Below are 72,089 nucleotides of genomic sequence, written 5' to 3'. Positions count from 1 at the left end.
TCAGAAGGCCTTTATTAACCTCCCGGAAGAAGAATGTCATATACACCTAGGATGACTTTAGGGTGAGTTAATCATGGGGTAATTTTCATTTTTGAGTGAACTATCCCTTTAACTGTGTTGTACATGAATTACTGCATATTTGCTTGTAGAAATCATATTAAAAAGTAAAAAAACTGGTTAATGGGTGTAATACATATGTCTGTGTATATAAATAACTGTATATATAGTTTTATTTGATTACTCTTTATTTTAAGGTGTCAATGTTACAGTGTAATTATATATTTAATACTGAGTATTATTAATTAACTACATGTACTTACTATTCGGTTAAGTCTGACGTCAGGCGTGACATTTAGCCTACAAACTTGTATAATAAATAAATTACCACATTGCTGCCAGCGCTGTGTTTATCACAATACTTCTGTAGCTAGGGGCTGTCAGATCAGATCATACTACTAAATTGACTAGCCTAAGTCCACTAACCCTCTAAAACCTGGCTGTCACATATTTTCCTTTTCATCTTCGTTTACATCCAGTTATAGCAGTCCTGTAAATTTATTTATTTTTATTTTGAAATAACGTTACCTCATCCAGAACATGGATTATCAATGTATGTGAACCAGCTAACGTTAGCTATCTTACAGCTAACTCACCTCAACCTCGTAAACCTTTTTTTTTTCATTGATGCCTGGACTCTACCCTTAATTATGCCATCTGAATTATGAGCTACACTAACCACTCTGTTGGAGTTAAAAGAATTTAAACACTTTTTGACCGCCAAGGGTGCCTCGCTAAAGAAAGATGTGATTGTAAATAAAGTTACAGGTTCCGCCATTGTTGTTGGATTTGGACGAGCGGAGCGCTTGGACCCGGAAGTGGCTAAACGTCACGCCTGACGTCAGACTTAACAACCGAATTGTATTGAAAGCGTACTTTTTTGTGCTTAATATCATAAAAGTATACTTTTTGAAAAGTGCACTTGCAGATAATATAATATAGTTCAAATTAAATACCGCTTAAGTGTACTTAAAGGGAATGCACTTTAATGACAATATTTCTTAACACACTTAAGTGCACTTTTTACAAATGCACTTTGTAATAATGTCTAATTAAGTTTAACTTAAAGTAAGTACACTTTCATCACAATATTTCTTAACACACTTAAGTGCACTTTTTACAAATGCACTTTGTAATAATGTCTAATTAAGTTTAACTTAAAGTAAGTACACTTTCATCACAATATTTCTTAACACACTTAAGTGCACTTTTTACAAATGCACTTTGTAATAATGTCTAATTAAGTGTAACTTAAAGTAAGTACACTTTCATCACAATATTTCTTAACACACTTAAGTGCACTTTTTACAAATGCACTTTGTAATAATGTCTAATTAAGTTTAACTTAAAGTAAGTACACTTTCATCACAATATTTATAAACACACTTAAGTCCACTTTTTACAAATGCACTTTGTTATAATGTCTAATTAAGTTTAACTTAAAGTAAGTATACTTTCATCACAATATTTATAAACACACTTAAGTGCACTTTTTACAAATGCACTTTGTTATAATGTCTAATTAAGTTTAACTTCAAGTAAGTACACTTTCATCACAATATTTCTTAACACACTTAAGTGCACTTTTTACAAATGCACTTTGTTATAATGTCTAATTAGGTTTAACTTAAAGTAAGTACACTTTCATGACAATATTTCTAAACACACGTAAGTGCATGTTTTAAAAAGGCACGTTGTAATAATGTCTAATTAAGTTTTACTTAAACAGTTATTTTGATGTATTGACTTAATATACTAAATAAAAGAATAATTTTAATGGAAAATATGGAAAATAATTGTTTTTAATTTCAACTCAAGTGTGTTGTCAAATTATTTTGTTGATGTATTTTAAATGTGTTTAGTCTATAATATATTGTGTGCATTAATGCACTTGAAATGTATTTTTCCTCTAAACTGCAATACATTTGTTTATACAGTATACTCCAGTACAACTTATTGTTGACATTTTTATCACCAGCTTCTGCTCTATGAACTCAATTAAAAGTGTCAGTTTTCTACATAATATTTGACAATAAAATGTAATTTATGAGAGGAGTTCTTAATGTAATATTAATGTATTGTACTTTACATCTGTGTAGAGAATACTTTTAATATCATTATGTTGATCTAAGTAAATTAAACACATTTAGTTGTGAGCAAAGTTAAACAAACAAAATTAAATTGCATTTAAATTCAGTTAAAATACATTTAATTTAAATTAGACTACACTACACTATAAAAATGATTGACTTTTAGTTAGGTGAATGAATCAAGTTTTGTGAACTTACAGAGTCTAACAACACAATGAGTTTGAACAGAAATTAAAAAGCTGAAATATAACCATGCATGAAATATATTAACTTTATTTAATGCGCATGCGCCAGAAATACTACGTCACGATGACGCACTACTTCACTAGAGTTTGAAAAATGCACTGTTATGTTTCTGTAATCGCGATTCGTGAGGAAAGGAAACTGAAGCTGCGCAATCAGGAAGAGAACGCCACGCCACGTTTGATTACAGATGAGACGTTATACTGCAATAATGAGTCAAGTAAGTATATCTTGATGCTTTCTTTATTTTAAAATTTTCACCGTAACATGGCAGTTGTTATTGCGATTAAGAGTGTAACACATTACATTATTTTCATCGCAGACAGACGCAATAGACTCGGGAGGTGAATTAATCAGGTTTTCAATAATTTATCTATGATTGCATTCTAATAATTTTTTACATCATAATATGTTCGTGTGTGGGTGTGTTCGACGAATTTGGCTGCTGAAAAAATTTATAATTTAATTAAACCGACTTTTTAAATCATTTAAACATTACTAAATGACAAATTTGCTAAATACAGATCCAATATTGTAACACTCGAAGACATTTATATACATTTAATACATATAATCAATGTTATAACCACCATAAATATTTAATATATCACTCTAGAAATAATGCTTGTAATGTAGCATTATTTTTTTATTTTTGCATTTGAAGAGTGAGTTGTTCAGTTACTATTTGTTTTGGAATATGTTATTTTTTTGTGCTTATCTGGAGTTACACGTTCATTTTGCAGGATCAGTTCATTTGTGATTGGAGATACAGTGCAAGCGGTGTGGAATCACAGGCCTTTATTGATGAGGTGATGTTAACGTTACATAATTTGTCATGAATTGTTGCACAGACAGCACACCCTGATCAAGCTGAAACACTGCTATCAAGTCACTTACTATCCCTATAGCTTTTAAATACTTTAAATCTTCTCCATATGTAAGTAATAAATTCCCACCTGTGCATTTACAGATGCCCCTATAATCATCATATATTTTACAGGTATCAAACCAAAGGAAGAGGGCCGCAGAATTGCTGTGTCAACCGTGGTACCAGTAAATACAGGAACATCCTTCATGAAGATGTGCGCGGTAAGCTGAAACTTACAAGCCAAGATGAGGAAACGTTTGCATGGGTCTTGGGTATGGAAGTAAAATAATGGCAAATGTTTTTGAAACAAAAAAGCCTGTTGAATTGCACTACTTGAAAAAAAAATGCATTGCATTAACTTTTAATGCATTGTATTTGTAGGGCTTGCATTGGGTTGAAATTTAAGCTGTGAATATTTCGATTAAAAACATTTAAAACCCATTTTCATTATTAAAAATCCAATAATCCATATTCACCTTTAATATTTTACTTCAAAAATATTCAAATGGTTTAAAAATACAACCTATAATATTTAACAGGTGATTTTCGGTCAAAAAAATGTTTCCGCTTCGCAAATTCAGTGGTTCGAATTGGACAGTAAACTTTAACATCCAGGAACTGCTAGCCTGGAAATCCAGACCCAAATCCGAAAGATTAAGGGTCTGGCATTGAGTAATATAAATCAGCCAACTCGAGGGGCGGCACCAAGCATGTATTTGAAAATCTCACTGCACGCAATTGGATAATACTAGTACGACCAATCACAACTAAGCCCCACACGCCTAGCTACCAGCGGAGCTAACTGGTAGATTAGACTCTTGCCGGCAAAACAGTAAAAACATCCTTCTTACAAAGGAACGTTTCGAGCACCGTATTCGGTTCCTCTTTTAGATAAAAGTCTAACTCTTGTTCATTGTAGCGGCCAAAGCTGTTTCAAACAACTGGTGTTCATCCACAGCCATCTTGCAATGTTACTAATGACGAATAATTTGTATCATTATTTTCGTCACCGACATTTTTTCACAGACGAAAACGAGACGATAACTAAATAAAAACCAGTTTTAAATGACGACAACTATGACGAAAATTTATTGACATTTGATTGGGTAATGAATAAACTGCTTCATCAGGGCAGTACTAAATAAAAAGAGAACACAATCTTTTGTTATCCCTCTTATTACTATAATTAATAACATTTTGCAGATACTGCAAGGTGTATAACTTTAAAGCGCAACTGTATATCTATCACTTTCATTCAATTGAGCCAAATATAATAATGGACTGGATCTGTTTTTATAAACAATTGTTTTCCTTCTGTTTTTGTTTTCTTTCTTCAAGGTATTTTTTCTGACTTTCCTGCTTCTCTGGAACATTTCCATTCACATATACTCTGGAGAGCTTCTGGGACATAGACATAAACAGCACTTTCCAACAACTTCAAAACATTTGGTAACAAACGATTTTGGTTTTCTTGTTTTTATCCCGTTGGAGTTCTTCAGATTTTGTTTTGTTTTTTGTTTTTAGACAAACTTACATTCACTGTAATTGAGTAAGATTTTAGAAGAAACCATTTGGTCCTGTTGGTGCTAGTAAAGGTTTAAGAGCTTTAATATTTTTACTTTAATATTAAGTCTCATTTGCTAACATTAGTTTATACATTAGCAAAAATGAACTAACAATGAACAATTTATTTATTCGAACGAACTGTATTTATTCATCTTTGTTAATATTAGGTGTGTGTGCGTGCGTGTGTGTGTGTGTATGTGTTTTTTTTATGGGGACCAAGTTCCAAATTACCTCAAAAGTAGTAGTACCAGTAAATTACATGGAAACAAAAACAATTTTATATATCATACAGAATGTTTTCTGAAAATGTAAAAATGCATAATGTTTTCTGTGATGTTTAGGTACCTTTGTATTTGAGGAAGAAAATGATTGTGCATATAAGCTTCATTGTCCTCCAGACTCTTTCTAAATGAGTTAGTGTTGTAACTGTTTGTGTTTATGTATAGTGTTTCTTTTGATTGTAACTAGGTTATTAAGAGATTTTTTTTTTTATTAAAATTTGAAATGTACTAAATGACAACTTTATTATAATTTTTTTTAATTATAAATGTATTTAATTATATAACGAACGATGTACATGTATATTACATTAAAGTATATTTTAGTTCACATTAATTGCGTGTCAGTATATTGTGTAGTGCACTTAAAGTATATTTTAAAGACACTGGAAGCTGTAATGAAAGTAGATATAAAGTTGTATTAAAGTCCCACTTAAGTTGTTCCAAAAAATCACTCTTAATGGCAACTTATTGCATTTTATTTCAACTTAATATGTGATACATTTGAAATTAATTACGCTTAATGTGCATTGAGTGCGCCCAAAACAATACATTTAATTCACACTTAAGTGTATTTTTAACTGACATTACAGTATATTTTAGTTCACATTAATTGCGTGTCAGTATATTGTGTAGTGCACTTTAAGTATATTTTAAAGACACTAGAAGCAATTATGAAAGTAGATATAAAGTTGTATTAAAGTCCCACTTAAGTTGTTCCAAAAAATCACTCTTAATGGCAACTTATTGCATTTTATTTCAACTTAATATGTAATAAATTTGAAATTAATTATACTTAATGTGCATTAAGTGCGCCCAAAAGATTGCATTTAATTCACACTTAAGTGTATACTTTTAAAGTATATTATTTGTGTAATAAGTACACTTTATAAAAGTACACTAAAGTGCACTTTTTTTCACAAGGGTGATTTCAATATGAGAAAGTTGAGGGTCCAAAAACATCCATTAAAATAATTAAAATAAATCAATTATTTTTGCAATCTTTTACAAAAGTCTTAATATTAAAGGAAAATAATAGTTTAAAATATAAGTTATTTATTTAAATATTAAAATATATTAATTTATTTGTGTCCACAAAATGTTGGTCAACTATGTTACAAACAAAACCTCCCCCAGCAACTCAAAAATGGTTTGTCCCAAGACCATGTGACCAGCACCATGTGATGTCATTTTCCTCTGTGGAGGCCATTTCAAACACACCATGGTGAGTCTCCTCTCAGTTTTTTCAATATTTGATGTAGAAAAGCATATTGTGAACGGCCGTATTATTAACCATCAACTATGTTATGTACATTGTCATGGCTACAAAGTTTTATTTATTATAATGAAATGTTGTGTGGAATTCTTACATTAACCTGCTCAAAAAAATGACGTGGTTAGCTAGGCTAGGTCCACCATTTCTGTTATGTGGAAGAAATATGGAAAATGTCAACTAAGTTATGGTCAACTAAGTTACAGTCAACTATCTAAGTTACATCAGTGCTCTACGGCATATCATGATCATTAATTGTTTCTATGTTATTTATATGGACTGAACATGTGTATATATATTATGTATGTAGATATATTATTTTACTTTGAAAAATTATACATTTAAATAGGTCTCCTCAGCTGAGAGACAGCGGAGATACAGGGCTCGTCGTGATGCAGATCCTGAAAGAAGGGCAGCATGTTTGGAGAAGCAGAGAGAGGCATGGCACAGGCTCAGGTCACAAGGAAAGGTGAAGACAGTGGCAGATATGAGTGAGAGAGAGAAAAGAAGAAATAGGGCCTACTGGAAGAAAGCAAAACAGAATAGCAGAGAGAGAAAGAGCAGGCTTGAGAACGTAATTACACCACCGGATAGTCCAGACAACCATCCACCTCAGAGCAGCAGGTAGAGTTCAAGAGGCTAGACAGAAACAGGTTTATGCATTTAATGTTCCCAGTTACCCACATGTTTTGTCTGTACATTAATATACAATATACTGGTTGTTTATTTCAGACAGAAGAAGTCTGGAAGAATAAAGGCCAAAAGAGGAAACTCAAAATTACATAGAGAAATTCAGAAACTGAGAGACTTGCTTGAAAAGCAAAAAAGAAAATCAGATAAATTTCGCAAGAAACTAAAAAGAGACAATAGCACTTCAAAAGAGAATGTGTCAGAATCCCCAGGATCCAAGACTAGGCGACAACTTCAACATGCCTCTGTTTCCTCTGAGGTGCGCAGGTCACTGCTTGTGCACAATGCACTCATGGCCAACATGAAAAATGCCTTTTTCACCAACAAGAAAAGGGCACATAGGCGGATAATGTCAGGGCTTGTAACAGGAAGAATCCTGAAAAAGTATGGCTTACAGCATGAAATAACTAAAACACTACACCTGTCCAGAAAAAAGAAGACTCTAGCTGATGCTGAAGGGAAAATTAAGTACAGAAGCCTGTGCTATAGAATGCAAGAAAATGTTCACAAATTTTTGACAAGGGATGAAAACAGCCGTTTGACGGCAGGCAAAGCTCAAACAATCACGAGAGGGAAGAAGAAAAAACAGAAGAGGTTTTTAAATGACACCTTGAGAAACCTCCACAGGAAATTTCTCATTGACCATCCTCATTCCAGCCTTTCCTACTCTTTGTTTTGCCGTCTGCGTCCATTCTGGGTAGTTCATCCAACAATCGCAGACAGGAGATTTACACGAAGTGTATTACCAGGAGATTTATCAAGGAATTCTTTGAAGATAATGAAAATTCCTCTAGTCCACACAATGTTTGGGAAGCCTTTAAATGCTCTTTTAGAGGACATGCGATCAAGATGGGATCAATTAAGAAAAAAAGAAAGCTAAAACAGGAACAAGAACTTATTGATGAAATAAATGAGCTGCAACAATTATTAGATAGAAGTTATGTTACTGAAATAGAAATATTAATCAAAAGAAAACAAGATAAATTGGAGAGTCTTTATCATGAACGGGTAAACGGAGTTATGGTTAGGTCACACGCTGTTTGGATGGAGAAGGGAGAGAAGTGTACAGCACACTTTTTACGGTTAAATCAAAGAAATTCTGTTAAAAAGAATATCATGAGTCTATATAGAAATGATGTTTTAGTTACAAATCCACAAGAAATATTGCAGGAAGAATTTGATTATTTTAAAACTTTATATTCTAACGATGCAATATTGGAGTCCCTAAACGGTGTGACTGAGCAATATTTCCCTTTGAACAATGTCTCTGTGCTTTCTACTTCGCAGCAATTAAGCTGTGAAGGCGAAATAACAGAGCAGGAGTTATTGGAGGCAATTCACTCATTTTCAGCTGGTAAATCTCCTGGTATCGATGGAATTCCGATCGAGATGTATAAGGTTTTTTTTTGCGGAAATTAAAAAAACCTAATTAGAATCCTTTAACTTTTCATTTCAACAAGGTATTTTATCTAATTCACAAAGAGAGGGAGTTATTTCAATACTCTTAAAACAAAATCCTAATGGGAAATATAAAGATCCCAAATGGCTAAAAAATTGGCGTCCATTGACCCTGCTTTGTTGTGATACTCGTATTCTATCTAAATGTATTGCTTTAAGAATAAAAAATATAATTGGAGATGTTATAAATAACAATCAAGCAGGTTTTATTAAGGGGAGATTTATTGGAGATAACTTGAGACAAATACTGGACACTATACATTTTTATGAGAACCATCAGGAACCAGGATTATTGTTTATTGCTGATTTCGAAAAGGCGTTTGATAAAGTTCAATGGGAATTCATAAAACAATGTCTTAGTTTTTTTAATTTTGGGAAAAACTTAATACAGTGGTTTGAAACTCTTTATAATCATCCGGTTAGTCGAGTTATCAATAACGGTCATATATCAGACACATTTTTATTAACACAAGGAGTCCGTCAAGGATGTCCTTTGTCACCGTACCTCTTTATTTTATGTATTGAAATTCTAGCTATTAAAATTAGGAACAATCCAGATATATCAGGTCTATTTCCAAATGGTCAAGAGATTAAGCTAACAATGTATGCGGATGATGCAATCTTTTTTATAAAACCAACACAATCCATTTTGGAAGGACTAATAAAGGAATTAAATACTTTTTCAAAAATATCTGGTTTGAAACCTAATTTTGCAAAATGTAACATTTTGAGAATTGGGACATTAAAAGACACAAATTTTATTTTAAAAAGTTCCGTTCCTGTTAAATGGATTAATGGAGAAGTCAATATATTAGGGATTCATCTACCTGACAACTTTAAAGAAATTGTTAAATTTAATTATGAGAGAAGGATGGAAAAGGCAGATGGAATTTTACAACCTTGGAGGGGGAACTCTCTGACAATTCAAGGGAAAGTAACTCTGATTAATACTTTAGTAATTCCACAATTTGCTCACTTACTAATGCTTCTTCCTTCACCTAGTATGAAGTTCTTCAAACATTTTGAACAAAAAATGTTTAAATTTATATGGAACAATAAGCCAGATAAAATCAAAAGGCAGTATCTATATAATTCTTATGATAACGGGGGACTGAATCTGAAAAATCTTCAAATGATGGACTGTTCCTTGAAAGCCTCCTGGGTTGCAAAAATCTATCACAACAAACAATGGAACACAAGCCAGAGATTATCTTCTGCCTTTTCCTTTTTCTCAAATAATATATTGATAAAATATTTCAAAAAAGTTTAAAAGAGTTATCACCATTCTTCAAGGATGCATTGAAAGCTTGGTTGAACTTCCAGTACTAGCCTCCAGATACAATTCAAGACATTCAGACACAGTTGTTATGGATGAATTCAAACATTACGGTTGGAGACAAGCCATTGTTGTGGGAGGAATGTGTTAAAAATGGGTTAATTTTTGTCAATGACCTTTTAGATTTATCTGGAGAATTTATTTCTTATGAAAACTTGAGAAATGTGTTTAGCATTTCTCTCGACCAGTTACAATTCAACCAGCTGATTTCTGCAATTCCTAAAACTTGGAAAATGAAACTGCAAAATGAAAAGAAAAATAAATTAAAGGTTTGTCTTCCACCAATAAGATGCCTCAAATGGTTGTCTGGTGTAAAGATAAATAAAATAATATATATTTGGAATTTAAATATTACAGGCACTGCACTTTTTCCACACAGAGCCTGCCTGTTTTGGGAAGATGAATTTAATGATCCAATTTTGTGGAAAGATTATTTTAGAACAATTTATAAAACTACAATCGATTCATATTCCAGAATATTTCAACTTAAAATCTTTTATAGAATTGTTGCAACAAAAAAATCTCTGTACAAATGGCAAATAGAAAAGGATCCCTGTTGCAGGTTCTGTGGGGATGAGGAGGAGGACCTGATGCATTTGTTTTATTTTTGCCCACATGTGGCTAAGTTTTGGGTCAGTATACAATTATGGTTAAGGTCTATGGATATTGTTTTTCAAATCACACCTCAGAATGTTTTGTTGTATGTCTTTGAGGGTAAATGCATACACTTTTTGAACATGATTATTTTGATGGGTAAAATTTTTATTTTTAAAGCTAAAACTTTATCAAATTTATGTATAAAACATTTTAGGAATAGAGTATTTCATCAGTATACGCTGGAAACAATTATAGCAGATAATAACAACAGAAAAACTGAGCATGAAAATAAATGGAATGTCTGCTTACTTGAGTTAGAGATATAAATATTATGTGTACTTTCTTAAAGATGCGCCATGTGTCAAGGCATACATGTTTTGCTAATTCTGTGGTATTTTGTTTATTGATTCTTGATTGGTATTATTGATTTATTTACGTTTTTTTTATTTATTTATTTTTTATTATTGTTTCTTAGGTTATTCGATTTGCCTTGTGCTTCCTTCTATTTTGATTTTTTTGTGTGATAACTCTATGAATGTGTGAATGATTGTGGTATGAATGCATGGAGAGGTGGGTGGGGGGTTTGAAGCTTGTCTTGTTATTTTACTCTGTAATAAAAAATAAAAAAATAAAAAATAAAAAACAATCGCAGACAGAGAAACCTGTCTTTGCAAGGTCCATGAGAATTTTTCATTTCTTGCCGAAAAGCTTCACACGCTTAAATTAATTAAGGGTGTGGACATGGAGGATATGATGACATCCATAAGCTGCAATACAAAATCAAAGGACTGCATGTACAATGTGTGTCCTGATTGCAAAGGGCAGGAGTTTGCTATACTAGCAGAAGGTGACCAGCAGAAACGTGTCGAGATCACTCAGTGGTTGACTGAAACAGTGATTAGAGAAAAGAAGAACAATGATGGTGTCAAAGAAATGGTCCCTATGAGAATAACAGCAAAGAAGAAAAAGGAAATAGAGTTAGGAGACATGCTGAAGATGTTTCAAGATCAATTGACCCATTTGAAACGACACATATTTAACATCAAAAGTCAATTTTCACATTACCGTGAATTGAGGCTAAATATGTCCGACAACGAATGCTTGATTCACGTGGATTTTTCTGAAAACTATTCATGTAAGCTTTCATCTGAAATACAAGCAATGCACTTCAACCAGAAACAAGCTACCCTCCACACAGGAGTTCTTTATGTTGGGGGGACAACATAGCACATGTGCTTTGGCACCATTTCTTCATCAAAAGAGAAGGGCCCTCCTGCCATATGGGCACATCTGTCCCCCATTCTCGATGAAGTTAAGGCCTCACATCCTTCTATTGAGGTGGTACATTTCTTTAGTGATGGCCCTACAACACAATATAGGCAGAAGGGAAATTTCTACCTCTTGACCACAGAGCTGGTGAACCGTGGCTTCAAAAGGGGAACATGGAATTTTTTTGAAGCGAGCCATGGGAAAGGTGCTCCCGATGGAGTGGGAGGCCTCCTGAAACGGACGGCTGACAGGCTTGTAAGCCAGGGGCATGATATCGGATCAGCAGAGGACTTGTACAGTGCTTTGGTTGATAGTGGTACTGTACGAGTGTTCTACATCTCTCAAAATCTTGTGAATGAATTCCTCCAGAAGATGCCAAGTTCTCTGCCAGCAGTGCCTTCAACCATGAGAATACATCAGGTGGTCACAGGGTCCTTGGGAAAGCTTCTCTATCGAGATGTAAGTTGCCCTTGTACCACCAGGCAAATGTTTGAGTGCCAGTGTGAAGACACACATGCCTTCAGCTTTGAGGTTCAGCCATCAAGCCCTGCACTGCCTCTAGTACACTCAAACAAGGACAATGAAATTCTGTGGAGTCCTCAATTGATTGGACAGTGGTGTGTTGTGACTTATGAGGAGACAATTTACCCTGGCACCATTCAGGAAATCACAGAGACTCATGTGCAGGTGAAGTGCATGAGTAAAGTTGGACGGGCAGAGAACCGCTTTTTCTGGTCCCTGATAGATGATGTGCTCTGGTACTTGTTTGAAGATGTTTTGCGAATTATTCCTCCTCCAAAGCCAGTAAATTCCCGCCATGTTGAAATTGATCAAGATATCTAGTCAAATTTGTCAAAGATCTAACTTGGTGTTCATTTAGAGGCATTCTCTCTGAAATTATATGTTTTGTGTGCAGTGTTTCACCTTTGCATGCTGAATGCAAAAAAATAAGTTTGAATAGCATTGTTTTTTAAAGGCTCTGTTGCATCAGCCTACTGTTCTGTTGAAGAGTTTTTAGAGTTTTTTTGGGGGGAATTGTTAAATTACTTGAATTGAGCTGAGAAATTAATTACTAAGAGTATGTGTTGCCTTTTATCAGTGCATTCTGAATGCATAAAATAACTTTAAAAGGATTTGTTTGGGATTATATAATTACTGCGCAATCCCTGTTCTGTCAAATATTGACTAGTTAGTGTTGACTTGGATGTTCTCCATGAAATTATATGTAGCTGTTTGTATTTTTGTCACTGCATTCTGAAAGCATAATTGAGAAGTTCAGTTCACTAAGTTCATTTCTGTACTGTTTAATAATTCTACATTTAAAATAAAAGAGCAAAGCAACTTTGAAAGCAACTTTGCTAATTAAATTCTGTCTCATGAATAAAATGTTGTCCATGGTTAACAATATGTCCAGTCAACTAGGTTACTAATGTCAACCGTGTGATTTTCATTGTCACCTAGGTTACACTTAGATTTTTAAAGTTAAAATAGCCAATACTGATGATTCTGACATTTTATAGCATTCTACTTATTTGCATAGGTTGGAGTTTACTATAACATCTTTTTTAATTATCAAAAATAACTTTAATGGAGATTTATGATGAAAAACATCCTTGTCCATAAGGACAATTATAAATGCATTGCATGTTCATCTTTAAAAAAAGGTTGATTATGAAAATAATTTTAAATAACAATTGTATGTGTGGCAGAAATAGACTCAAGAGCCTTCTAAATTGCATTTAATTTCAAGTGCAAGACTGAATTGAATGGTTTTTATAACACCCTGTTTGTCCGTAACATAGTTGACAAACTCTGAAGTAAAAACATGTTTTTAATAGGAAATAAATAAAAACAGTTAATGTTTAAGCTCTGCAGATAACAGATATGTAACACTGAATTAATATACTATATTGAGACACTTACTGTTCCACTGAGAAAGGACAGTGCTCTTGTGCTTTTTTGCTGACATGAAATGTACCCTAAATTAGAGAATGACCCAGCAGCCAATAAAATCTGTTGTTCAATATATGACTGCTTGTATTGCCTCATGACTGATGAAAAATGTGCCTTGTTGTGTGCAGTAGAATTTTGATGCATCACAATGCATCGTACAATCGAATTGAATCGTTACCTGGTGAATCGTAATCGAATCGAATTGTGAGGGCAGTGCCAATGCACACCCCTAAAAAAACAGATTGAAAAACAAAACCTTTTAATCTCCTCTCATTCTCAGATTCATACCAATGCATGGACGCACCCGACTAATCTAAAACTACACCAAACAAGCACATTAATCAAACATGTGAATTAAGTTAAATTCCCATGAACACCCATATTCTAAATGTATAATTCCCTCCCGTCTATGAGCCTCCAATTTAACAATACCTACATTTCCCGAGGAGTGAAGGAGACACACGACCTACACAAACAGGTCACATCGATACAGGACCTACACAACAGGTCACATCGGTACAATGTCATGAGGAAACTAACTAACTCACCTGTGTTTATATAGCTACATGATTACCTGACGTACCCACCCCACCCACTTTATGCAATCTGTGCGCTATTTTTAAAGGGCCACGCAGACTATTGTTAAAGGGGCAATCCCACTACAATCATATATTTTAACTTTTCAGTAAATGTCATGTATGTGTTTAACTCCATTAATGAGAATGGCATATTTAATCTAAATGTTTATATCAGAAGTAAAACATAGTTTAAATCATTCTTTTATTTAAACTGTTATTGTGAACATGCAGTAGCCTATTTATGATTAGGACTCATAATGAAGATTTACAGTTTTACTTCATCTGCCATTAGGTATGCGTCAGTTTCACTAAACGGCCAAACACGCTCGCTGGCGAGGACATTTAAGGTGTGGATATTTGCTTTAAGTGATAAGCTTGGTGAGTGAAATTATATTTCTAATATCTTTCTGTATATGTATATTTATTTCGATTTTTCTGTCTAAAAGTGACCAAAAAGAGGTCCCCCAGTATCAGCAGAAGCAGTGTTGCGGCTGGGTAAGAAGAGCTAAGAAAACAACTAACAACCAGGAGGGGCTTGATGCTATTTGAAGCCTGAGAAAAGTCCTACCTCTCAGGGTGGCTCGACCAATAAGAAAGGAGGAATTTCTAAGCGAGAGATTTCTCTGTGGGGAGGATTTATGACGCTGTCTCAAGTGTGCTCATTTGCAGTTTGTGTCCATTTATACTCAGATAGATATAACAAACATACACTGCGTTCTATGAGAACGTGATGCACACTAAAGTGTGAGTAATTAAATGAGGATTAATTAGATCGGAGACCGAATTACACTAAAATGACTAAAATACACAGTATCAAAAACAATAGTATTAAAAACACTACACAGGACAGTAAATTATCACACACAATGTTCTTGAATGTATTGCTCATTTATAGACCAGGTCATCTATGATTAATGCAGCAAAGTCTGTATTAAAGATTGTTTCTGCCTATCCCATTGTCTCTGTCTTGAGCATGTGACCACATTCTTTAGCGGCCATAAAAAACAACGTATCTGATCGTAGTCACGGTAACCAAGACCTTCTTGCAATCACTGGGGGATGGGATCCCAGATCCCAGAGTGAGTTTTAAAGATTGTTTGGTACATATACCAAATAATTGTGTCTGATTTGTCTCAGTCATTAAAGCGCGCTTGCCACACGCAACGTGCCTACATTTGAAATAACGACATTTTGTTCGGCAGGAAAAATGGTCCAACGAACCGTTCGGTTTGAAAATGCGTACCGAAAACCGAACCGAAAGCCTCGAGACCTCAAAGCGCTATATATATATATTTAAATGTGTGTATATATATATATATATATATATATATATATATATATTACACACAGTGTTTATATACATACATACTGTGTTTATATATACAGTACACACTAGGGGTGTGACGAGACCCTTATCTCACGAGACAAGACGAGACACGAGATTGGGTTCACAAGAACGAGACGAGACGAGATTTTTGCACAATATTTGATAGAAATCCTCAATGACAAAATTCATGATTGGAAAAAGTCTGCAGGTGGATTTTGAAATGTTTTAACTAAATAATGAATGTCATTTCAGTTCTACTTTATGAGTATGAATTATCAAATACATTGAAATACAACAATATAGAAGCAATGTAAAGGTTTTACCACAAACTCAACTGACTGGCTTCTCTCAAGTATGATTTCACACGGGTCTCCTTCAGACCTTACTGTAAATTATGAGCTTCCAGAACTTCTGATTGAGGCTGTGTGTGACTTCCAAATGAAGCTACTTCACAAATTGAAAATAGAAATAAAAAAGTATAAAACAACAGTTTTTCTTATTAGTGCAAACGATAATTAAGTGCAAGTGTAACCATAATCAAAGTAGGCCAACTCTCTCTGTATTCAAAGTGCAAACAGAGACCAAAACAGAGACCAGAGCCACAACTACAACGTCCAGAGATAGGTTTGATATTAGGAGACGGGCTATTGTATGCAGTCTAATTTGCGCGCATCGTGTTTTACTTTCATTTTCACTCCGTAGTGGCGGTGCTGAACGCGCGTTCTAAGATAAGGGGCCATTCACACAGAATGCGTTTTTGCTTTGTAAAATGCGATACGCTGGCAGTAGAATGGGGGAACTGATTTTAACTTGAGCGCCGCACTTTTAGAATGCTGTGTCATGCGCGAGATGCTGCGCGTTTACATAGAAAAACAATGGAAAAGTACCGCACTGGAATGGAAAAACACGTTCTGTGTGAACCGCCCTAAGACATCTCAGATCGACTCTCTGTTGCGCAACAAATCCTCCGCCATCGTAAAGCGATCAGTGAACTGATTCCTGCTGCACTGTCACACTCTGTGTGCGACTGCAACTCGCGCTGGATGAGCAGAGTAGACGTTTACAATAGCAAAACGACAGTTGAGGCGGCCGGTGCCGCGGTGTACAACATAATGTAATGTGAATGTAGCGGTGGCATATTCTATACTAATCATGGCGATATCGCGAGACAGCTTTTCACTCGACAAGAAATATCGTCACATTTTAGTCTCGCGAGATCTCGTGGCACGAGATCTCGTCACACCCCTATTATATAGCTTAGTTAGTAGCCTATTAAGTTAACGAACCTCGATCCATCAACGCCACATAGGGCGCTGAATTTCACTGCGCTTCATGACATGAGTTTTTTTTTGCGTGAAGAAGCCGTTCTCCGGAGATAGCGGAGTGCATTCATGATTAGCCTAGGCTACCGGTAAAATAATCCTCCTGGCGCCGGGTCTGAGTGAGTCATTTACTCTCTTACCTTTGTTCTTTGATTAACATTATTGACACTTTAAGACCAGCCGCTGCTGACAGAGACGCGATCTGACACGGGTCCCATTTCCTCACAAAACTCTACGCTCATTTAAGACTTTATTTAAATAATTTAAGACTGCTCGTATGAGGACACTCGACAAAACGGACATTTTGGTATAATTTGTGTGTGTTATGGTTTGTTCCAGCCCGAAAGAGAACTCGATACTGACGCGCGTCTTTTGGGTCGTGTGTGTGTTTATAATAGGCAGGACTTACAGCGCGGTCTCTTTAGTCTTGTCGCGCTTAAACGGTTTAAAAGCATATTAATAAGAGCGTGATAATACAACGCTAGTCAATTGCGTTAAATATTTGTAACGCTTTAAACTTTTTTTTTTTTTCGGTGCCGCGGTGGGCAAGTGATAAAACCCGTGTTGTGACTGAACACCGTAACACCGGTAACACCGACTATCGTAGCAAGCCTAGTCTCTATCATTTGCTAGCACCTCCTTGCAGACCACACACTGCGGCAGAGGTGCAGCCGGACCCCGACCAGATAAAACCTAACTTTAAATAGGCCTAGGCTACTCATGATTTCCTACGTTTTTTGCTGTCTCCTGTGACTGTCTCCTCCCTTAATGCTGACTTCTGTTGACTTGGGACAAGGAAACGATGCATTTTAATTTTAAAGCTAATACACGACAATTTAGCTGCATACAGTTATTTTTTTTCTTCGCGTGTCGCGCCTCCCCTGTGGCTCTTTGGCGCCCCCCCCGGGGAGGCGCGCCTCACCTATTGAAAACCGCTGGGCTATAACATGCATTAATAGGCTAATATAAAATGTACAATAGTCCATGTTTGTCTGGGATTTGAACCCGTGTCATCCAAATGATCGATAAGTAAGTTCTACCACTCAGCCATGAATTTACTCACTGAGAAATACCCAATCGTAGGTTTCTCCAGTGTGTTTTCTCCAGAGAAGCGCTCTTCATTCGTCTCATTCCTCAATAGAATAGTACAAAAATAATCCGCTTCATTGCACCTAATTTATTTTTGTTTGTTATTTTTGTCATTATTTTTTTTTTTTAATTATCACGCTGCTCCCAACGGGCAATAGGCTTATCTCGCCCACCAACGTCTAGGCGTACAATATGAAATAAAGGCTATATTGTTCTCATCTCTATTTTTAAATTATGATTCTATTTTTCTGTCCTAAAAAAAAATTCTATAGTAATTCTATAGTATCATCCTTACTGTTAATTGACATTAACCCCACTTACATTTCAAAATACGGCAATTGCTGCTGTTTTGCACAATGGTAAAAAATGGTAAATGGACTGCATTTATATAGCGCTTTCACAGACCCAATGGCCACCAAAGCGCTTTACATGTTGCCTCACATTCACCCATTCATACACCGATAGCAGTGTCAGCCATCCAAGGCGCCATCCAGCTTGTCGGGAGCAGCTGGGGTTAGGTGTCTTGCTCATGGACACCTCGACACTTGGTCAGGTGGAACCGGGGATTGAATCACTAACCTTCTGATTTGTAGACAACCTACATTAACCACTGAGCCACTACAGCCTTCCTGTGCCACCTGGCGGTCATTTCGTGAATGACTTTGAAATGCTACTGGTTTATTTTTACCACGGTAGTTTTGCCGCGGCGGCTGGCGTGGCGGTAATAGGCATTCTGGTTGACTACCTACTGCAATTCAAGAATGCTTTGGAATATAGATGTAAGATTGGTCTTGTTTTTAAGACGCTTGGCAGATTTTTGTGAAATATATTAAGACAGTTAAATAGAGAAAAAGTTATATAAGTTTGAGTTTATGAAAATGTACAACATAAAACATTTAATTATTCATATTTTATATAAAATATACATTTTCAAAACCTGGTGGACTCTAAAACTGCAAAAAAATCAAAGGCAAAAATCTGAACAAGTTTTGTTCAGAATATCTCAAAATAAGCTTTCAGTACGATTTTGTTTGGGCGCAGTACCAAACTTTTTCACTAGTTGACATTACTGCCCATATAAGGGCGCCTCCGTTTCCATATGTTGTTTGAGTGATCTGAACCATTATTTTTACAATTTTCATACAATTTTTGAAGTAGACATCATATTCAGAAGTAGCATTGGAAGTTTGGCAGATTTTGAAATGAATTCAACCTCTAAGAAACACAAAAAGAACACGTATGTGCATTATAGCTCGCTGTCACATCACAAATGCTGAATCTATTATTTTTTTCTTTGTATTTAAAACATTTTCAGACCTTTTTTTCTAAAACAATTGAATGGATGCTATCTTTTGAACTCTTGGCATGAAAACAAACTGAGATTGTGGAAAGAATGGTAGAATTCTTTCATGATTTTTCATGTTCATCATTTCAAAATAAAGGTCTGAACACACCTTAGGAGTATGAAAATATTATTGTTGCAAATTGATAAAATACGGCTCCTCTGTAATGTATTTTGATAATCAGACTTGGACGGTTTAGACGCAGGCTTCACCGGAGACTTGGGCGGTTCAGACGCAGGCTTCACCGGAGACTTTGGCGGTTCAGACGCAGGCTTCATCGGTTCGACTGCAGGCGTCACTGGAGGATTCGGCAGTTCAGGCTCCGCAGACGTGACGTGAGGATCAGACGTGAAGATCAGGCGTGACGTGAAGATTCTCAGGAAGGCTGGTCTCGCCAGAACGAGACCCTGGATTGGGCGGGGCAGTGGTCTTTCTGGCCGATCTCACTGATATCAGCGGTGGATCGGTCATGCTGGATATCATCCTAGGAAGTCTAGGGACCGATCTGGTGGCAGGGCTCGCTGGCTTTTTCTCCGCAGCTATCTTGGGTGAACAGGAGGGCATGGAACCCTTGGAGAGGTATGTAGAGGGTGCTGGCTCGGGGTGAACTGGGGCACCTACATGCTTCCGAAAAGGGACTGAATGATGATTTTGATTGTCTTCTGCTATATCAACAAAGAAATCTGAACCATGTAAATCATGGACATAGTTAATAAAGTTCGGTATGGACCTATAACAATCACCAGGAGTGAGGAAACGGAATAAGTTATCATCATCCAGTCCCATCCGGAAGCAGGCATTAATCGTAGAATTACCCCAGCTCACCAGATGGGAAACATTCAGGAACTCTTCAACATACCTCTCCAAAGATCGTCCATTCTGCTGGATCGTGAGGAGCCTGTCTTCAGCCATCTTTGTTCTTTAGTCTTAATTTTAAGGTCGGTTATTCTGTAACACTTCTGGGTTGTAGAAAGGAAAGTGCACGACGAAGGACGAGTGACAGCTCGACCATGAGTGAAACCCAAGCGCTTGCGCGCGGATGGGAGGGGCACGGTTGACATTCACTTTCGGTTGACATTTTCGGCTGGCTTTTTTATTTCGGCCCGAAACCGATAATGCCATTTTCGGCCGAAATTTTCGGCGACCAAAATTTCGGTACACCCCTATTTTCAGTGAAATAGCTAAATCTAATAGTGTAAGGTCTACCTCCCTGAAGCCATTATGTCCCACTAGATGGACCGTACGCACACCAGCCATCCAGTCTGTGCTCAGTCAGTATGACAGTATGCTCACATCACTTGAAGAGATGGTAAACTGTAGTGTGAGGGAGACTGCATCCAGGGCTAATGGACTTCATGAGGTGTTCCTCAAAGGAAACACAGTCTTGGGGCTTAAGATGGCTGCAGATGTCATGTCAGCCCTAGAAACCCTGAATACCTCCCTTCAGAGTAAAAGGCAGACAATCTCTGGTATGATGCTGGCTGTGGAGCATGTCAAAAGACATTTGGAAAACAGAAGAACAGAAGAGCATTTCAAAGGATTGTATGTGCAACCCCAAGACATTGCCTCATCATTAGACCTGGTGCCCGTAAAGATGCCCCATATCCGCTGCCCTCCAAAACGATTATCTGGACCAGCTGAGCCACATATTCACCCCTCTGCAGAGTCATTCTACAGAAGCCACTATTTCAACATGCTTGACACAGCTGCTCGGCAGCTTACACAGCGCTTTGATGAGCCGGGTATTCATACACTCGGAAGATTGGAGAAGGTCCTTATCAGCGGAGAGATGGATGATATCATCAAGAGCTACCCAGAGTTGGACCAAGTAGCTCTAAAGGTAAGGTTGCAAATGCATAGGGTCCAAAGAATGTATTATTTGTATAGTACAGACAGTACATATATGGTCACAGTTATGTTTAGTATAACAAGTCATACAATTATTTTTGATTCATTTTTAATTTCGTCTTGCAGGTGCAGTTGTCGATGCTGAAGTCCACCTATCAGTACAGCAACTGTGGGGATGTGGTGGACCTGCTAAAGACCATGGTGCCTGAGGTCAGGAGTCTTTTTAAACAAGTAGAGACACTCCTGAGACTTTTGCTTGTAGTTCCTGCTTCTTCATCACAGGCTGAATGAAGCTTCAGTGCTTTGAGAAGGCTAAAAACCTGGCTGAGAACCAATATGACGCAAAAGAGGTTGAACCATGTAGCTGTGTGCCATGTGCACAGAGATAGGTTGGACAGAATTGATAGAAAAAGAGTCTGCAAAAGCTTAATAGCCATGAGTGACATCCGCAAGAATGTGTTTGGATCATTATAATAAGTGTTTAGGGTGGCATGTTACAAAGTATGCACTGGTTCATTTCATATGAATATTTAAATTCAGCTTTGAGACTTAATAGCCTGTATTTAGCAGCTGTATTTACCTGTATTTTACTGTGTACTGTACAGATGGTACTCAACCAGAATAATACTTTTACCGCCGCGGGAGCAAATGTGTATTTGCTGCCTTTGACCGCTAAGAGGCGCTACAATCGCAGACTTAGAAAAGTGTCAGTTTATTCTCTCTATTGCGTAATCTGCCGCTGCGCCGCGGCTCATTGAGAGTGATTGAAATGTGGTACTAGCAGATCAATTCAAGTGAAACATGTAGTTAAACGAATTCATATAATCACAAGACTGAAATTAAATGTAATACATTTAATAAATAATGAAAACATTTCAACACAAAACATTGCAATAGAAAAATATTAGGCTACATCAATGAGGCTTTGCAAGAGCATAAGACGTGACCTTAACAGCGGTCCGACGACAGCTATGTGGACAACGCAACAGCACGAGCTTCACGGAGCTTCAAGCGATGCGAGATCGAATCTCATAGCCTTAGCTGACAGCGTTAAATGTTTTACCATTCTTGATTCTTAGATAGGTAACTGTTTATTAAAGTGAAGCGTTGTGTTTAATTATCAATGGCACATTACAACATAAATTTGCTACATTCCAGTAGAGCCGCTGCACAGACGAGAAAACTGATGAAGGAAGATTGTCAGCCGATCGCGTCAGAAAATGAAAATGATGAAGCTATCTTTAATCTGCTAAATTATTGTTTTGTGAATCATTCACAAAATTGAGATGACTGACATTGATACCCGCCATAGCAAAGGAAGAAATTTTTAAAAACAGATCCTGGACATTTCAAGGTTTAAATAAAGTGTCGGGGGCAGTTTATTTATTTAAAACAGGGTTGCATCGAGTTAGAGTTTATTTTCTAAGTAAGAAACAGAATCTTATTCTTGAGACATTTTAAATTTGTATTGCCAAAGAAATTGCAGCTAAATAAACAATTAAAACAGTAGGCTAGTCTACAAAACGAAAATAGTTCAAAGCAACATAAATTAAGATCATGCGTTTTTCTTTGCTTCTCTCTCGTGCTGGATCTTTTTTATTTTATTTTATTTAGTCTCCCTCACTGCGCGCGCCGGGTCTCTCTCGAAATTAAACATTTCAGGGTAAAAACCCATCATACAGCTGATAATACTGTAGTATGTCGCTGTGTGTCATCCATACAAATCACGGAAAAAAACTGTAACAAATGATTGAGCCTTGCTTCAAAGAAACAGAATGCCTTGTTGAATTCACCGTACAATAAAACGAGGTGGATCGCGAATAAAAAGCTCTGTATCTGCAGCTCACTTGCATTTGTTTAGTTGGCAAGAACGCGTTTCGTCGATAGTTCATGTTTAGATAATGCCAGATTGTTGACAAACACACTGCTCAAACATGTTAAAATTCTACAAAACCAGTTGAAACAAATGGATTGAACACTTCAACTGAAAGTGTGTGTAGTGTGAAACCCCTTTAAATACAATACATAAAACTACAATATTAATAATTTAAGGGCCTACATTTGGACACATCGAGAGATTTATCTTTAAAAGTATTTTGCCTTTGCCTGGTAATCAGGCTCACTCTGCATATGAAAGACAGAACATTCAACACCTCCTGAACCCCCAACCCCCCACAGGCTATTTGAGTTTGAGACCGACTTAAAACAAAGAGAAGTCGCAATTCACACTTAATTCTAGACATTAGCATTAGGCTATAGTAAAGTGTTGATAATGAAATAACTTAATTATTTAGGCTACATGTAGGCAAGTAGGCTAATATTTCTGTCATATAAGTTTATTACTAAACATTTATTTATTTCAATAATTGAAGAAATAAAACGCTCGGTTTGGGCCAGCTTTTTCCAAGCAAACCTAAATACAAACGCATGTTCATTTGTTCAAACGCATGCTCATTTGTTGTCATGAACACAATGTTCAACTCAATGTTAAATTCCACGGGGATCTTTGGATCCTTACAACCAGGGTGCACGATTTGTGATTTTTTTTTTTTTTCCGAACCACAGTGCTTCGTGCTGCTGCTAAACTAAATAACATTTATAGAATAATTATGAACTTAAATGAAACAATATCGCAACATTTCGACAAATAAATTATCTGATCAGTTTTTACAATTTAATTCAGGGCGATTTAGCCTAAACTACATTTAATTATAACGAGATTTTCACCCTTGTCCGTTCCGCATTGGGAAGCACTCACATGATAGCTAAACATGTTTGAGTAGATCCTCTGCACCTCTCGGTTTCATACGGATTACCTAATCAGATAACATTTAATAAATATTTAGACATTTAAAGGCTTTAGACATAGCCGATTTGACTGAGTGGAGGCAAGTGGCTTTCGGTTCATTTTTGTGACGCGCAGTTCCCGGAGACAGAGTTAGACGACAGATAAACTTTTGTCGTTAGCCTAATATGAATAAAAGTTTACAGTTTTGAACGATGTAGGCTACTCTAGTCTACTCTGATCTGTATGACTAAAAAACTACGGAGTAGCCTATTAGGGCCTAAGTTATTTTAGCTGTTATGAGAAAAATAAATCCAAATGAACGCGCCGCCGCGTCTGCCGAACACTAATTCAACATGCCAGAATAAAACCCGACTTTAGAACAATGGATAGCGCCACTCGGTGTGGTGTGCCAAAATACTTAATTAAAAACTTCAATATTTCATTCAAAAATAATCTCAAAACGCTTTGTGACATTTTGAAAGCCGTGCATGCATTAAGGTCACTGGAACCATGAACGTAACTGAAACTGGTTCTGATTTTATTGTTTGTCGTTTAAACGTGCCTGTTGCATATCTTTATTTTATATATTTTAAATGGTCTATTGGTGAAGTAATTTATAGCATTGATTACTGTGGAGGGAGGGGGGATTAAAATAATTCAGCAGAAGCAGGGATGTTTAGACCAGAAGGAAATCCCCGTCCCCCCTGGCAAATCGCACCTTGCTTAAAACCATGTTTTTACAAACTCTTTATAGGCTAGGAACCAAAAAAGGCTATCCTGTATAAACAAAAAAATGTGTTTGTTTGATTGTCTGCATTAATAATAGGCTAAGACATGCATTAATAGGCTAATATAAAATGTACAATAGTCTATGTTTGTTTGGGATTCGAACCCGTGTCATCCAAATGATCGATACGTAAGTTCTACCACTCGGCCATTAATTTACTCACTGAGAAGTGCCCGGTTTCTCCAGTCTTCTCCAGAGAAGCGCTCATCATTCGTCTGATTCCTCAATAGAATAGTAAACAAATAATCAGCTTCATTGCACCTAATTTATTTTTGTTTGTTATTTTTGTTATTATTATTATTTATTTATTTTTTATCACGCTGCTCCCAACGGGCAATAGGCTTATGTCGCCCACCGACGTCTAGGCGTAGACTACAATATGAAATAAAGCTTAATTGTTCTCGTCTCTATTTTTAAATTATGATTCTATTTTTCTGTCCTAAGGGACTGTTCGTTATTTATTTAAGGGGCCACCGGAGGAGTTTTGAGATCTATAGTCAAAAAAGACTTGACCCTCCCTTCGCCAGCAATACATTTTTCTATGACCCTCCAAAATGATTGTGAAAAAAGGCATGACCCTCCCCGATCATTTATTGATTAATACTGGTAATTGCGCTTGGCAAATATGTTCAGATATCTCTATGCCTAGACCTACACCAAACGTTCATTAAAAGACTCCTGCACACCCGCCTTTTTCAAACTGGCGCAGCGCTGACTCGCGATAGAAACTGCATGATTTGATTTGTTAAACATGAGGATTATCCGTCTGGCATCGCCGCTCACTCTAACATTAACCTAGATAATTGTTCGCTGTTCTTAGGCGCATAACCAAGAGTGTGTGCGGAGTGTGTAGCGCAGTGCATGACATGGAGGCGCCGATGCGATCAACAGTGGAAACAACTTAAAATACTCTATTTATGGTCATACAGAAAAGAATAATGCATCAGTCGCAATACTTGTATTTGTGTAAACTCACAATAACAAGAAAACGTTTTGCTTTCGTAAAATAAAATAAAACAACCAGGGCGCGCTTTCATGGTCTCCGTGAACTGGAGCGCGTCAAAAAAGAAAAAGAAAAAAAAAGCAGAAACATATCGTAGGCTATATAGCATACTAGCCTCAAATATATGAAAAAAATATCTATATAAAGCTTGATATGTCCACTTTTAAACAAAAAAAATCAAATCGAAAGCAAATATCATCTGATGTAATCCGTATGAAAGATGCATTTCTCTTAAAGGCGCACTTTACAGCGGAGATGTATGGAGACATGTTTGCAGCGGACACTGATTTAGAAAAAAAGAGTTTATTAATAAACAATTAAAATGCATCGTTATTTTTAAATACATATTTATTATCATTAGCCTACTTTTGCGGCAAGATTATACATGCGCTTGAGCGCAGAATGGGCTATATCCCATGCAGTAGGCTATAAACAGAAATTAACGTGCGACTAGTCAAGTATTTAGTATGGCAACAATACATTTACTATATTTTACATTATTTAATTAGTAAGTATCCAGCTCTTTACATTACATTTTTTGAGTTAACAATTAGGCTAGTTAATGAACTAATAAAATAATAGAACAAAGTTAAGATGCTAACTATAATAATTCTATTTAACATGACTTGTTCCACCACGCAAATGACTGTTTTTAAGGTGACAATCTGTTTTCACATCTTCCCATTTGAAGATTTCCTGTATCTTGAAGATTGTTGTATTGTGTTGTATCTTCTGTTATAAAGATTGACATCTCGTTAATTAAAAAAATAAGCACATAAGGTTGTTAAAATGTTCTGTTAGATGTTCTGTGTTTACTACTTTTTAAATTTTGTATAATAATATATCTAATGAAGATATATTAACAAAAAAACCCTGTATATATTATATATAAAACATAGCCTAGGCTATATAAAATAAAAAAAGGTCCTCATTGGTTAATTTTGCCTGGGGCCCCCACTCAGTGTTGGTTCTGTCTTGCGATGAATGGGGCTGTTTACACCTGGCCACTTCATGCGTGTTCTGTGATGGGATAGCTATCCGATCGTGAAAAGACCAGGTATAAATGCCCTCCGAAACGCATTCGAGACGGATTTGAATCCGATCGCTCAAACCACTTCAGGGGAGGTCTGGGCCACATTCCCGACAAAACTGGACAAGTGTAAATGCATCTGGTTGTTGAAACCACATATGTAAATTGTACTCCTCCCAAAAAATGCAATAAAATAAAAATAAACGTGAGCGTGTTATAGGCTATATATGTCATGTTATAGCCAGACATGACGACGCTACTGCAACACGCATCACTGCAGATGAGCCAACGTGCAAACTATTTGAAGAATTGAAGATAGGATTTAAATCCGTTTTGCAAAAACGCATTTATGCGACCACACCAGATGTAAATGGAATCGTTTTGATAAATCAGATAGCTATCCTAGCACGCGTTAGGCCTATTTGTGTTTGTTTTCAGACATGATAGCGACGTAGGCTACATCACATGCAGCGGTAGAGTTACACTCACAGGACACTGCTTGTGATTAGCAATCACAAAAGTTTATTATTTGCTCGTGGTAAACATTTCATTGGCGTTCTGTTCTTTTTCTGAGCGCGTGCGCACTGTCAAACAGCGCCAAACTGGACTTGATCTTTCCATCTTTCGCGTCTGATTTTTGTTGGGTCAGACCCATCTGCTAGCTATGGGGGGACCGAGACTGAGAGAGCTACATGGAAAAATATGCACAAAACAAGCCACTTTGAAAGTTTGTTGTTTTCATGAATACAAAAGTTGGGTGACCCTCCCCCTAGACTAAAAAAAGTTGGATGACCCTCCCCTCAACAAAGAATAAAAAGGCATGACCCTCCCCTATTTTCCTCCGGTGGCCCATTCCATAAATACCGAACGGTCCCTTAGTTGGAAATGAGACATTTGTACCACTCACTTTGAGACATTTTAAATGATACTAAAGATAATACTCGATGATAATCATTCACATTAAACCATATCTATTCGTATGTGAGTTGTAGGTGTCCCTGAGAGAGAGAATGAAATGTAGATAAGTTGAGAGGGGGAAGTCAAATGTTAATTTCCAGCAAGGTCCTTTGTCTCATAGACCAGTGGTCAGGTCTATCTCTTCAACCAGTTTTTCCAGTCTTACAAATTCGAAAGAGCTGATGTACCAATTGAGATTATAACCTCTCCAGATCTCTTGGGCTGACCGGCCATATTCGACCACACCCCAGCCCATGTGGGAAGCATTTGTCATTAGCATCTTACGAAAAATGTATATTGTTGGAGCCATTCTGGTATGCAGAAAATGTGTTCCACAGTTTAGGTGCAGCAATAAAAAAAAAAAGCCAGATCACCCCTAAAGGCTGGTTCACACGGCAGGATAATTAGGCCGATTTTAGCCCCGATTCACCCCTTCCGACAATCTTAAGGATGCTCCGATTATCGTAAAATAATCTGATCAGATATTCCTGTCGTGTGTGGTGTGTTAAGACTGCTCTCGTCTGCTCGGAAGGATCTCAAATCGGGGATATCCAACATGTTGGATTTTTTTGGCCCGATTTCTCCTCGTGTGAGTTGTCCCCACGGGGACAAACGAGCACGCAGCCTGTGGACTGTGGCGTGTAGCCAATCAGAAAGCGAGGTGACGAGGCAGCAAAACAAAATCAAAACAGCCGGCGGCATGGTGCACCAGAAAGTCCGGTGGACGTCGGAGATGGAGGATAAAGTTTTTTTTTCTGGTTAGAAAAACAAACTACCGTATTTTCCGGACTATAAGTCGCACTTTTTTTCATAGTTTTGCTGGTCCTGCGACTTATAGTCAGGTGCGACTTATATATCAAAATTAATTCATACTGACTGAGATGAACCAAGAGAAAACATTACCGTCTACTAGGGCTGGGACGTATGGATTTTTTCTTACCATGGTTGAAAAGCAAGAAATTCCCCCATATAGAAATAAACCGCTTTAAATCCCCCACCCCCTCAACAACAGAATTTCACACAAACACCACGCGCACGGCTAAGGAAATTAAACATAATAAGGAACACGTTTATTACATTTATTAGTTCACATTTAGAACAGAAATGGAATATCTAAATAAAGTGCTGGCAAAAAGAAATATAGGCTAGGCTATGGTTTACATTTTTTGCTAGACAGACTTAAATGAGTTAAATGTTGTTAGGGACCGTTCGGTATTTATGGAATGGGCCACCGGAGGAAAATAGGGGAGGGTCATGCCTTTTTATTCTTTGTTGAGGGGAGGGTCATCCAACTTTTTTTAGTCTACGGGGAGGGTCACCCAACTTTTGTATTCATGAAAACAACAAACTTTCAAAGTGGCTTGTTTTGTGCATATTTTTCCATGTAGCTCTCTCAGTCTCGGTCCCCCCATAGCTAGCAGATGGGTCTGACCCAACAAAAATCAGACGCGAAAGATGGAAAGATCAAGTCCAGTTTGGCGCTGTTTGACAGTGCGCACGCGCTCAGAAAAAGTGCATCATGTCAGAACAGAACGCCAATGAAATGTTTACCACGAGCAAATAATAAACTTTTGTGATTGCGAATCACAAGCAGTGTCCTGTGAGTGTAACTCTACCGCTGCATGTGATATGTAGCCTACGTCGAGTTTGGGACTGAGGCGCCAGAACTGCAGTTGATAGAATGTGCGCTGTAGCACGAGAGGCTACCATATTTCTTAAAAAGCAGATCGTGGAGATATTACATCATCCACGATCAAAAATTGTGATATCGCATAAGCACAAGTATAAAACGACTGTTAGGCTATCATGTCTGAAAACAAACACAAAACAAACATACATTGGGGCTGTTTACACCTGGCCACTTCATGCGTTTTCTCAGATCGGATAGCTATCTGATTTATCAAAACGATTCCATTTACACCTGGTGTGGTCGCATAAATGCGTTTTTGCAAAATGGATTTTAAATCCTATCTTCAATTCTTCAAATAGTTTGCACGTTGGCTCTGAAGTGATGCGTGTTGCAGTAGCGTCGTCATGTCTGGATATAACATGACATATAGCCTATAACACGCTCTCAGGTTTATTTTTATTTTATTGCATTTTTTGGGAGGAGTACAATTTACATATGTGGTTTCCACAACCAGATGCATTTACACATGTCCAGTTTTGTCGGGAATGTGGCCCAGCCCAGACCTCCCCTGAAGTGGTTTGAGCGATCGGATTCAAATCCGTCTCGAATGCGTTTCGGAGGGCATTTATACCTGGTCTTTTCACGATCGGATAGCTATCCCATCACAGAACACGCATGAAGTGGCCAGGTGTAAACAGCCCCTTATTCATCGCAAGACAGAGGCGAACCAACACTGCGGGGGGGGCCCCAGGCAAAATTAACCAATGAGGACCTTTTTTTATTTGATATAGCCTAGGCTATGTTTTATAATATATGATTTTTTTGTTAATATATCTTCATTAGATATATTATTATACACAATTCAAAAAGTAGTAATCACAGAACATCTAACAGAACATTTTAACAACCTTATGTGCTCATTTTTTTAATGAACGAAATGTCAATCTTTATAACAGAAGATACAACACAATACAACAATCTTCAAGATACAGTAAATCTTCAAATGTGAAGATGTGAAAACAGATTGTCACCTTAAAAACAGTCATTTGCGTGGTGGAACAAGTCATGCTAAATATAATTATAGTTAGCATCTTAACTTGTTCTATTATTTTATTAGTTCATTAGCCTAATTGCTCAAAAAATGTAATGTAAAGAGCTGGATACTTACTAATTAAATAATGTCAAATATAGTAAATGTATTGTTGCCATATACTAAATATTTGACTAGTCGCACGTTAATATCTGCTTAAATACTGCATGGGATATAGCCCATTCTGCGCTCAAGCGCATGTATAATCTTGACGCAAAAGCAGGCTAATGATAATAAATATGTAGGCCTATTTAAAAATAACGATGCATTTTAATTGTTTATTAATAAACTCTTTTTTTTCTAATTCAGTGTCCGCTGCAAACATGTCTCCATACATCTCCGCTGTAAAGTGCGCCTTTAAGAGAAATGCATCTTATACGGATTACATAATCAAATGATATTTGCTTTCGATTTTATTTTTTTCGTTTAAAAGTGGACATATCAAGCTTTATTTAGATATTTTTTCATATATTTGAGGCTAGTATGCTATATAGCCTACGATAATTTCTGTTTCTTTTTTTTTTTCTTTTTTTTTTGACTCGCAGTTCACGGAGACCATGAAAGCGCGCCCTGATTGTTTTATTTTATTTTACGAGAGCAAAACGTTTTCTTGTTATTGTAAGTTTACACAAATAAAAGTATTGCGACTGATGCATTATTCTTTTCTGTATGGCCAGAAATAGAGTATTTTAAGTTGTTTCCACTGTTGATAGGAAAATGCAAATCGCATCGGCGCCTCCATGTCATGCAGTGCGCGCTACACACTCCGCACACACACTTGGTTATGCGCCTAAGAACAGCGAACAATTATCTAGGTTAACGTTAGAGTGAGCGGCGATGCCAGTCGGATAATCCTCATGTTTAACAAATCAAATCATGCAGTTTCTACCTATCGCGAGTCAGCGCTGCGCCAGTTTGAAAAAGGCGGGTGTGCAGGAGTCTTTTAATGAACGTTTGGTGTAGGTCTAGGCATAGAGATATCTGAACATCTTTGCCAAGCGCAATCAGTACAGAAGTAATCAATAAATGATCGGGGAGGGTCATGCCTTTTTTCACAATCATTTTGGAGGGTCATAGAAAAATTTATTGCTGGCGAAGGGAGGGTCAAGTCTTTTTTGACTATAGATTTCAAAACTCCTCCGGTGGCCCCTTAAATAAATAACGAACAGTCCCTAAGTTAAACAAAAGGAAATCAGGTTTTGAGAAGTTTAGAGAAACTGGCACACAAAGGAAGGTGGTCTCTAGGCAAATGGTCTCCTACCACCAAAAGGTGTAAATTCTGAATGTAAATTACCATTGTTAACCATGTGAAACAGGTTTTGGCTATTTAATGGAATGCGGGCAGAGGGATCGGGGCACTTTCTGTATCCAGACTGGCCCATGATGGCTGGGAGTGATGGAGACTCCCAGCCTCATGTATTTATTCAGGTTGGGTTCGCATCTCTTCTCTTTATTCATGTATTGTATTGATTATCTTTGAATTGATTATACAATTGACCTGATACCTGACATAATAAATTGTTTACATTTGATTATTCTATCTGACTTTGACATTGTTCATTTAAAAGGAATAGTCAAACATTCACTAACATTTAGTGATGCACAGATATCATTAAAACCTTTCATTTATGGACTCAGATGAAATAACGAGTAAATACATATGAGAAATGGATTGCAATTTAACCCAAAATACTTTGCCATGAGAAAAGACGGAACACGCAAGAAACCTTCCCCGTATTATTGGAAACCCTCATTGGACCAATATAGACTTGCTTACAAATTGATGGCTATATTTCTGACCATGAAGTACTTACTCCGACAGTTAAGGCGCTACCATGTCCTAGTACAGGTGGACAACACTACTGTAGTCGCCTACATAAATTGCCAAAGCTCTAAAAGAAAGTCATTGTCCAGTTTAAGCAAGTTCAGCGTAGGTTAATTTCCGCTGTAAAAATCATTAGTTATTAATTTAGGGGCCATTTGCACAACACTGTTTTCAACTGAAAACTTTTAAAAGCTTTATGGCCGTTCATTTACATGACAACAGCGTTTTGGTGACCTGAGAATGCGAACTTTGAAACAAGTTCAAAGTGCTAGTTTTTGAAAACGATACTGTTATCATCTCCGTGTGAACTTCAAAATGTGAATCTGTGAAAACGGTGATGGCATGCACATGTGTATTTCATGTTTAGTTTATAGGCATGCAAGTTTGAATGCGTATGTGCACAGGTTTGTAGTCTTTCTTTAGAGAGTGACATTGACAACTACTTGTATGGCATGCATAATACAGCACTTTTAGTCTTTTTCTGCATTTATCCTTTTTTCTTTTATACAATATATAAATTAATGTTGTTGTATTACAAATTTATTAAATACTTAATTTAGGAAACTGCAAAAGTTAAACCTGTTAGCCTTCACCAGAGCGAGGACGCACTGAAGCGTTTTTTTTTTATATAGTTCAAAGTTACTATCAGATTTAATGTTATTACCTTGACAAAAGGTACGACCTTGATTACGTTTCAGTATTTGACCACTATTGTATTCTGAGAAACTTATAGTGACAGTTATGTCTTAATTTGTGTCAGGATTTATGGAAATGAAAAAATGAGTCGATACCTTTAATATGAATTATGAGCATCAGCCGCGTCCATTCAGAAAAAAACTCCCCTGCTGTTGTCATGAGAACGCGTGACAAAACAACGTCCCTCAGGGCTTTTGGCTCAAAAATGTGCAGATTTGGAGAAATATTGATAGATTCTCATAGGTTTACATCAGATTTCTATAGACAGGAATAATATTTATTTAATTTATATCAAAATGCGTCCATGTAATCATAATGCGGGCTGGATACTCTGATGTACTGTGTTTTCAATCCATACAGCAGCATGAGGGCGCTCCATATACACAGAATATTCCATATATGGATGCACTGCACATGAAGAAGAGCCATACCATGTGACCTTCCAGGACGTCACTCACATAAACAAAGCTAGCTTTCGGAGATTGTTGTAACATGCAGATAAAGATGTTTTGAAGACAATAAACATGATTGCAATGATATTTGATTTACCTGTGTTCTTCAAGTCATCTCAGGTATTTTTATAATAATAGATTATATTTATAATGTAATGCTAATCGATATAGACTTTAGCATTGTGCAGAATACTATAACAATATATTTTCTGTCTGATTTTCTTTTCTGAAGCCAAATAAGCTCATAGAAGATTATTTAAAACACTCGACTTGCGCTATAAAGTAAGTTTGTAACACAAACATGGTTTTAATCTCATAAATTGTCGTGTATTGATGGTGTGCTAAGCTAACATGCTAGCTAGCTCTCTAGGTGCACCCGTCATCTAGCTGTTATTTTTTATGATTTTTTCTAAATAGGAATGCTTACTGAAATATTTCTTTATTTAAGAAAGGCATTTGATACAGTTTCAAAATGTGAAGTGAGAACTATGAAAGAAATGAGGGGTTGAAACAGCGTGAATAGCCAGTCGTTAGCCATTATAATGGAGACAAAGGAAAAGCATATTTATAGGGCCATAAGCAGGCTGGATATGTGTGAATGTAAGCAGGAGAGACTGACACTGAATGGGGCTCGTTTGCACCACAAAACAATAGAGACAATAGACTGAATAGATGCTAATAGATGACAATAAACACAAGTTTGCATTTTAGAGTCAATTCAAAATAAAGTCATTTGAGATAATCTTGAAAAATATTTAGCTAAATACAGAGTTTTAGACTTATCACCTTCAAATTTTAAATATAACATGGTCAGACATGTGTCTTTAGCTGGAGTGCAATTCTAGATTGCTGACGGGCCAACTTCAATTTAATTTTCATGAAGATGTTTCATAAAAATAAATTTCTAATAACTTACACAACTTTGAAGCTATTCATAATTTTTTTTTTCATTATGACAATAATTAATTCTACATTTCCAATAAAGTGCCAGGTGTCAGCTTTCAAATGAGACCATACTTGTGCTTTTAGTACAAAGGGTCCATGAACTGAATCTGTTTTAGTTTGGGTATGCAATTTCTGGGGATTTTTCAAAAGTGGCGCTGAAGGCTAACAGGAGACTAAATGTTTAGATCAGCTGCAAAACTTCCAGCAAGAGAGTCCGGCCAGTCCTGTTTTCTGTATGTGTCAGATTACTGAAAACTGGCTTTTGGAGCTCCTGTTTCAGCAAGAGAATCCTGCCAGTCCTGTTCTCGCGTCTCAGCGTTTGTATAGTTATGCTGATTGGATTAGGATTGGTACCACTCTCAGTCTGGGCAGGTTCCTAAACATGTATACTTCATTTACATGCTTTGTTCTCATCACAATGTAAATCCCTCCCCCTAAATGTATATAAAATTGCAAGGGAACATTCTCTTAGTTAGACTGTTGGACGAACTACAGCAACGCACAGCGAAGTCCTCAATAAAGAATAACTTCTGCTTAAAAGTTATCCCAACGTCTCAGGATCTGCTTAGACGACAAATATAAGCACAATAAAAGGCTCAAGGAGCCCATCTTCTTCATCCCATGACACAAAGATATCATTAAGCATCCAAGCTTATTTTAACATATGTGTTCTGTGTTTCTGATACATTTTAATTTGTTATACTGCATATTGTACTTTTTTTTATGTTGTTGTTGATGTTTTTTTTTTACTTATATCTTACAATATTTACAATGTTTGTCATCCATTCCTCCTGCTCCGCCTTCATCCTCCAAGCCAGTGGCGTCCCGTGGTTCTCCATCCCTCTGTCTCTGCCTTGGTTTCCAGTGTTCTTTTGACTCTGCCTTGGTCTTCCGTGTTTAGTTCCCGTTTTCTTTCCATTGCTAGTTTGTTTCCATAGTTACTAATATTATAATATTAACATGACTTACTGTATATTAACATTTCTATTAGACATGTCATGTTTTACATTTTATCTATGTATTTGTTAAAAAATACAAAGTTGCAGTAAAGTGATTTTTTAATTAAATCAATTCACATATCATGTCAGTCAGTCAGTTTGATGCCATTTTGCCCATCATATGCTTTTTGGAGTTCTTCTCTGGTTTAAGTAAAATCAGATAGCATTTTGGGAGAAAAATGCAGAAAAGTAAACCAAAACTTGAAGCTAAAATAGCAAATATCTCTACTGCCACCGTAAATTTTCCAGGAGAGCTTACATAAGCTGGAATAAAAGCAATCCATACAGCACAGAATATGAGCATACTGAATGTGATGAATTTGGCTTCATTGAACTTATCAGGCAATTTACGGCCCAAAAAAGCCAAAATGAAACACAAAAGAGCAAGAAATCCTACATAACCTAGTACAGCCCAGAAACCTATAGATGAACCTACATCACACTCTAAAATGATCTTTTCCTTGAAATAATTTAGATTTTTAAAGGGAAAGGGTGGAGATATTGTTAACCAAAGCACACAGATAAGAACTTGTATGAGTGTGAAACCAAGAACACTGAGCCTTTGTTGAGGAGGCCCAAACCATTTCATGACATTACTTCCTGGAAGTGTAGCTCTGAAGGCCATTAACACCACTATAGTTTTCCCCAGAACACAAGAGATACAGAGAACAAAAGTGATCCCAAATGCTGTGTGGCGCAACAGACAGGACCACTCAGTGGGCCGACCAATGAAAGTAAGTGAGCAGAGAAAACACAATATCAGTGAAAACAGGAGCAGGAAGCTTAATTCTGAGTTGTTGGCTTTCACAATTGGGGTATTTTTATATCTGAAGAATATGAATGCAATTATCATTGTTAAAAATGCACCAACAATAGAAATTGTTGTAAGCAAGATTCCCATGATCTCCTCAAAAGACAAAAATTCAGTCTCCTTCTCAATACATCCATCCTTTTGCAGATTTGACCAGAAGTATTGATGGCACCGCAGACATGTTATAGAATCTATATTAGGTGCGATAAATACAATAATAATATTTAAAATAAATGTACCACAAATAAAGATTATTCAGCAAACTTCTGAAATTATTCCATTGAACATTTAGATAACTTTGCCTAGTTGTAGCTATATTTACTCTGAGACCATCCTTTTTATTCATATATACTATACCTGTAGTGTTACTGATCTCTCCCTCTGTGCATGGTATGCAGTCATAACAACATACATGTTTTCCTTTCTTCACAGCTTTCCTAGTGCCAGGGGGGCAGCTCTCACTGCACACATACTCCGGGACCTGTAACATGGATTTCAACTTTACACACTTTTTGAACATATTACTTATTACTTACATATTGCATACAATTATAAGATTCATTATCATCACCACACACAATATACTTAATTGTATGACATTTCACATTTTATCCTCACCTTTGTTATATTATTTGCCCATACAATTGAAGCCATATTCACTGCCAAACGATCTTTCATGGGAAGAGAGGCATCATAAAGGCCAACAGTGACAAATTCATCATGTTTTTTTGTACTTGGTTGCCAATTTATTACCTCATATTTTGCCACTACCTCACCATTCTCATCAAAGTAAATCTCTTCGCCATCTTTGGTTTTGAAACGCACCTTCCGTAGGTGCTTCAGAAACTGACAAAAAATACAGTATTTAGAAATGTTTAACTAGTTGTTGGCTGAAATGTTTAATTCAAGAAATCATTTGAGTTCATTTTTAGTCTATACAATAAAATTGTATAACAGTCCATCCAATTTTAATAAAGTTCTTCACAAAATATTAACTTAGTGTTAACCCACTTTTAAATTATCAAGCTGTTTCTTTGAGGCACATTTTTCCTTGCAACCCAGAAGGTCATGCAGTGTATGAGCAACAGCATATACTCCTTTGTACACATTGCTGAAGATGGGCATTAATGACATGTCTGTGAAAGTGTTTTGCATCTGGGATAGTTCCTCCTTTCCTGTACATGCAGTTGTGGACACTGAATCATTCTTGGTGGAGTATTTACACTGAAACAGGGCTTCCCAGAGCTCAGTAAAAATAGCACTTCCCGAAGATTTCAGAGGCTTAATGTCTAGAATAAATTCCTTTAGACCGGTCACCTGTGTTTGGGGTATTGCCAGACCAATGGCCCCTTGCAGAATGTGGTGCTTATCCATACTGGCAATAACAGAATCAGAGATCCAGCCCTCTGTACCTACCCACTGGTAACCAGTAATATTGTATTCAACAAATTTATGCAGCAGAACTTCCAAGTCCCAGTGCACAAGAAATCCCACAATAACTCGCGAAGTAGAGCTTTTAATCTGCTCAATTATCTTCATTAATTTATCTTCAGGGTAGGTTCTGAAAAAAGGTAGAGAATATTCCAAACAAATACCCATTTGTTCAGCCACCTTTGTGAAAGTGGCCATCCCATTATTACCATAATCATCATCTGTTCTTATGGCTCCCACCCAGGTCCATCCAAAGTGTCTAACCAGTTCTGCCAGTGCCCTGCTCTGATAGTAATCACTTGTAATAGTTCGAAGAAATGAAGGATATTTGGTTTTGTCACTGAGACACTCACAGGTGGCATAGTGACTGATCTAAGAAACAATTAAATAGTGTGCCATGTTATTTAGTAATCATGAGTGGGTTACATTTTCTGAATGAATATAAATTTATTAATTAATGTACTTGCTGCTATTATTAATATTATTATTATTAGTGGTGGTAGTTGTAATAAAAATACTTAAACAATACTTAAATAAAATAACTTGACTGCCATATAAGAACTACTTGTCTAAAAGAGGAATTAATACCATCGGAAGACTGAACGGTCCAATACTTTTTGCCATCGCCATGCATGCTGATGAGGTTGTGTCTCCTAGTATGGTTTGTGCATATGTTTGCTTCGTGCAGGGTCCATCGGAGGTTGCGTTCTCATGTCCATTAGCAAGAGCCATAGTTACTCTGACAGCCATTGCCATCGAACCGCATGTGTCATAGATCTTGTAGCCTAATGAGATCTCAGGTAGCAAAGTGGAACTGTTATTGATTTCCTCAATAGCGAAAAGCATGGATTGCACATACTGGAAGTCTCTATAGTTAAGACTTGGTTAGGGAACAAAAAAAAAACATTCATTACATTTGGCTGAATCATAATATTATATTTCAATATTCTACAGCTATAGATAGTGAAACGTTTAGTGCTAAATTGTGATGTTTTGGTGAGAACATTTATGTTCAAAATGAGCCAAAGATTTTGAAATACACTGATTTAGGTGTTGCCTACCTGACACACTTCAGTGGAGGTGGTGTAACAGAATATGTTAGTTGTCTGATCTCCCAGCTGCTATGAAAAGAGAAAACACCTCCAATTATGATGTCTCCATCTTTCCATAACTGAGGGTATACAGGCTGTCCTTGCAGAGTACAGGTAGTTTCATTAGCTCTGGTGAAAGTAATGATGGTCATTACTACGTGCATGAGTGCAAAGAATGGCTCCATCCACCCACTGAATAGATGAAACTCAGAGACGTGGCAAGTATGAAATTGTAATGGGTTGAACAGGAAGAATTTTGTGATATTTATAGCAATGAAAGGTACTAAACCTCATTGGGAAAATAGTTGGACATTTTATGTAGGAGGTGCTCTATCCTGACATGAAGGAAATGTAGGCTGTAAAAAAAATAATCAAGCATGTTTTACAAGTGTTTTTTTTTTTTGTCTAATCTTTTATTAGTGTTATTTTGTTTGAAAATAATTATTGAGAAATTAAAGTTTGTTGTCATTTGAGCAGTACACTTTAATTTTCATTGCTGATCTTGGCCATTATTAACATTATGAAGTCCAATTCTTTAGTTTGGTGAACATAACCAAAAAAGCATCATTATCTTTGTTGAAATCCTTATATATTTGTATATAAATACAGTCTTTAAATAAAATAAAATGGTAACACTTTATAATAACTGCACGCTATTAATCATTACTTAAGCATTAGTAAACAGTTAATTAATAATTTATAAAACCCTAACAGACATTAATAAGATGTTTACAAATACAGCTATAAATGCTTATTCTTGATTTAAAAGCCTATCTAGAATGTGTTTAATAATTGTATTTTCATACTTCATTAATGATCAATTTATAATTTCTAAATTAGAAATTTAGAAATTAGAACACTGGGGTCTGAGGGGTTTTTGGGGCCCTTGAGATGTTTTGACATGCCCTGACATTTGTGCTTATTTCAGCTACTTACAACATACCTTTGGCCAACTCATAATTATGCTGTATTCAGCACAAACTCTGCTACAATAATATGTGAGCAAAATGGAAGTTGTATGTTTGCATTTTATAGAAAAAAAAATATTATGCATGGTTAGTAAGTTTTGGGTAAAAAATTGCCACTGCAATGAGCCCATATAACTCATACTGAATAGTTTGGCACAAGACTTTTGAGTTACCATTCTTGTAGGCTAGAATTTTTACTACAAAATGATGTGAAAATCATTCTGACCACTCTTTCACAAAACAACAAAATAATGATTTAAACTTTGTAAGTCAGTTTTTGTGTCAGCACAGCTGTATGAGTAGGCGTGTTTATGACCATGAATATGAATGAGGGGAGACAATAGACACTCCCCCAATGGCTAAATGCCCCATCAAGAATGAGAGGAGATTCAAATGTTTTGTTTTTCAATCTGTTTTATTGTAATTCCTGTGGAGGAACTAAATGTTGTGCCTCACAAGACCACAGTGCTACCGTACATATATAAACATATAATACCAGTCAAACGTTTGGACACATCACCATTTTTAATATTTTTGGAAGGCGGCTGTATTTATTTGATAAAAAATACAGAAACAACAGTAATATTGTGAAATATTATTACAGTTTAAAATATAATTTATTTCTTTGATCAAAGCTGAATTTTCAGCATCCTTACTCCAGTCTTCAGTGTCACATGATCCTTCAGAAATCATTCTAATATCCTGATTTGATAATCAGGTATTATCAATGTTGTAATTATTATTTTAATTTTTTTATATTATTATTTTTTTTATAACCTGTGATACTTTTTTCAGGATTCACTGATTAAAAAGAACAGCATTTATTCAAAATATAAATCTTTCCTAACAATAGTCATTACTATCACTTAACACATCCTTTCAAAAAAAAAGAAAGAAAGGTAGTGTAGCCTATACTGTTACAATAGATTTTAAATAAATGCTGTTCTTTAATATTTTTTTATTCATCAAAGAATCCTGAAAAAACTATCACAGGTTATAAAAAATACTAAGCAACACAACTGTTTCCAACACAGATTTAAAAAAAAAAAAAATCATCATATCAGAATGATTTCTGAAGGATCATGTGACACTGAAAACTGAAGTAACGATGAATCACAGAAATTAATAACATTTTAAAATATACAGTTAGGCTATTTTAAATTGTAATACTATTTCACAATATCACTGTTTTTTCTGTATATTCTTATCAAAGAAACGCAGAGTTGATGAGCATAAGAGACTTCTTCTAAAAACATTAAAAAAATGTGCAAACTTTTGACGGATACCTATATAAAATTCTACATATATGTAGCAACAATGACAATGACATCCGGTCAGCTGCTTTTCAAATGAGTGAATCCTGGTCTCGCAAACACATCCTGTTCACTATACACTGGCAAGTCTGCTTGAAACTGTCAATATTGCATCTTTGTAGCTCCCCAGAGGGACACTTGGTCCCATACATTGCCAAAAAAACAGAAGGAACCCTGTTTTACGTCATGTGACCCACAAAAGCGCAATGCAGGACACAAACTGACATTGTCCACTGATATGATTGCATCAGTTCACCCGCCACACATACATACACAATCATTACATGGCATTAGTGTTGAACAAAAACATATGCAAGCGCATGCAAAGATGGGTGGTGTTTATGATTATATGTAGTGGGCCAGTCTGGGCCAAAATGCCCGGGCCGATTTTTAGTCCCAGTCCAGCCCTGGCTCAATGCAATATAAGTTAAGTTAGGTGTTTCTGTATCACCTGGCTGTTACTTTCTGTATTCTGTAACTTAAAGGGCACCTATTATGGAATTTTGAAATGTACCTTTCATGTAGTGTGTAAAATAGATCTAAGTGAACAAAAACATCCTGCAAAGTTTGAAATATGAAAGTGCACCGTATATAAAGTTATTGTCTTTCAAAAGTAAGAGTCGACTCTGAGTCATTTTTATGAATCGTTAGAAGACCGAAGCTTTTTCTCTGACTAGATGACGTCAACTTGTCAAGTTATTTGAATACGATACGCCCACTTATTGCGCTCCAAGGGCAGGGAAAATATCATGGCGACAAGACGCTGTGTTCTGAAGTGCGACTCAAAAGCCAACTTTTTTCATCTGCCCAAGGAGGAGCATTTGAAGACTAAGTGGCTACAATTCATATAACTATACCACAGAAGTATAGTCCGAGCCTTGTGCTTTGTTTGCGCCATTTTAAAGACGATTGCTTTTTAAATGCAATCAAACTTGGATTCGCGAGCCGGCTGACATTGAAGGAAGGTTTATTTCTAAGTGTATTTGCATCAGCTTCCTCCTCCGTATTACAACCTGTAAGTGTTATTAATAATTGTTGCTTTTATGTTTTATGTAGCATGCTTAATTATTATTTTGTTTGTTGTGTAAGCACCGTTTAGCTTCTAGGTCTTCAATGGCAATTGTACTGAGATATGTGAAGTGTTTGTCGTTGTTTTCGGAGTTGTCTTAAAGAATAGATTAATACCTCGTAACGTAACTGCATTTTTTTTTTGTAAAAACGTTATGTTTATGCATCGGGCTAATGCAAACAAAGACTGATTGTGCTTTTACAATATGAACTCTGGGCTATGCTCGCTAACATAACATTAAATTCTTTATCTTATTTTTAGTTTTTACTACAAACTACAAAGCAGTGGACTATAATCATTATTATAACACGATTTAATTGATAAAAGCATCATTGTACTCCGTGTTAGACAAAAAGTATTATCTCTGTAAACACTGCTGGGTCATCTGACCAATCGCAGATTAGCGTCGCTCTGTCACGTTTGATCTGAGAGACGAAGACACATAAAGTAGAGTGACAATATTTATTGAAACAAGCAAGTGCAACTTCAGGAATACTTGAAGGCTTGTGATATCACACAGGATCAGCGTCCCAGGGAATACAGGTGAAGGAGTGCTCTTTGGAAGGATAGGCAGAACCAGCTGGATCTATGGATACCTCAATGGAGTGACAGAGATCCGTGAGGGAGAAACACAGGCAGGTGTGTGAGAATCCCGGGAGAGCTACTTCAAGGGCGCTGCAGATGAGAGACAAACAAGGCGTTAGGATATGGTGGAAACCAACTTCAAAGATATCTGAAATCCAGAGAACGAGTTTCTAGGACCAGTGAGTCGGGTATCGAGAGACGAGACCGGACACTGACTGAAGATTGACTGAGGCTTATGAACAGTGAGCATTAAGGTGAGTGATGATGAACAGGTGGGTGCGATTAGAATTAGATGAGCGGGACCAGGTGTGCTGGGTTGAAACTGATGAAGTGGTGTTATTGATGATGGGATTCGTGACACGCGCAAAGGAGGGGTTTGGAAAAATGAGTCGTTGAACGAATCATTTGGGAGTCGGTGAGCAAATCAGGTAAAAATAAATGCATATTATACGAAAACAAAAGTGTTTTTTGACATTGCATGCACGTAAAACTGTTGTTGGGGACTCCCTAAACAACATTAGGAACATTTTAAATGTCATAATAGGTGCCCTTTAAACTCTAAACCCCTGGTGGTCAGAGCCTGACTTCCAAAATGCTGGAAAAGTGGAGCGGAGGGGGGCGTGCACCTGAGATGTGTGTCTCTTTAGTCAAGGGCGTGGTTAGCTGATACCCTCTTACTTCACAGGGCACCACAACTTCCAATAGGAAAATACAACTGCAGTAGCCAACGTTCAACCTGAAGAGGGCAGCACTCAGACGTTTTTACACCATATATTGTAAAATTAAAACACTTTATACCCAAATGTCAAAAAAAAAAAATACTTGAATCAATGAACAGCATTAATAAAGTCCCAGTCTTACAGACCATTCACAAAAAAAAATTGTTTTAGGGTTTAGTTACCCTTTAAGGCAATACAGTTCAATAATAGCACCACAAGCTCCATCATACAGTTGATGGAATGCCTCTCTAAAACAGTTTCAACAAAAATCTATAACTTTATGACATTATAACTTTTGCATTATAATAACTGTACATGCTTTTTTTGCAGGACTGTTGTATTGGATTACAGGAATTTTAGCTTGCGTTAGGTGAACCTAATAAACTGGCAACCGATAGTAGTACTGGATTTATGCACCTAACAGGGGATGTGCTGGATGCAGGTGCTAACGTTGCTGCGGGGCCACTACCTACTCCTTCCACAAGCGGCCAGTTTCGCTCTCCAGGTTGGCTAGCCCAGCAAGCCCCTCAGTGCCACCCAGGGCTCAATCCCTGAAATACTTTACTAGGTAAGTAAGGCATATTTTTTTTTTCAATTTCCATGTCCTTGTCAATAGAATATAAATATAAATGTTCTCTTGTAAGTTCAAAATTTTGAATGAACCTAAATTTAGTTGTTTTGAATTCCAGGACTGTCAGTCTGGGAGAGGTACAGAGTGGAAAGCTTGTGAACAGCAGAATGGTGGTTGTAAGATTTACTGAGCAGGAGGTTAGTGTCCCATCCATAATTGCCAAAGTAAAAGATGCCTTAGGAAGCCATGAACAACTCATCCTGACAGACCACAATGGAGTGGAAATATTGGACTCAGAAGGAACAAGAGGTGCTTCATTTGAACAATTTTATTTACCATCTCAAATGATAGTTTAGGTAACCCTGTGTCTTGAAAATGTACTGTGACAATAGACCAATTTCAAGCCGACATCACAGTGACGTCACAGCGTTCGCTGGTGGCAAAAAGAAAGGAAAACTGCAGGCGGCCAATACAAACCAGCACAGATTCGGCTACATAATGAGGATCTTTAATTACTATTAGTGTTATTAAATGTCATCTTGTTGTGTTGTTGGGTGCAATAATTGACGGAGTACAGGCTACAATTAGAAATTTTATTGCATAATGTTTACTAAATGATTGTGATTGTATCGTTTTGATTAATTGTGACTAGACTTTTTGAAGAAACTGGTAAGAAAGGGTATATCAAATATATAGTTAAAAAATGTATACGCTGTATCTGGAATTTTTATTTCTAAAAAATATTCAAAACATTAATATTGCACCGTACTTTTTACATCTGGCCTTGGTGCTGGCTAGCAGAACTTTGGGTTGTAGACTAACGTTACCACACAACTCGTACGTACGTGACCATTCAGCACATAGTTATAGGCATCTAAAGATGTATATATCCTCAGTTTCTCTATTGGGTGTAGTCAGGACACTCAACCGGAGCGTAAACGCTAATCATTGAGTGAGTGTGTACGGGTCGGCCAATCTGTTTTATTTAAAATAACGTTTGCAAATAACAATCGTGGTCCTGAACAGTTAGCACATTAAGATAAAATCGGATTTTCTCCAGTCATTGTTAAAAAAACAAGCTTACAAAATTGGCTAACTAGCGTTAGTGAAGCGGCCAGAGGGGTCGTTCTGCCACCAACTAAGCTCCGCCCACACAAAAACATCACCATGTTTACTAACAGAAAATTGGTCTATAGCATGAACTTTTAAGTTGCTTCACAGCTAAGTGGCAAATATATTGGGCTATTAATTGTCACGTCAACATTTATAAAGTCTCACATTTTAACCCTTATGTGCTGTTGGGGATGTTTTCAGCCACTATGGGGTATTTTTGAGTCTTAATTTGGCCGTAACTTTTTCCCTGTTTTAGCAAATGGAATGATTTTTGGTGACAAATCTTAATTTGACACATATTTTTGGAAAATGTTTTTTTACAATTTTCAAAACCTCAACAGTACACTCGGGGCAAATTCACTACCCTTTCGTTATGTTCGTGGCTGAAAACAGCCACTACTTTAAACTGCTGTAAAAATGTATCAGATAAATTAACTTCCATTATAACCACAATTTTTTGATTGCAAAGCCATGACACCATATAATCATGCATTTTTGATTGTTGATGGTTTTCCCCATTGGGAAGAGGTAAAATTTGTAATTTTCACTGTTGATAACCAGGTGGCACCATTAACCCTTTAGACAGGCCTGTGCAAAAAAACTTAGTTTTATATTGAAAATAAGTAATTTTGTGTTTTTTCCCCCAAATTTTTTTTTTCTTATTTATTTGATTGGGACAATGCATTTTAATGAACATAACATGGAGTACATGCATGTAAAAATGCCGGATTATAGCCAAGGGCTAATTTCCATCCGTAGTCCCACGTACTAGGATCACACAGCTCACAAAACATTGTAAAAAATTAAAATTTACATCTACAGTCAAGTCCTACAATATTCAAACAAGACTACATTCTACTTCACAAACACTCATCCATATACACATTACAACGTAAAACACTTTAAAAAAGGATAAAACATACATACTAATGTGTACAGCTTTGATTTGCCCATAGCCATTTTTTCAGTGAGACTTTAAATGAGCTAATAGGTAGTACATTCTCTTAGTGTTAGAGGAAGACTATTCCACAACTTCCCACCCCGGACAGATAGGACCGTCTGACCGAAGGTGGTATGCCTGTGAGGTATTATCAAGTCTCCTCTAGTAGAGGCTCGTGTGATCCTCAGAGAATTTTCTTTGGATTTAATAAAGTCCTTCAGAGGTGGCGGAGCGAGGGAGTGAAGGACCTTATATATCAAACAGGCCATTTTCAAATTAATCATATTTTGAAAATCTAGTAATCTGTGTTTTTTTAACACTTGACAGTGGTGGTGCGATAGCGGTTTTTTATCTAATGTTTTTAGTGCCTTTTTATATAGACTTTCTATGGTTTTAAGTGTTGTGGGACAAGCAAGAGACCAGGTAGTCAGACAGTAATCAAAATGAGAAATAATCATCGAATAAAAGTATGTTTTAGCAGCATCCATAGTTAAATTATTTCGAATGTGATAAAAATGTTGAAGATTAAATTGGACGACCTTTGCTACTTTTTTTACATGATTTTTGAAGCAAAGTGTTGAATCAAGGACTACCCCAAGGTATTTGAATTCTGAGACCAGGTGAAGTTCCTCTCCATTCAAAAAGACATTTGACCTGCTTACTTCGACAAGACATTTTGAGAAGTACATGCATACAGTTTTTCTGGTGTTCAATATGAGGCATGAATTCTTGAGCCAGTCCTGCACATAAGATAGGGCAGATGTAAGATCAACAGCTGCTTGTTGGATGGTTTTTGCTTGAGTGTAAATTACTGCGTCATCTGCATACATCTGCGAGAAGACGTTTGGACATGAATTTGGTAGGTTATTGATAAAAAGAGAGAACAGAACCGGCCCAAGAACAGACCCCTGCGGGACACCAACTCCAGAATCTAAGCAAGGAGATTTGACACCATCTACTACCACATACTGCTTCCTGTGGGACAGGTAGGATTTAAACCATAAAAGTGCTTGATCAGAGATGTTAAATTGAGTCAACCTAGATATTAAAATTTGATGGTTAACAGAGTCAAAGGCTTTCTTCAAATCTAAGAAGACAGCCCCGACACAAGGACTCTTGTCAAGCAAACCTTTTATGTTTTCTGTTAACACACACAGGGCACTATCAGTGGAGTGATGGGTCCGAAAAACGAACTGTAATGGATGTAATGAAGGTTGGACATTTTCCAGATGAGCCGTCAACTGTCTGACTACCCACTTCTCTGCTATTTTTGATATAACGGGAAGTATGCTGATAGGTCTATAATTTGACATGTCTGTTATAGCACCTGATTTAAGTATCAGTGACATCATTTATGAATTTGGCAATTAAAGAGTTAAAATCCTGATTTTTTTAAAAAACATTTAGTAGTTTTGATCAGGACTGAGGTTGATCAATAGATTTATGCAAACAAATTGAAAAAAAATGTATCTGATACATTTTTACAGCAGTTTAAAGTAGTGGCTGTTTTCAGCCACGAACATAACGAAAGGGTAGTGAATTTGAACAATGTACAGGGGTTAAACTGGAGCCATAACCAATGTCAAACCTTTGCCATTTCAGATTAAAACTAAATGAATATGCATTCACATGTCCATCTTCAAGAGTGAGCTTTTATTCATACATACTGTATTTTTGTGCTCAATTAGGCACATTTTATTGGAAGCAGAACTCACGAAAAATCATGGCTGTACCAGAGGTTGATTTCCAAGCTGTGCAACAAAAGAGGCGAATAATCTCGTAAGTCGGACTACCAGTGGCTTCTGTTACACTCCCTCAGTTTTTCCTCCTGACATCAGGCACTGTAAAAGGCTAAGCATGGCCTGAATTAAAGAGCAGATACAACATGGTCTGATACAACATATTCAAAGAGACTACATGAAAGCACCTAAAATAATGGGACATTTCTCCGTCAGTCTGTCCAGAAACACTGCCATGTTTATCTGATTCTTTTCTTTGGTACAACTATATCTCCTACAATTGGACAGCTTCCGTCAATGGACACTTTATGCAATATTTGATTGGCACAAAAGCAATCATTTCTGTGTCCATAATCTGAATGTAATGGCATGTCACATAATTTGCATACATTAACAGTTTCTAATTATTTAATATATACATGTGACGTGACGTTTCTCTTTCACAGACGCAGAGATGATGAGGGTGGACTGGACAGTGTGTTCGAGAAGATCAAGGAGCTTGTCCAGGCTGCTCAGGGTTTGTCTGAGGTGACAACTGCCATTCAGGGACTCTCTGACGTGGTCCATCGAAACAGGAACACAACATTGGTACTGACTCAAGAACAGTCCAGGAATGATAAGGATACATTCACTTGTCTGGTTTGCAGAGGTAAGTCCTGTCCTTAGTGTGGTGAGGTGGTCCTTTAAATAGGATTCCGCCCCAGGATTATTGGCAGCATTATTTGGACTATATAAAGGGTGTCCCCAGAGTGGTAGGATATTGCGTCATCCTCGCGTCATCTGGTTGTTGGCTGCCGGAGCTCGTCTGCTCGGTGTGTGTGCTGGTGTCTGGCGGGAGGGACGAATTGGGTAGCTGGATCATTCTACATCTACCTCGCTGCTATAGATCCACGTGGAAAAAAGGAGAACCGATCGCACGCATAACTCAGCGTGCTGTGAGGGATTCGCGCTCTACTGCTTGAGTTTACAGTCACATTGCTGCTGTAGTTCCCAATCGATCAAACCTGTAATACGCCGTGCGGTGAAGGGCTGAGTGGCTGCTGCTCTTCTGTTCGGTAGGTCCATTGTATTGTTTATATGCGGGCAGGGGACTGAATTATTTTGCCGGTGGATGACGCGCGAATTCCTCTTATGTAGTAGGTGAGAGGAGGGACTGGTTTGCCGGATGTGTGAATGAAAGCTCTGCTGGTCGGTATGTAAACCCACTCATTTTTCTATGTCCACCTTACATTGAAAGTATGGTTTTAATCTTGGTTCTCGTGTGTTTTAGGCCATTGAATTGGGCATTGGATTGCGGCTACGTATCCTTGACACTGCTGTTTTGCTTCTATTAGTTATCATTAGTTTTGTTTCTATTTCGTTTTGCTTCTATTAGTTATCATTAGTTTTGTTTCTATTTTGTTTTGCTTCTATTAGTTATCATTAGTTTTGTTTCTATTTCGTTTTGCTTCTATTAGTTATTAGTTTTGCTTCTATTAGTTATCATTAGTTTTGTTTCTATTTCGTTTTGCTTCTATTATTTATCATTAGTTTTGTTTCTATTTTGTTTTGCTTCTATTAGTTATCATTAGTTTTGTTTCTATTTCGTTTTGCTTCTATTAATTATCATTAGTTTTGTTTCTATTTCGTTTTGCTTCTATTAGTTATTATTTGTATTATTTGTATAAATATTTTCGGTAGGCAAATGTACTTCGTTGCTGTGTGTGTGTAGTAGGCGTTGAATGCTTATTTTGGTAAAATGCCCACCATTAATGCTGTGTTTTAGCTGCCGTCATATTTTGTTACTTTTGTCTTTTTCTTTGTCAGGAGCGGGGGTGATCCAAAAGCAGGCAGGCTGGCCATATCGTGCATGGTGTTAGAAATTCTCTTTTTCAGCGTGTGGTAGAGGTTTGCTTGTAGCACGTTTCAACAGTGTGAGTGTGCTGTGGAAGTGTTGGACACGGTGTATTTATTGAGGGCTGATTCGAGGCCTACTGCTTAGCCTGCCCAGCTGATGGTGCACCCCAGCTCCATAACGAGAGCATGCAGGTTCGTGTAGTGAGTGAACTTCTTTGCTCATAGGCAAACCATTGGCCCTGCCATCTATCATCATGGTTTTGCTACCTCCGGAAGTCTTATTGTTTTTTTTATTATGTGTAATTAAATAAAGAATTATATTTTTGTACGTATTCACGTCTCAGTGTCTTGTGATTGTGGGAGGGGGACACAAACTTGTGTGCCCGTTTATGGGTATTTCCTTAAATTCAATACTGGGGTGGCGTAGTCGTGACTTGTTGTAGCTTTATTGTTCCCTCGCAACGCCACATTAGGAAGATAAAAAATGATGTATTCACCCTGACAAACATATTGTTGTTGTTTGGTGGAATTTGTGATATAGTGGTCCTGCTCCTGGGGCCTATACCATGAAGCCGGTTTAGGTGGCTAGCCAGCTATGTTTCAGTTTAGTTTGTGCGAACCCTGGGTTTTAGGGACCATGAAAGTGGTTTGGCTTTTAGCAGTGTTCATCACCATAGTAACTTACACTCCAGGGCTAACCTGGTCCGGGGCAGGTTATGTTCCAGGTAAGAGATCTCAATCCGTAATCATGCATTTTTTAGACCAATCTTGGACCAATCAGCGATCTTGGACCAATCAGCTGTGAGCAAAGTGTCACATGTCTGATGCAATAAAGTCACTCCTCCTGTTTCCACTCCAAATTAAAGGTCACTACATAGCAAATGATTTTAAACGACAAAATCGTCTGGATTTTAGTAATGCTTATTTAGAATAATACATTTGTATGATTTAGATATTATTTTTGTAATTATTATACCCTGAATCGATCTCACATGTACAATTTTAATTCATAAATTATTATTACGCAGAGTTTAAATGAATAAATATAAAGGTAATATAAATACCTTTAGAATCAATAGATAAAAGCTATAAAATGACTACATGTGAGCTTAAATGTTCAATTCTCTATACCTTTATCTATAAACTAACTTCACAACTTTTACTTGCGCTGATACTGTATACAATAGCGAGACTTTTCTTTTAGTTGTCCTCTTTCATAGACAGCTATTTTCTTGCTGTATAAATTTGTTTAAATTCGTAATATTTTAATACTTTAATAAGTAAATTGCGCTGCTTCTCTTGCGAGAAATTAATTTCCCTCTTTCTTAGCCTGTGATTGGCTGTTCGCTACTGATGTCACACCTAAACTCTTAAACTCAGGATCAGAGCCTGAGTTGACAGAGAAAGTTGATGATCGGCATCATGGTACCAACAAAGCCTGGTTGGATGGGTTTGGTTTTGTCAACTCGGAACTAATCCTGCAACCCTGAGTTTGTTCAACTACCATCATGGTATCAGGCCCCTGGTGTTCTTTGTATAGACAATTGAGTTTAAGGAAACCAATCCATAAAAACAGAGCCATTCCTTAAGCATACTTCAGGAATTTACATCTGTGATGTTAAGTGGTACGGGGTGTGCTTGTAGCATCTGTAGACAAATGAATTTGTTAATTCTCACTGAACTTATGCCATACATAGACTGTTACATAAAGGATGCTTTTTCAATGCAGTCTGACATTCAATTGGAAAATATTTTTCATTCTTCATCTAGTATATCTTGTATTGTGTTTTCAGACCTCTAATATTTATTTCTTACACTGGCAGGAATCATGGAAGATCCAGTATTTGCTGCATGCTGTGGAAGTTTGGTCGGGTGCAGATCCTGCACTACTGTGTGGCTTCAGAATTCGGGAATGTGTCTGAAGAGTCACTGGCCTTTCTGGTGTAGTAGATGTCATGAGAGAGCTGGCATGCGAAGAGTAAATGCTGCTTTTCTGCTTGCCACCAGTCCTTACTTGTCAGTGTTATATCATGTTATAAATACTTTTGATTTGAGGATTGATGTTTTTTTATGTTGAATCAATGTTCTTAGCTCTGGAATTTTAAGAGCTAGAAAATGTAACAATGTTTTATGTTATATCATTATATCACCTCACAGTAGTTTTATAAGAGCTAGTAGGCCTAAATGTGGCAAGATGTTTTTTTTGCTACATTATTGTTCTCAGCCCACAGTGAATTTATAAGAGCTAGTAGGCCTAAACATTGCAATATGATATGACAGGACTTACTTTGTTTACACAATTTATGTGTCTGGTTATTCTTTCTGTACAAAAGCAAAATAAATATTTTTTTCTCCACAATACGACCCTGTGAATAATGTCTAATATGGATACAATGACAGTAATATTTTAATGGTAACAAAATAGACAGTTGACATTTTTATAGTGGCGCTCATATACAGTAAATATAATGTAAAACTTGTATGGTAAATACTATCAGGGTATACTTACACACTCTACTGTTGTAGTAGTAACTGCATAATGGTGTCCACAGACACAGATGTCCAGCAATCTGTAACAAGGCTCCTCACAATCCATTGCACATGAAATTAGGAACAAGTCTTTGATACATCAATGAGGTAGATCAAGGCCTCTTTGAAGGGAGCATTGTTGTAATTGACAGCACTGTCAAAAATAACTGAAAGGTCAGGCTAATGTGCAAAATGCTGCTCTGCTCTCATTTTGTCTGCCTCAGACAGAAAGGGGTCACTTCCGAATGAAGATACTCTGGTGAGGCAGGATCCCATGTCCCTGTCATACATGTCAGGTGCAACTGTGGAATCTGGTAGAAGATCGGTTGTGATTTTTCTTGGTGTTCCAGTCCCTGCTAGGTGATTTGGTATCCCTCTCTCTTTAACAACACAATAAATGTTTGTTGTGATGTTCAAAGATAAAACTGAATAACTTGTAAGGGAAATGAGACATACATGGAATCCTGTGAGCATTCCATGATTGCACAAATCTGTTTATGCCAATCTGGCACATCTGGCAGGTCAGATTAGATGTGCAGAACCTTGTCAGACTGTCCTCCATATCTATTGCTTCCTGATCTTGTAGCTGTATGAGGGCCTCCTTTAGTGGATAATTCACTCTGTTGTTAATTTCTGGCCACATCCTTTCCACTGTGTGATTCTGTGTTGTTTTTAAAGGAGATGATGGAGGTCTGTTAACAATGAGTTTCTATGTTGTTAACAGTTGGGAACACTAGTGAATAGACTACGAATAACCTTTTTGTGTAAAATCCCCAAGACCACACAATGTTGAAAACATCATAAGAAAAAGTTCTGTATTCAAAATCCTAGAATATGTATTATCTGAAGTACTGATTGTAACCACTCTTGACAATTGGCCCAGGTTATTGATATATTTGAAATGATTAGATTACTCATTATGTATAAAAGTATAAATGGAGTATAAAGTAGCAGGACATGGATATGCTCAAGTAAAGTACAAGTTCCTCAGACTTGTACTTAATATAAGTGAATTACTTGGCTTAATATACTTAGTTACTTTTCACCAATGGTGTAATGTAGTAGATGCAGATGGTTGACATTACCCTTGTTGACTGTGTTTGGAGGTATGGCTGTCTTTGCTGGTTGTGTCTATATTCTGACAGCCTCTCTTGCATGTAGACGCACAGGTAAAACTCTTTGCCATGATCCACACGTAGTTGATCCCACATTCCATAATGTGTTACTGCAGGTCTACATAAACACATATGAAACGCTCAATTATTACAATTGATAAAATATGTTCGATCAAACATAACATACAACACTGACCTGTACACCTCTTCATAGATGGGTAGATTGTTTTTTACAGGCATAGTTGCATTTGCAACAATTTTCTTGCTGTATCCATCTACAGCAATCACACGAGTCACTCCAAACATGACCAATTTCTCATTTTGGTCCATGTGCATCTTGAGTCCCATATACTCAGCATTATATGGAACTGGGTTCAAGTTACGGGAACCCTATGCAAGCAAGATAATATATTAGTCAGCATTAGATATAGGCTAGGTATTATTAGGTATACATGCGCATGGTGTAGGCTACATGACCAGAAGTCATCCCATCTGTCAGGACGGAAATTACATCATAATTACCCACAACTCTGTAAACTAAAGGTAACCACTGTAATATATAAACAGTTAATGTCAAATATTTAAGTTGAAACATTAATGCACAGAATTAATTGGAAAAAAATATCTGGATGTGCATGGTTAAAAGGCCACAAAACACAAAGACTAATTCCATAGATTTCACAACTGGTTGACTGTGATTCAGAATATGTTGATATAAGATATGATTTAAAATACTATGTTGTGCAAGGTATTTTAACTACCGAACTTTAATGTAAACTTAGGCTATATGACGGTTTAATGATATGACTTTGCGTTGGCTAATGTAATGCACAGGAGGTGTATCATCCCAATCTGTTATCTTAAACCTTTATAGAAAGCAATTTAAACATTTATTCCTTAAAACGTACTAGTTGCTATTTAAAAACTACTAGTAATTATTTATTAGCTACTAGTAACTATCCCTGTTTTACTAGTAACAATTGATTACATACTAGTTCTTAATTTTTTGTTGCTAGTGACTATACCATTAGTTACTAGTAATTATGTTTAGTTAGTCACTAATTTCACATTTTCTATTCTATAACTACTTGAATAGTTACAAGTAACTAATGAAAAGGTGATCTCTACAGAGCCCCATAGATTGCAATGGCAAAAATGTGCAATAGATACTAGTAACTAATGGAATAGTTAGCCTACTAGTAACTAAATCGTGCTAGTATCTAATCAATTGTTACAAGTAAAACGGGAATATGTACAGATGGTACTCAACCAGAATGCCTATTGCCACCGCGGCAAAACTACCGCAGTAAAAATAATCCAGTCGCATTTCAAAGTCATTCGCGAAATGACCGCCAGGTGGCGCAGAGGGACATTGTGCAAAACAGCAGCTATTGCCGTATTTTGAAATGTAACCGGGGTTAATGTCAATTAACAGATGAAATAGGCTACTATAGAACATTGTTTAGGACAGAAAAATAGAATCATACTTTAAAAATAGAGACGAGAACAATATAGCCTTTATTTCATATTGTAACCTACGCCTAGACGTCGGTGCATAAGCCTATTGCCCGTTGGGAGCAGCGTGATAAAAAAATTATAATAATAACAAAAATAACAAACAAAAATAAATTAGGTGCAATGAAGCTGATTATTTGTTTACTATTCTATTGAGGAATGAGATGAATGATGAGCGCTTCTCTGGAGAAGACTGGAGAAACCGGACATTTCTCAGTGAGTAAATTCATGGCCGAGTGGTAGAACTTACGTATCGATCATTTGGATGACACGGGTTCGAATCCCGAACAAACAGACTATTGTACATTTTATATTGGCCTATTAATGCATGTCATAGCCTATTATTAATGCAGACAATCAAACAAACAAATCATTTTTTTATACAGGATAGCCTTTTTTCTTTCTTTTTTTTTGGTTCCTAGCCTATAAAGAGTTTGTAAAAACATGGCTTTAAGCAAGGTGCGATTTGCCAGGGGGGACGGGGATTTCCTTCTGGTCTAAACATCCCTGCTTCTGCTGAATTATTTTAATCCCCTCTCCTTCCACAGTAATCAATGCTATAAATTACTTCACCAATAGACCATTTAAAATATATAAAATAAAGATATGCAACAGGCACGTTTAAGCGACAAACAATAAAATCAGAACCAGTTTCAGTAACGTTTATGGTACTAGTGGCCTTAATGAATGCACGGCTTTCAAAATGTCACAAAGCGTTTTGAGATTATTTTGAATGAAATATTGAAGTTTATAATTAAGTATTTTGGCACACCACGTCGAGTGGCGCTATCTATTGTTCTAAAGTCGGATTTTATTCTGGCATGTTGAATTAGTGTTCGGCAGATGCGGCGGAACGTTCATTTGGATTTATTTTTCTCATAACAGCTAAAATAACTTAGGCTCTAATAGGCTACTCCGTAGTTTTTTAGTCATACAGATCAGAGTAGAGTAGCCTGCATCGGTCAAAACTGTAAACTTTTATTCATATTAGGCTAACGACAAAAGTTTATCTGTCGTCTCTGTCTCCGGGAACTGCGCGTCACAAAAATGAACCGAAAGCCACTTTCCTCCGCTCAGTCACCATAAGAAATCGGCTATGTCTAAAGCCTTTAAATGTCTAAATATTTAATAAATGTTAACTGATTAGGTAATCCGTATGAAACCGAGAGGTGCAGAGGATCTACTCAAACATGTTTAGCTATCATGTGAGTGCTTCCCAATGAGGAACGGACAAGGGTGAAAATCTCGCTATAATTAAATGTAGTCTAGGCTAAATCGCCCTGAATTAAATTGTAAAAACAGATCAGATAATTTATTTGTCGAAATGTTGCGATATTGTTTCATTTAAGTTCATAATTATTCTATAAATGTTATTTAGTTTAGCAGCAGCACGAAGCACTGTGGTTCGGAAAAAAAAAAAAATGCATAAATCGCGCACCCTGGTTGTAAGGATCCAAAGACCCCCGTGGAATTTAACATTGAGTTGAACATTGTATTCATGACAACAAATGAGCATGTGTTTGAACAAATGAACATGCGTTTGTATTTAGGTTTGCTTGGAAAAAGCTGGCCCAAACCGAGCGTTTTATTTCTTCAATTATTGAAATAATTAAATGTTTAGTAATAAACTTTTATGACAGAAATATACAATAATAAATTATTTAATAATAATGTCTAATGCTAATGTCTAGAATTAAGTGTGAATTGCGACTTCTCTTTGTTTTAAGTCGGTCTCAAACTCAGATAGCCTGTGGGGGGTTGGGGGTTCAGGAGGTGTTAAATGTTCTGTCTTTCATATGGAGAGTAAGCCTGATGACCAGGCAAAGGCAAAATACTTTTAAAGATAAATCTCTCGATGTGTCCAAATGTAGGCCCTTAAATTATAAATATTGTAGTTTTATGTATTGTATTTAAAGGGGTTTCACACACACACACTTTCAGTTGAAGTGTTCAATCCATTTGTTTCAACTTGTTTTGTAGAATTGTAACATGTTTGAGCAGTGTGTTTGGTCAACAATCTGGCATTATCTAAACATGAACTATCGACGAAACGCGTTCTTGCCAACTAAACGAATGCAAGTGAGCAGCAGATACAGAGCTCGTGTATTCGCGATCCACCTCGTTTTATTGTACGGTGAATTCAACCAGGCATTCTGTTTCTTTGAAGCAAGGCTCTGTATGGATGACACACAGCGACATACTAGGCTACAGTATTATCAGCTGTATGATGGGTTTTAACCCTGAAATGTTTAATTTCGAGAGAGACCCGGCGCGCGCAGTGCAGGGAGACTAAATAAACTAAAATAAAAGAGATCCAGCGCGAGAGAGAAGCAAAGAAAAACGCATGATCTTAATTTATGTTGCTTAGTTTGAACTATTTTCGTTTTGTAGACTAGCCTACTGCTTTAATTGTTTATTTAGCTGCAATTTCTTTGGCAATACAAATTTAAAATGTCGCAAGAATAAGATTCTGTTTCTTACTTAGAAAATAAACTCTAACTCGATGCAACCCTGTTTTAAATAAATAAACTGCCCCCGACACTATTTAAACCTTGAAATGTCCAGGATCTGTTTTTAAAATTTTCTTCCTTTGCTATGGCGGGTATCAATGTCAGTCATCTCAATTTCGTGAATGATTCACAAAACAATAATTTAGCAGATTAAAGATAGCTTCATCATTTTCATTTTCTGATGCGATCGGCTGATAATCTTCCTTCATCAGTTTTCTCGTCTGTGCAGCGGCTCTACTGGAATGTAGCAAATTTATGTTGTAATGTGCCATTGATAATTAAACAAAACGCTTGACTTCAATAAACAGTTACATATCTAAGCATCAAGAATGGTAAAACATTTAACGCTGTCAGCTAAGGCTATGAGATTCGATCTCGCATCGCATGAAGCTCCGTGAAGCTCATGCTGTTGCGTTGTCAACAGAGCTATCGTCGGACCGCTGTCAATATTACGTCTTATGCTCTTGCAAAGCCTCATTGATGTAGCCTAATATTTAGGGCCCAAGGCTTGAAAAGGCGAAGGCCCTATTGTTTTCCTTAGGATTATTCTTTAATTAGGGCCCAAGCCTTGAAAAGGCGAAGGCCCTATTGTTTTTCTTAGGATTATTCTTTATTCTTCTTTATTAGGTCCCAAGCCTTGAAAAGGCGAAGGCCCTATTGTTTTTCTTAGGATTATTATTAGGGCCCAAGCCCTGAAAGGGCGCAGAGCCCTATTGTTCTTCTAAGGATTTTTAGGGCCCAAGCCTTGAAAAGGCGAAGGCCCTATTGTTTTCCTTCGGATTATTATTATTATTATTAGGGCCCAAGCCTTAAAAAAGGCGAAGGCCCTGTTGTTTTTCTCCGGATTATTATTAGGGCCCAAGCCTTGAAAAGGCGAAGGCCCTATTGTTTTTCTTCGGATTATTAGGGCCCAAGCCCTGAAAGGGCGAAGGCCCTATTGTTTTTCTTAGGATTATTATTATTAGGGCCCAAGCCTTGAAAAGGCGAAGGCCCTATTGTTTTCCTTCGGATTATTATTATTATTATTATTATTATTTTTCTTACGACTATTCGGGCACTTTTGGGTCTCTTAACATGCTCAAAAACTCTTGAAACTTTGCACATGGGTCAGAACCCGCGGCCATTAGAGCCGGGCTGAAGTTGGGACCTGGGCGTGGCAGGGGGGCTCGACAGCGCCCCCTGGAACGGGGTCCGAAAACTTGGTCCATAAATCAAACACGCTTGCATGTAATAATATGAAAATCGATATACTTATAGATCTCATCGGTTCATATATCCTTCGTGCTATTACTTTTTACCCCAGCCCAACAGGAAGTCGGCTATTTGGGGTAGTCTGAAAAACACATGCAATGGAATTTAAAATACTGCTCCTAGAAAATTCAACCAATCGCCACGGAACTCGGCGTGCATGAAGTCAAGACATTGAGGATGAAAAATTGCCAGGGGATTTTTGATATCTCGAACGGTTTGGCCGTGGCGAGGAAACGAATTTATGGCGAATATTGGAAACAGGAAGTGTGTTATAACATCCTCATACATTATGTGTGTGAGAGAGGAGGGGGGCTTTAGTTTAACCCTTTCTCTGCTGTGTGCAACTTTTCGGGCACTTTTGGGGCCCTTGGCGTGCTTGAAAACTCTTGAAACTTTGCACACAGGTCAGAACCCCTGGCCATCAGGGCCGGGCTGAAGCTGGTACCCGGGCGTGGCAGGGGGGCTCAACAGCGCCCCCTTTAACGGAGTCCGAAAACTTGGTCCATATATAAAACACGCTTACATGAATTAGTATGAAACTCTGTACACATATAGATCTCATCGGGCCGAACAACTTTCGTGCTCTAAGTTTTACGCCAGTCCAACAGGAAGTCGGCTATTATAGGTTGTATGAAAACGCATGTCCCTGGAATTTTATATACTCCTCCTAGAAAAATTATCCTATCGCTACCAAACTCGGTCAACATGAAGTCAAGACATTGAGGATACTAAATTGCGGACGGATTTGTGATATCTCGAACAGTTTGGCCGTGGCGAGGAAACGAAATTATGGCGAGAAAAGAGAAACACGATGTGTTATAACGTCTTCATACATTAATTGATCTTGATGAAACTTCAGTAGCGTGTTTGTTGTAAGAGGCCGATCACATGAATGTAACTAATGTGAGTCAAAGTTATAGCGCCACCAACTGGCAGCAGGAAGTGTGTTACTTTTGACAAAAGTGGGGGGGTTAGTTTTACCTAGAGTCACAAAACTTGGTATGTATATTGTGCACATCGAGCCGGAAAACTTTCTAATTTACAGTCATTAGCTCTGACCAACAGGAAGTCAGATATTTTGGTTTGAATGTGGTTTTGTCTCTCTCTGCCTCTCTCTGACAGAGTTCCCCCTGCCATTCTGTGTGTGTGTGGGGGGGGGGGGGGGGGGCACACACAGACAGCCCCCCCTGTCTGTGTGTGTGGGGAGGGGGGCAGAAAGACTCTATTAAAAATAGGTATATTGTGCCATCTAGTGTTTTATACTATGTATACATGTGTTTTTTCTTTTAAACAAGTGTTTTAAAGTACAGTAATTTCAATGAATATATATTCCACACTTCATAGGAATTTTCGGTGTTGTGTACTTACAATGGCTGCTGATTTCATGTGTCCTTTAAGTCCATCACTGTCCATGAGACTGTAGGGTGTCTAATTTTTCATTTTAGGTTTCAGAAGGGTGCTCACGCATACTTTGTGGTTGATATGTGCCCTTGTTGCGCACTTTTGCAGAACCCACAGTGATGCAAGTTCTAAAGCAGACTTCTTCTCGACAGTCAAAGCGGAGTTATGTTATTGCCCGTCGTGCACAGGAACCCTAAAGGCACCGGGGTGGCGGTTTATATATATATATATATATATATATATATATATATATATATAAATAAATATAGCTGCAAGCAGCGATGGAGGGCCCAAGCCGGTGGCACCACCTCCCCTGGTGCCTTTAGTGCAACTAAAGGCACCGGGGTGGCGGTGCCACCGGCTTGGGCCCGTAATCGCTGCTTGCAGCTATATTTAGGGCCCAAGCCCTGAAAGGGCGAAGGCCCTATTGTTTTTCTTCGGATTATTATTAGGGCCCAAGCCCTGAAAGGGCGAAGGCCCTATTGTTTTTCTTAGGATTATTATTATTATAATTTTTTTTTTCTTACGACTATTCGGGCACTTTTGGGTCTCTTAACGTGCTCAAAAACTCTTGAAACTTTGCACATGGGTCAGAACCCGCGGCCATTAGGGCCGGGCTGAAGCTGGTACCCGGGCGTGGCAGGGGGGCTCGACAGCGCCCCCTGGAACGGGGTCCGAAAACTTGGTCCATAAATCAAACACGCTTGCATGTAATAATATGAAAATCGATATACTTATAGATCTCATCGGTTCATATATCCTTCGTGCTTTTACTTTTTACGCCAGCCCAACAGGAAGTTGGCTATTTAGGGTAGTTTAAAAACGCATGTTCTGGCATTTGAAATACTCCTCCTAGAGAATTCATCCAAACACCACGAAACTCGGTCAGCATGAAGTCAAGACATGGAGGATGATAAATTGCCAGGGGATTTTTGATATCTCAAACGGTTTGGCTGTGACGAGGAAACAAATTTATGGCGAATATTGGAAACAGAAAGTGTGTTATAACATCCTCATACATTAATTGATCTTGATGAAATTTCAGCATTGTGTTCGTTGTAAGAAGCCGATCACATGGATGTGACTATTGTGAGTCAATGTTATAGCGCCACCAACTGGCAGCAGGAAGTGTGTCACTTTCAAAATGCTTTAAAATCACCCTCTTATTTTTTACCCGATTTGCTTCAAACTTCATCTGTATAATGTAAACACACGGCAGATGTAGACCTGTGAAAGGATTATTGATATCTTAAATACTGTTGCCATGGCAACGCATCAAACTTTGATATTTTGTTCTGATGTTTTTGAGACTCTTAGCATGCTTCAAATTGCATGAAACTCAACAGACACATTACATTTATAAGGTAGTAGATATGTGCAACGTTTCAGAAACGGGCGTGGTGAGGGGCTCAGTAGCGCCACCTTTAGTCAAAAAGTGGGTATTAGTTTTACCTACAGTAACAAAAATCAGTATGGATATTGATCTCCTCGAGCCGGACAACTTTCTAATTTACACTCATTAGCCCCGACCAACAGGAAGTCAGATATTTTTGTTTGAATGGGAGAAAATCTCAGAATTTTGCCAGTCTCTCTCAGTGTCTGTGTGTGTGTGAGAGGAGGGGGGCTTTATTTTAACCCTTTCTCTGCTTTGTGCGACTTCTCGGGCACTTTTGGGACCCTTAACGTACTCGAAAACTCTTGAAACTTTGCACACAGGTCAGAACCCGCGGCCATCAGGGCCGGGCTGAAGCTGGTACCCGGGCGTGGCAGGGGGGCTCAACAGCGCCCCCTTTAACGGGGTCCAAAAACTTGGTCCATATATCAAACTGAATATTGCATGAATTAGTATGAAACTCTGTACACATATAGATCTTATCGGGCCGAACAACTTTCGTGCTCTAAGTTTTACGCCAGCCCAACAGGAAGTCGGCTATTATGGGTTGTATGAAAACGCACGCCCCTGGAATTTGATATACTCCTCCTAGAAATTTAATTTGATCTTCACCAAACTCGGTCAGCATGAAGTCAAGACATTAAGGATGCTAAATTGCGGACGGCTTTTTGATATCTCGAACGGTTTGGCCGTGGCGAGGAAACAAATTTATGGCGAGAAAAGAGAAACACGATGTGTTATAACGTCTTCATACATTAATTGATCTTGATGAAACTTCAGCATTGTGTTCGCTGTAAGAGGCCCATCACATGGATGTAACTAATGTGAGTCAAAGTTAAAGCGCCACCAACTGGCAGCAAGAAGTGTGTTACTTTCAAGATGCTTTTGACAAAAGTGGGGGGGTTAGTTTTACCTACAGTAACAAAACTTGGTATGTATATTGTGCACATCGAGCCGGACAACTTTCTAATTTACAGTCATTAGCTCTGACCAACAGGAAGTCAGATATTTTGGTTTGAATGTGGTTTTGTCTCTCTCTGACAGAGTTCCCCCTGCCATTCTGTGTGTGTGAGTGAGTGTGTGTGTGTGTGTGTGGAGAGGGGAGGGCACACACACAGACAGCCCCCCCCCCCATTGTGTGTGTCTGTGTGGGGAGGGGAGGGAGGGCACACACACAGACAGCCCCCCCTGTCTGTGTGTGTGGGGAGGGGGGCAGAAAGACTCTATTAAAAATAGGTATATTGTGCCATTAAGTGTTTTATACTATGTATATGTGTTTTTTTCTTTTAAACAAGTGTTTTAAAGTACAGTAATTTCAATGAATATATATACCACACTTCATAGGAATTTTCGGTGTTGTGTACTTACAATGGCTGCTGATTTCATGTGTCCGTTAAGTCCATGAGACTGTAGGGTGTCTAATTTTTCATTTTAGGTTTCAGAAGGGTGCTCACGCATACTTTGTGGTTGATATGTGCCCTCGATGCGCACTTTTGCAGAACCCACACTGATGCAAGCTCTAAAGCAGACTTCTTCTCGACAGTCAAAGCGGAGTTACGTTATTGCCCGTCGTGCACAGGAACCCTAAAGGCACCGGGGTGGCGGTTTTTATATATATATATATATAAATATAGCTGCAAGCAGCGATGGAGGGCCCAAGCCGGTGGCACCGCCACCTCGGTGCCTTTCGGGGTGGCGGTGCCACCGGCTTGGGCCCGTAATCGCTGCTTGCAGCTATATTTAGGGCCCAAGCCTTGAAAAGGCGAAGGCCCTATTGTTTTCCTCCGGATTATTAGGGCCCAAGCCTTGAAAAGGCGAAGGCCCTATTGTTTTTCTAAGGATTATTATTCTTCTTCTTCTTCTTTATTATTATTATTATTATTTTACTACCTTTTGGGCACTTTTGGGGGCCTTAACGTGCTCAAAAACTCTTGAAACTTTGCACAAATGTCAGAAGCCGCGGCCATTAGGGCCCGACTGAAGCTGGGACCCGGGTGTGGCAGGGGGGCTCGGCAGCGCCCCCTGGAATGGGATTCAAAAACATGTCCATATCTCAAACACGCTTGCATGTAATAATATGAAACTCGGTACACGTATAGATCTCATTGGGCCGAACAACTTTCGTGCTCTAAGTTTTACGCCAGTCCAACAGGAAGTCGGTTATTATGGGTTGTATGGAAACGCATGTTCTGGCATTTGAAACACTTGTCCTAGAGAATTCATCGGATGACCACGAAACTCGGTGTGCATGAAGTCAAGACATGGAGGATGATAAATTGCGAGGGGATTTTTGATATCTCGAACGGTTTGGCCGTGGCGAGGAAACGAATTTATGGCGAATATTGGAAACAGGAAGTGTGTTATAACATCCTCATACATTAACTGATCTTGATGAAACTTCAGCAGTGTGTTCGCTGTAAGAGGCCGATCACATGGATGTGACTATTGTGAGTCAAAGTTATAGCGCCACCAACTGGCAGCAGGAAGTGTGTCACTTTCAAAATGCTTTGAAATCACCCTCTTATTTTTACCCGATTTGCTTCAAACTTTATGTGTATAATGTAAACACACGACAGATGTAGACCTGTGAAAGGATTATTTATATCTTAAATACTGTTGCCATGGCAACGCATCAAACTTTAATATTCTTTTTTAAAGTTTTTGAGACTCTTAGCATACTTGAAATTGCATGAAACTCGACAGACACTTTACATTTATTGCCTAGTACACTTGTGCAAAGTTTCAGAAACGGGCGTGGTAAGGGGCTCAGTAGCGCCACCTTTAGTCAAAAATGGGGTATTAGTTTTACCTACAGTAACAAAAATCGGTATCTATATTTATCTCCACGAGCCGGACAACTTTCTAATTTACAGTCATTAGCTCCGACCAACAGGAAGTCAGATATTTTGGTTTGAATGTGATTTGATGGGAATTTTGCCAGTCTCTCTTAGTGTCTGTGTGTGTGAGAGAGGAGGGGGGCTTTATTTTAACCCTTTCTCTGCTGTGTGGGACTTCTCGGGCACTTTTGGGGCCCTTAACGTGCTCGAAAACTCTTGAAACTTTGTACACAGGTCAGAACCTGCGGCCATCAGGGCCGGCCTGAAGCTGGTACCCGGGCATGGCAGGGGGGCTCGGCAGCGCCCCCTGGAATGGGATTCAAAAACATGTCCATATATCAAACACGCTTGCATGTAATAATATGAAACTCGGTACACATATAGATCTCATCGGGCCGAACAACTTTCGTGCTCTAAGTTTTACGCCAGTCCAACAGGAAGTCGGCTATTATGGGCTGTATGGAAACGCATGTTCTGGCATTTGAAACACTTCTCCCAGAGAATTCATCCGATGACCACGAAACTCGGTGTGCATGAAGTCAAGACATGGAGGATGCTAAATTGCGGACGGATTTTTGATATCTCGAACGGTTTGGCCGTGGCGAGGAAACTAATTTATGATTAAAAAAGGATGCATAAAGTGTGTTATAACTTAGTTATAGTTTTACCTACAGTTACAAAACTCAGCGTGTATATTGATCTTATCAAGCCGAACAACTTTCTAATTTACAGTCATTAGCTCCGACCAACAGAAAGTCAGATATTGTGGTTTGAATGTGAATTGTGTCTCTCTCTGTCTCTCTGCCATTCTGTGTGTGTGTGTCTGTCTGTGTGGGGTGGGGAGGGGAGGGGGGGATCTGTGTATGTGTGTGTGTGTGTGTGTGAGGAGGGGGGCTAGTTTAGTTTAACCCTTTCTCTGCTGTGTGCAAAATCTCGGGCACTTTTGGGGCCCTTAACGTGCTCGAAAACTCTTGAAATTTTGCACACAGGTCAGAACCCGCGGCCATCAGGGCCAGGCTGAAGCTGGTACCCGGGTGTGGCAGGGGGGCTCGACAGCGCCCCCTGGAATGGGATTCAAACACTTGTCCGTATATCAAACACGCTTGCATGTAATAATATGAAACTCGGTACACATTTATATCTCATCGGGCCGAACAACTTTCGTGCTCTAAGTTTTACGCCAGCCCAACAGGAAGTCGGCTATTATGGGTGGTATGAAAACGCATGCCCCTGGAATTTGAAACACTCTTTCTAGAAAATTCATCCAATCGCAACCAAACTCGGTCAGCCTGACGACAAGACATTGAGGATACTAAATTGCTGACGGATTTTTGATATCTCGAACAGTTTGGCCGTGGCGAGGAAACGAAATTATGGCGAGAAAAGAGAAACACGATGTGTTATAACGTCTTCATACATTAATTGATCTTGATGAAACTTCAGTAGCGTGTTTGTTGTAAGAGAGCGATCACATGGATGTAACTAATGTGAGTCCCCCCCCTTTTCTGTGTGTGTTTGGAGGGGAGCAGAAAGACTCACACTGATACAAGCTCTAAAGCAGACTTCTTCTCGACAGTCAAAGCGGGGTTACGTTATTGCCCGTCGTGCACAGGAACCCGAAAGGCAACGGGGTGGCGGCTTTTTATATATATATATATATATATATATATATATATATATATATATATATATATATATATATAAATAAATATAGCTGCAAGCAGCGATGGAGGGCCCAAGCCGGTGGCAGCGCCAGCCCGGTGCCTTTATTAGGGCCCAAGCCTTGAAAAGGCGAAGGCCCTATTGTTTTCCATGGGATTATTATTTATTCTTCTTCTTCTTATTCTTCTTCTTTATTAGGGCCCAAGCCTTGAAAAGGCGAAGGCCCTATTGTTTTTCTTAGGATTATTATTTATTATTCTTCTTCTTTATTATTAGGGGCCAAGCACTGAAAGTGCGGAGGCACCTATTGTTTTTGTTGGCGTTCTTATTAGGGGCCAAGCACTGAAGGTGCGGGCACCTATTGTATCTGTTCCCGTACCAAAAATAATTCTTCTTCTTCTTCCGCTCTGGGAGTCTATGGCAGCCCATAGAACCGATCGCGGGAAAGTTGTAATGGTTTGACATTCGGATAGAGGACAGTCCCAACATTAAATACACCAATTTTGGTGTGTCTAAGTCATTCCCTCTAGCGCCACCAACTGTCCAAAGTTTCACTCATGTTTATTCTAATAACTTTTGAACCACAAGGGCTAGAAACAAAATTCTTTTTTCCTCTGATTCCTGACCTCGTGACGATTCGATTGCACCCAATGACGTCATTTTGCGCCATGAAAAGTTTTCCGCCATTTTGAATTTTCCGAAAAAGCTACTTTTTCGAACTCCTCCTAGGCCGTTGCTCCAATTTCCATGAAAATTTAATCAGATCATCTACAGACCATGCCGACAAAAAGTTATGGAATTCAAGTTGATTCGCTTAGCAATTTTCGAAAAAACCCACAAACAAATTTTACGTAGCGCTTGCGAAAACAGACGTAAGGCTGTATCTCCGCAACGCTTTGTTGGATTCAGACCAAATTTGCCACATGTCATCACAAGCATGACTTGAGGCTACATGCTGCGTTTCGGCGCAGCGCCACCTACTGGTCCGGAGATATGAAAAATGGCTATTTTTGCTTATAACTTCTGAACAGTTTGCCCAAAAATCATCAAATTGGTCTCGTTAGATTCAGGCCAACATGCTGAGTCGACTGATATCCAATTTTACCATGTCGGCCATTTTGGCTGTCGGCCATTTTGAATTTTGTGCTAAAATGCTGTATTTTAAGAACGCATGAATGGATTGTTACGAAACATGGTATGGGTCATCAGCACGATGCCCTGAAGGAGCGTGAGAAGTTTCGAAACAGCGCCACCTTGTGGTCAAAAGTTATAACAACATTTCCAAAAAGGCTAATAACCTTTGAAGACATCTGCCTATTGAAATGCCACTGGTCTCAATAGATTCGCTGGGTCACGCTGAGAACATAGATACCAAGTTTGCCATATTTGGCCGAACTTCCTGTCCGCCATCTTGATTTTCAGTCAAAACCTACTTTGTCGAACTCCTCCTAGACCGTTTGTCCGATTTTCACCAAAATCGAATCGTATCATCTCCACACTGTACCGACAAAAAGTTATGGAATTCGTGTTGATTCGTCAAACCGTTCTCAAATACCGCGCAAACAAATTTTACGTTGTGCTACAGCTACAGATTTAGTGCAAAAGTACTACATCGCCCATAACTCCTAGAGTCCGTTTGTCCTAGACTCAAGTGTCTCACACCACTGTGATCCCTGGCTCAAGGCGGACAAAATGGCTATCTCCAATTTCGATTTAGGCCAGAAAAATTTTCTGCTATGTCGAATTTTGTCCGAAACCTACTTTTGCAAACTAGTCCTAGGTTTTTCACCAGATCGGAACCAAACCAGTCTAGGACATTTCTCTGGACTCTCTAGATCAATAAATATCGAAAAAAAAGTTGAACTTTTGCATTTGGGTGGCTGTAACAGGGTCATTTAGAAAAGGGGCGTGGCAAAATACACTAAAAAGCCTATAAATCCCATATGAAAATTCAGAACTTCACCAAAATTGATGAGCATATGTGTCAGAACATGGTGAGGAAGCATGCAGAGTTTCATGGAGATCGGACCATAGGTGGCGCTGTAACTGGCAAAAAGCCTTCAATCTTATTAGGGGTTCAAGCATGAAATGCTGAAACCCTATTGTAATTAAGGATTCGTAAAACGCATCGTGCAGGCCAAACCGTAAGGCCTAGAGACGTGAAACCTGGCCAGATGGTAGGCCTCAATTTGGGGACAACCTATCAGAGTATGACCCCGAATGGCCCATAGGTGGCGCTACAGCAACCAAAAGTTCAAAATTGATCATAGCTCTTAGACCGTTTGTCCCAGGATCAAGTGCCCCAAATCGTTGGAATCCTTGGCTCAAGGCGGACAAAATGGCCATCTCCGATTTCGATTTAGGCCAGAAAAAAATTCTGCTATGTCGAATTTTGTCCAAAACCTACTTTTGCGAACTAGTCCCTGGTTTTTCGCCCGACCGGAGCCAAACCAGTCTAGGACATTTCTCTGGACTCTCTCGATCAATAGTTTTTGAAAAAAAGTAGAATTTTTGCATTTGGTTGGCTATAACAGGGTCATTTGGAAAATGGGCGGGGCAAAATACAGTCAAAAGCCTATAAATCCTAAACAAAAACTCAGAACATCACGAAAATCGCTGAGCATATGTGTCATGACATGGTGAACAAGCGTGCCGAGTTTCATGCAGATCGGACCATAGGTGGCGCTATAAATGGCAAAAAGGTTCCCTTATTATTAGGGGCCAAGCACTGAAGGTGCGGGCACCTATTGTATCTGTTCCCGTACCAAAAATAATTCTTCTTCTTCTTCCGCTCTGGGAGTCTATGGCAGCCCATAGAACCGATCGCGGGAAAGTTGTAATGGTTTGACATTCGGATAGAGGACAGTCCCAACATTAAATACACCAATTTTGGTGTGTCTAAGTCATTCCCTCTAGCGCCACCAACTGTCCAAAGTTTCACTCATGTTTATTCTAATAACTTTTGAACCACAAGGGCTAGAAACAAAATTCTTTTTTCCTCTGATTCCTGACCTCGTGACGATTCGATTGCACCCAATGACGTCATTTTGCGCCATGAAAAGTTTTCCGCCATTTTGAATTTTCCGAAAAAGCTACTTTTTCGAACTCCTCCTAGGCCGTTGCTCCAATTTCCATGAAAATTGAATCAGATCATCTACAGACCATGCCGACAAAAAGTTATGGAATTCAAGTTGATTCGCTTAGCAATTTTCGAAAAAACCCACAAACAAATTTTACGTAGCGCTTGCGAAAACAGACGTAAGGCTGTATCTCCGCAACGCTTAATCGTATTCAAACCAAACTTCCTACATGTCATCACAAGCGTGACCTGAGGCTACATGCTCCGTTTCGGCGCAGCGCCACCTACTGGTCCGGAGATATGAAAAAAGGCTATTTTTGCTTATAACTTCTGAACGGTTTGTCCAAAAATCATAAAAGTGGTCTCGATAGATTCAGGGCGTCATTTTGAGTTGACTGATATCCAATTTGTCCATATCGGCCATTTTGGCTGTCGGCCATTTTGAATTATGTGCTAAAATGCTGTATTTTATGAATGCATGAACGTATCGTTACGAAACTCAGTATGGGTCATCAGTACAACGCCCTAAAGGTACTCAAAAGATTATGAGACAGCGCCACCTTTTGGTCAAAAGTTATAATGAAATTTCCAAAAATGCTAATAACTTTTGAATAAATTTGCCTATAGTAATGACACTGATCTCAATAGATTCCTTGGGTTATGCTGAAAACATAGATACCAATTTTGGTGTAGTCAGTCAAACTTCCTGTCCGCCATCTTTATTTTCTTTTAAAACCTACTTTTTCAAACTCCTCCTAGACCGAACGTCCGATTTTCACCAAAATCGGATCGTGTCATCTCCAGACCGTGCCGAGTAAAAGTTATGGATTTCGTGTCGATAGACGAAACCGTTTTTGTATACCGCAGTGGCAAAATTGAGGCATGATGCCAAAATGACTATTCAGGCTTTATATATGCAATGCCTCGACATATTGACACCAAACTTTGTATGTGTCATTGTCACTTCACTCTGACCACATCACATCAGTTTCGTAACTGCGCCACCTATTGGTCGAAGGTGATAATCATATTTTTAGTTATTGTATGTGATTTTTCAACCATTTTGCCAAAATTCATCTTTAAATGTCTTCAATTGATCCTTGCTGCAGTTGGTCTCACACTCCCAGCCACTTTGGCATGTCTTGTCGTCTTGCTTGCGCTTGTTAGGGGCCAAGCACTGAAGGTGCGGGCACCTATTGTATCTGTTCCGGTTCTTCTTCTTCTTCTTTTTCTTCCGACTGGGCGTCTATGGCAGCCCATAGAAGCGTATGCGGGAAAGTTGTTTTGGTTTGACATTCTGACAGAGGACATTCCCAACATCAAATACACCAATTTTGGTGTTTCTAACTCATTCCCTCTAGCGCCACCACCTGTCCAAAGTTTCAGAAATTGTATGCTAATAACTTTTGAACCGTAAGGCCTATCAACAAAATTCTTTTTTCCTCTGATTCCTGAGCTCACGACGATTCGATTGCACCCTATGACGTCATTTTCCGTCATAATAGTTTTCCCGCCATTTTGAATTTTCCAAAAAACCTACTTTTTCGAACTCCTCCTAGGCCGTTGCTCCGAATTTCACGAAAATTGAACCAGATCAACTCCAGACCATGACGACAAAAAGTTATGGAATTCAAGTTGATTCGAATTACCGTTCTCGAATACCGCGCAAATAAATTTTACGTAGCGCTTGCAAAAACAGACGTAAGGCCGTATCTCCACAACGCTTTATCGGATTCAGACCAAATTTGGTACATGTCATCACAAGCATGACCTGAGGCTACATGCTGCGTTTCGGCGCAGCGCCACCTACTGGTCCGGAGATATGAAGAATTTATATTTTTGCTTATAACTTCTGAACGGTTTGTCCAAAAATCACAAAAGTGGTCTCGTTAGATTCAGGGCATCGTGCTGAGTCGACTGATATCCAATTTTCCCATATCGGCCATTTTGGCTGTCGGCCATTTTGAATTATGTGCTAAAATGCTGTATTTTATGAACGCATGAACGTATCGTTACGAAACTCAGTATGGGTCATCAGTACAACGCCCTAAAAGTACTCAAAAATTTATGAGACAGCGCCACCTTTTGGTCAAAAGTTATAATGAAATTTCCAAAAATGCTAATAACTTTTGAATAAATTTGCCTATAGTAATGACACTGATCTCAATAGATTCCTTGGGTTATGCTGAAAACATAGATACCAATTTTGCCATAGTCAATCAAAGTTCCTGTCCGCCATCTTTATTTTCTTTTAAAACCTACTTTTTCGAACTCCTCCTAGACCGAACGTCCGATTTTCACCAAAATCGGATCGTGTCATCTCCAGACCGTGCCGAGTAAAAGTTATGGATTTCGTGTCGATAGACGAAACCGTTTTTGTATACCGCAGTGGCAAAATTGAGGCATGATGCCAAAATGACTATTCAGGCTTTATATATGCAATGCCTCGACATATTGACACCAAACTTTGTATGTGTCATTGTCACTTCACTCTGACCACATCACATCAGTTTCGTAACTGCGCCACCTATTGGTCGAAGGTGATAATCATATTTTTAGTTATTGTATGTGATTTTTCAACCATTTTGCCAAAATTCATCTTTAAATGTCTTCAATTGATCCTTGCTGCAGTTGGTCTCACACTCCCAGCCACTTTGGCATGTCTTGTCGTCTTGCTTGCGCTTGTTAGGGGCCAAGCACTGAAGGTGCGGGCACCTATTGTATCTGTTCCGGTTCTTCTTCTTCTTCTTTTTCTTCCGACTGGGCGTCTATGGCAGCCCATAGAAGCGTATGCGGGAAAGTTGTTTTGGTTTGACATTCTGACAGAGGACATTCCCAACATCAAATACACCAATTTTGGTGTTTCTAACTCATTCCCTCTAGCGCCACCACCTGTCCAAAGTTTCAGAAATTGTATGCTAATAACTTTTGAACCGTAAGGCCTATCAACAAAATTCTTTTTTCCTCTGATTCCTGAGCTCACGACGATTCGATTGCACCCTATGACGTCATTTTCCGTCATAATAGTTTTCCCGCCATTTTGAATTTTCCAAAAAACCTACTTTTTCGAACTCCTCCTAGGCCGTTGCTCCGAATTTCACGAAAATTGAACCAGATCAACTCCAGACCATGACGACAAAAAGTTATGGAATTCAAGTTGATTCGAATTACCGTTCTCGAATACCGCGCAAATAAATTTTACGTAGCGCTTGCAAAAACAGACGT

General features: G+C 38.0%; 1 protein-coding gene and 3 long non-coding RNA genes across 5 annotated transcripts; 3 read left to right on the top strand and 1 right to left on the bottom strand.

Annotated features, from left to right (window-relative positions):
* Positions 1-1,970: 1,970 nt before the first annotated feature.
* Positions 1,971-4,820, top strand: LOC307002817. 2 transcript variants are annotated; one of them, XR_013798546.1, is made up of 4 exons: positions 1,971-2,610; positions 3,134-3,199; positions 3,391-3,479; positions 4,597-4,820. It is a non-coding gene; the product is annotated as an uncharacterized lncRNA (long non-coding RNA). The 2 variants fall into 2 exon arrangements; XR_013798547.1 differs by having other exon boundaries at positions 1,971-3,199.
* Positions 4,821-35,480: 30,660 nt separating this feature from the next.
* On the bottom strand, positions 35,481-38,904 carry LOC307002766 (extracellular calcium-sensing receptor-like; the record flags this gene model as incomplete). Its single annotated transcript, XM_079620678.1, has 6 exons — positions 35,481-36,388; positions 36,555-36,678; positions 36,816-37,043; positions 37,209-38,000; positions 38,217-38,508; positions 38,690-38,904. The coding sequence occupies 6 exons, from the start codon at positions 38,902-38,904 to the stop codon at positions 35,481-35,483; spliced, it is 2,559 nt and encodes an 852-aa protein (XP_079476804.1).
* A 3,304-nt stretch (positions 38,905-42,208) lies between these two features.
* LOC307002827 lies at positions 42,209-44,399 on the top strand. Its single transcript, XR_013798556.1, has 3 exons — positions 42,209-42,908; positions 43,816-43,941; positions 44,063-44,399. It is a non-coding gene; the product is annotated as an uncharacterized lncRNA (long non-coding RNA).
* A 1,063-nt stretch (positions 44,400-45,462) lies between these two features.
* LOC307002824 lies at positions 45,463-48,995 on the top strand. The gene is made up of 3 exons (XR_013798553.1): positions 45,463-46,983; positions 47,155-47,776; positions 48,183-48,995. It is a non-coding gene; the product is annotated as an uncharacterized lncRNA (long non-coding RNA).
* The last annotated feature ends 23,094 nt before the right edge of the window (positions 48,996-72,089 follow it).

This window comes from Phoxinus phoxinus (genome assembly GCF_949152265.1).
Source record: "Phoxinus phoxinus genome assembly, chromosome: 8".
NCBI lineage: Eukaryota > Metazoa > Chordata > Actinopteri > Cypriniformes > Leuciscidae > Phoxinus > Phoxinus phoxinus.
The sequence above is the reverse complement of the archived record's forward strand: the minus strand, read 5'-3'. Positions and strand labels throughout refer to the sequence as shown.